Below are 60,948 nucleotides of genomic sequence, written 5' to 3'. Positions count from 1 at the left end.
GAATTCTGGAGAAATCCCAGATTGCATGGTGGTGTTGGAAGCTTTCCCAGTCCAGGAGTCGCTGCAGAAATTTCTCTGCGGGCTGACAGGGAAGAGCACCTCAAGGCTGGCTCATTTCGTAGGTACCACTAAGCGCTGAGGAGAGTCGTAAGCCAGGCAGATGATCTTAAAAAGCATGTGTGTGTATATATATATATAGAGAGAGAGAGAGAGAGAGAGAGAGAGAGAGAGAGAGTGAGCAGATAATCCAGCAAGAGCAGCAAGAACTTCTGGGGCTGCGGAACCACTTGGGGAAAGGCTCTGCGGTGTGAAGGCGCTTAGCGCATTCAGAGAAGGGAAAGATGCGCGGGCCGATGTAGTGAGTGAGGGGCGTGCCCTGAGATGAGCCTCCAGTCGTGCGTGGGGAAGTGCCTGCAGGATCATCTGCTGAGACAGTGCTCTTCCCGCTCTGGCCGCAGTGGCCGTGGCTATGATGGGCTGGAGGCTGGAGGTGGGTGGTCGGGCAGCCCTGGCTGAGAGACCCCGTGGGCCTGGGGAGACTGAGTGGGACCCCAGGTCTGCCTCCTTCTAGCTGTGTGAACGAGGGCCAGTCCCCTGACTCTCCCTGGGTCCAATATTAAGCTGGGCATCTGGCATTTTAGCTTCCTACCTAGTAAAGTCAAACACATTACTGGTGAAATGGCCTTTTAAAGATAAACATATGAAATGAAACACATGAAAATACTTTTTTTTAGCATCATAACTGCACATTAACTTTATCTTAATTTTTAAATAGATCTAATAAGCACCAAGTTGGAATACTTCAGCTTTTGGTTTCTGCCTCTGTTAAGCGTTTCACTGTCTGTAAGTATACACATGGGAACCTGCTTCTTAAAAGAACCCTTTTGAAATATGGGGAATCCTTTTGTCGTGGGAATAACTTGACCCTTTAGTTTGATGCAGTTGGATAGTAAATGATGAGCATTCTGCTTATCACGTGCAAGACCGCCCAGTGGGGGAGAGGGTATGTTTATACACACAGAATTCCTTTATTCACACTCTGCTGTGTCCTGTGTTCCTGTGACAGACACCCGGTCATTCCAAGAGCTCCCCTCCCAGAAGGCCACTGTGTGGCCCAAAAGAGATAAGCGTGTGAAAATGCTTTTCAACTGAAGAGTTACTCAGGGTGGGGGTTATAATTAGGTCAGGGGACATCCTGGGGTCCCCGAGCATCTGGGGAAACAGGAGATAAGGGGCGCTGAGGAGTGGCCCATTGAGAAAGTAGAGGCCGCTGGAGGTCAAACAAGACCTTTGAAATTTAATTTTTTCAGAGCCGAGCTGCCCACAATTCAAAATTCGGCACTAGTTTCTGTGGGAAAATACTGTCTGCCTCCGCATGAGGCCCCTTTCCCCACCCCCAGTCCAGCTTTCACCTGGGCCCAGCCTGGCCAACCCAGCACCTGAGCTTGAGTGGCCCAGCCAAGTATGGGGCTCAGAGACGGGTGACTACACTCCCCATTTATGCCCAGTATCAAGGTGTCATTGCTAATACTGCCCCTTTCACTCTGCAGCGTGCCGCAACGTGGGGAATAAATGATGTGTTCTCCTTATTGAGAACCTGCTTGGGGTCAGCTACCTCAACAGTGGGCAAGGCTTGCAAGCCTAGAGTTGGAGAGCAAGGGTCCAGGGATGCTGTGATGGTCCCCAAAGGGAAAAGGAGTAGAGAGCGAAGGGGAGAGTCTAAACTGTTCAGCCTAATACAGGAGGGACCCAGGAGGTGAGCATCTGTGCTCTGTTCACCCCCATGTCTCCGCCACCCTAGTTCTTTGAGCGCCCACATTGCTGTTCCACCTCGGAGGTGCCCAGATGCCTGAAGCACGGAACACGGGTGGCAGCCTGTGGTGAGGAGGAAATCAAACAACTCGCTCCATCTACAGAACGTTTACTGATGCCCTCCTTTGGGCCAGAAACAGACACAGACACTGGGAATCCAGAAAAGATTTCAAGACAGTAAACAGATCTGTAATACAGTGAGGAAAAGCCCTTGAGGGAAGTTCAAGGTGCTCGGAGCAAGAGCTGGCTCACTTTCCCTGGAAAGGGGGTGGGGTGGGTACTGGGAGAGCCATCACAAAGGAGCTATTTGAGCCTGGCTCAGCAGGCAAGACAAGGTGTCAGATATCTCCGTGTTTGGAGGGGGTGGGGTGGGCAGGGAGTTCTCAGCTTTCAAGAGCCAAGATTAGAAGTCTGCGGGAGCCAGCAGCAGGACCCAGGCAAGACAAAGAGGATGTAGTTGCTGGAGTGGGGGCTGGTGCTCCTTCCAGCCTTCTGGGTGAGGCCTGGCTTGTGCCAGGACCTGAGCTGAAGCTGGGGCTGAAGGTCAGCGGCATCCAGATGGCCTGCGGTAGGGATGGGGTGGGGCTGAGAACCAGGCAGCCTCTGATGAGCTTTATCAGATAAACTTCCTGGGAAGAAGGGTGGAAATATGGTCAGAGGGTGGCCACGAGGAGAAGCGGAAAAAACAGGCAGGCCCCGAGGCACTGGTTTATGTTTGACTAGAGGAAAAGGTTTGGAAACAGGCCTGCCCTTGCCCGCCCCCCACCCCACTCCAGCCTCCAGGATTTATCCAACTGCTGGCTGCTCAGCGGGGTGGAGATCTGGACACTGAGGACGCCAGTAGCTTTTAGGGTCTGGCTGAGGAAACCCAGTGGTTCTCAAGCTTCAGCATCGCCTGGGGAGGCCTGCTAAACACAGATTCTTGGGCCCCACTCCAGAATCTCTGAGTCCAGAGGTGTGTGGTGGGGCTTCCAAATTGACTTGTAACGCTTCCCCGGTGATCTGATTCTCACGTTCTGAGAACCACTAAGGAACCCGTGCCGGGTCTCGCTTTGCCCTGGGGCCCTGGAGAGGATGCAAGGGCTGAGCAAAGGGTGTGGGATTGGAAGCAGGATGCTCTGGTTGCAGGCTGGCCTGACTCCTCAGTTTCCAACTCTACAAAGGGGTAATTCTGAGTCTCAAATAAGACCTTAGATGCGAAAGCCCTTTGTAAACTGAGAGGTGAGAGTCAACGTCAGTTATTATTGTGCTCAAACCTAGAGTTGCAAAATGTGCTTGCATCGCCTAGAATAATCATGGCTGTGACAGAACCACATCACTTCAGGATCCCCTGGAATGCTTCTTATAAAGCAGACTGTAGATCTGAATTTTGGGTTGGAGCCCGTCGTCACATTTACATTTTCAACACCTCTGGGGTGACTCTGGTGTACCCCAAGGAGTTTGAGAACCACTAAATTATGTCGAGGAGTGAATGGGGAGATGGAAAAAAGTCATTCTTCAGTTTTCTGGTTTGGTGTTGGGCCACTAAGACCTCCCCCCTTCCCCTCGGCCCTCGGTCTCCGCTGCCAGCATCGTGGGGGAAACCTCACTTCTCCGGAAGGCCACGTCTCACCAGCCTCGCTTTTCCAGAAGACTACTTCTGGGTTGCTAGGTTCCCAGCTGCACGCCAGGCGCCACCTCCTGGCAACACAGTTTCGTCACTCTTTTTCTCCCGTTGTGTTAATCAGATCCTCCCACGTAAGTGTTCTGAATCTTTGCAATGGCAGGAGGAAATGCGATTCTCTTGAATTTGAGAAGCTTTAATGTCTTTGTAAATGTCTTAACTATCTGTGACTTTGCTCTTCCAGTGTTTTGGAACGAGCCACCCAAAAAAGCGGCTCAGGCATTTAGTTTGCAAAAGTGAGATGCAGATTGGGTGGAGCTCTTCTTCCTGGAGTGGAATCGTTTCTTTAAAAGTGTCACATCTCCTGCAGGGATGTGGCTCCTGACACGGCAGTCAGCCGTGGTCCCTGGAGGAGGTTTGAGGTGCGTACCTGTGTGAGGTTTGTGGATCCCTTCCATGGCTCAGTTTAGCAGGGTGCCGTTTTCTGAGTTCACTCAGCATTTCCTGCCAAAGAAATCACTCATGAGCAAATGTGAAACTCCCATTATGCTCAGAGCGGTCTTTAATGTGTCAATTGCACTGGAACAAATTCACATTATTTATAGCAAACTAACTGTACCGCCATAAGACTGTAATGCAGTCATTAAGAATGTGCTGATATGGAAATCTCTCTAAAATAAATTGTAAAGTGAAAAAAAGAAGACCAAGTGCAAAAAAAAAAAAAAAGTGCCACCTCTCAGTGGGCTGGCTGAGAAAGTGTTTGTGGGCTCAGGATACCTAATTAACAACCTGGGACTTCTTCTGAGCCTTCTGTTGATTGTCTGGTCACTTTCCTCACGGCATCCTGGAACTGGAGGATGTCTTAGAGCTGTACCTCCCAACTGTGATGTGCGCACCCAGCACAGGGTGATTGTTAAAAGCCAAAGAAAGGCATGTTAAAATTTTGAAGGGTTTATTTGAGCAAACATCAGTTTGCATTGGGCAGTACCAAAGCAAAAGTACTTCGCAGCCTCCACCAACAGGAGCTGGGAGAAAGTTTTCCTAGAGATGAAGCAGAAGCAAAGCAAAGCAATTATTTGATTGGCTTCAGCTTGAGCGGTTGCCTTATTTGGCATGGCCTGATTGGCTGTTTGTTCTTCAATTTCATTTTCTGGGGTTCCAGTGCATTGACTCTGGTTTCAGTTTGTTTAATAGTTTACCAGGGCGTTTGACCCGCCTAGTCCATACTTACATTAGGGTTCGCTCTTGGTGTTGCACATTCTGTGAGTTTGAGCAAATTTATAATGATGTGTATCCACCATTCCATTATCATACAGAGCAGCCTCGCAGCCCTAAAAGTCCTTTGTGCTTCACCCATTCATCTCTCTCTCCTCCCTAACCCCTGGCAACCTCTGATCTTTATAATGTCTCCGTAGTTTTGCCGTTTGCAGCATGTCATATTGTTGGACTTATCAAGTATGTCGCCTTTTCAGATTGGCTTCTTTCACTCAGTAATATGCATTTAAGCTTCCTTCATGTCCTTTCATAGCTTGATAGCTCATTTCTCTTCAGTGCTGAATAATATTCCATTGTCTGGATGGACCACAGTTTATTTATCCATTCACCTACTGAAGATTCCAGAACTTTATCGTCTCCTCAAAAGGAAACCTTGTACCCATTAAGTGCTCACTCCCCATTCTCTTCTCTCCCCAACCCCTGGCAAATACTAATCTACTTTTGGTCTCTACGGATTTGCCTACTCTGGACATTTAATATAAATGGAATCTTATTCATTCTTTTACCTTTCTTATCCTTCAGTCTTTAATGCATTTGTTCCTCCTTTTCAACTTCTCCTCGCCCCTAGATCCTCAACACTCTCCTGCTACAAAGTATGACGCTGTGTTAACTTTCCTTGGAGTGTTTGCTTGTTAAACCCACAGGAATGAAGCAGGTATAAGGCAAAAGAGAAACATTTTGAGTCACATTTCTGGACCTGGCTGTGACAGACTTCCTGCCCCCCTCACCTGGTTCCTCCTCAGCGTCAGCTGGAGTGTCATGAAACGCAGATTCCGTGTGCCCACCAGGGAAGCCTCATCCGGGGCATCTTTGGCATGGTTTCCAAATACGTCTTTTTGTTCGGGCACACTTGTGAGCACCCTGGGGCAGGTGTGCACTCAGGCCAAGCCCTGGGCACAGCATTCAGGGAAGCACTCACGCTGCCCCCGTCGCCTCACCCCAGTCAGGGCGCACTCTGGGGCCTCCTGAAATTGTGTGGGGAGAATGGCTCTCTCCAGGAAGTTGGACCCCACGGCCTGGGTCAGAAAACACAGCTTATACCTATGAGCCCTCCCTGACTTAAGTGGCATGGGTTTTCACTGTTATCTTTTTAAAACGGACACCTTTAATTAATGGTCACTGCCACAGGGCCATGTTTCCAGCCAACACACACCCTCAGGCCTAGAGATATCTAAGAGCTATTCAGAATTAGTGGCACTGGCTTTTCTCCAATGGAAGCTTTTTCAAGATGCTGTGTTAGTTTTCTAGGGCTACAGTAACAAAGTGCCACAAACCAGATGGCTTAGAACAATAGTTTATTCTCTCCCAGTTCTGGAGGCACAAGTCTGAAATCAAGACGTCGGCAGGGCCAGCTCCCTCTGAAACCTGTCCGGGAGAGCACTTGCTTCTTCTGGCTTCTGCTGGTTGCTGGCAATCCCTGGGCTTCCTCACTTGCAGCTACACCACTGCCACCTCCCCTCCAAGGTCACATGCCCTTCTTGTCTCTGTGTCAGTGTCTCGTATCTCTGTCTCCAAATTTCCCTCTCCTTATAAGGACGCCAATAGTTGAATCTAGGGCCCACCCTAATCCAATATGACTTTGTCTTAACCTGATTACATCTGCAAAGACCCTATTTTCAAATAAGGTCACATTCGTGGCTTCTGGATGGACATGAATTGTATTTGAAATATAAAAGAGCTATTAGTGACTTCTTTTCTTTTTACCAATATCAATATCTACAAAACTTAAGACGGGCATAACCTATCATTAACAGAACTGGACTGAATTCATGTCTTGTGGGAAAATATTGTATACAGAATCTCAGAATGACTAAACTTGAATGTGAAAAAAATAAACACAAGTCTCATTGCTCACAGATACCCTTAACATAGACATATGGCATATACACCATACTTCATCTGTGCTTTTCGTCCAGAGAAACACGTTATCATCTCCGTTTATGTAGTCAATTTTCAGGTACTTCTATAAGCAGGGCCATGATACAGGGACACTATATAGTTAACAAAACTCCTTAATGTCTTAAAATAAAAATAAAGTGTATAGTCTGGTCTATAAGGATTAATTTCTTTGACAACAGTGTTAATGATTGATTATTTGATTATAAAACTCCATAATAGAAACATATGTATAAAATTACTACATAGGAAAAAAGTGTATATTTGCTGGCAAGTAACAATGAATATAAGAGGAGAAAATGATGAGAAAATATAAAATAATATTGACTTTAAATTTAACTTCTATTTTAACAAAGCGGTTTTTTTACTTTTCTAATCCTGTAAATAATAAATGTGCACTATAAAAATATAGTAAAATATATGGTGCTTGAAGAGAAAAAAAAACATGCTGGGGGCCAGCCCCATGGACAAGTGGTTAAAGTTCTGTGCGCTCTGCTTTGGTGGCCTGGGGTCTGTGGGTTCGGATCCTGGGTGTGGACCTGCTCCACTCATCAGCCGTGCTGTGGAGGCATCCTGCATACAAAATAGAGGAAGATTGACACAGATGTTAGCTCAGGCCTAATCTTCCTCAAGCAAAAAAAGAGGAGGATTGGCAATGGATGTTAACTCTGGGCAAAATCTTCCTCGTGAAAAAGAAAAAATATATATATATGTATGTGTATATGTGCTGTCTGATCACCCATGGGGAAACAATTGCTACCTTTTGATATCTTCCTTTATAAAAAAATATGCCTCTAATTTATAACATTATTTTTAACGTTCTTTGTGAGAAAAACAAGTTTGTTAAGGAAACAACAGTCCATCTCAGGCTTAATTAATGTGTGGTCAGCAAAGGACAGCGAGCCCAGCAGATGCAGAACATGCAGTGATTAATTCAGTCACAGACATCTGTGTTTGGTGCTGACCGTGTTTATGGACTTCTGCAAGGTCATCGTCAACTTAGAATTACAATAATTATTTTGCATTTCATTGAGTGAATATTTGACACCCTTTCCATTGGTTGGACTGGGAGCAGGTGAGAAAGGAGATTTTGGGGGAGAGAAAAGTATTTTAGGGAACCAAGGGCAGAGAGATAATGATTGCATGATTTTTCATAGAAAGCACAATGCTGGCATTTTGTTTCAGATTTGTTTTATTCACCAACTGTAAAGGTCGGTCGTGTTTCCCATTGTGTTCTGATGACAATATGGACTCTGTCCGAGCACAATTTCATTCGAAGCATGTTTATAGAACGCGTATGTGGATAATGTTTCGAGGAAACAATTTGGTATACTTCTCAATTTCTAAACTTCCTCAGGGAAAGAGTAAGTTCATAAATTTTCAGAACATAAAAACTTACACAGTATATAAAATATTGAAATGAGGGAGACATATCATTTTACTCATTATCTAAATTGGACTACCTTTCTCCTGAAACAAACCAATGGAATAAACCATGTTGTTTTCTTTTTTTTTTAAGATTTTTTTTCCCTTTTTCTCCCCAAAGCCCCCCAGTACATAGTTGTATATTCTTCGTTGTGGGTCCTTCTAGTTGTGGCATGTGGGATGCTGCCTCAGCGTGGTTTGAGGAGCAGTCCCAGCTCCGCGCCCAGGAATCGAACCAACGAAACACTGGGCCGCCTGCAGGGGAGCGTGAGAACTTAACGACTCGCCACGGGGCCAGCCTCACCATGTTGTTTTCATATTATCTCCTAACAAGAACAAAAACATTCGAGCAGAAAGGAAAATGTGCAGCAGAGCATCACGGTAATACTTAGAAAGAGGAAGAAAGCCGTTGGGTTACTGACTGCTCATTCGCATCTGCTTCTAGCGTGGCTGTGGGCCCTTGGGCCAGGTGATTCAGACTTCCAGCCACACCCATTTGCATGTTTGTGGGAGTGGCGCCTCAGCTCCGTCTGTACTTATTTGAACAGAGGGAGGATAACAGAGGTAAGTCTAACAATTTTCCATTCTTAGTTTTGGTGTCAGTGTCAAAGATTTCTTAAAACTGTATTTTAGAGTAAAAACTTGGAAATATCATCAACAGCCATAAAAAAGTTTTAAGACTTTTAAACACAAAATATTTACACTTGATTCCTTCCAGCCAAGTTACTTAATGTATAGACTTTTGCCTTCAACTCAATATATGTATATATTTCTGAATGGAAAAGTTGCAAAATATAGGGGAAAGAAAAATGATGTAATTTCGTAATTACTTGGAATGTAAGATATTCATAATATTTGCTCCAAATTATAGAAATATTGCAGTATAAACTCACTTTCTCAAATCTATTTTAAGTAATCTCTTATTAGTCTTTCAAATTTGGTAAACTTTTATGAGATACATCCCATAGGAGATGTATGAAGCAGGATGCCAAGTGCCTTTGCTGAAAAGAATTTTATGTAATTAATAAATCACAGTTTCATTTTAGACCAACATCGGTCTACACTAGGTTGTTCTGGCCTTATTCCTACATGGGTTAAAATGATGTGGGGTTCTGTGAACAAAAGCATTTGCTAGAGACTAAATGTATAGTGAACGTACAGTTAAATATAAGGCTGTGAGTCACCTGTATGATATTTAAGACTGTGTTTATCCCAGTTCACAATTATTGACTAAGGAAGCTATGCATTAGACCAAAAGAGCTTTTCCTCATTCTTTTAGTCAAACGTTGTTTTACTTAAATAAGTATTTTAAAAACCGAATTCTTTCAAATTGTCTTGCTTTGGTTTCATTATGCAACTTAAATCTAGAAAGTCTAATTCTTTTTTTTTTTTATTGAGTTAATGATAGGTTACAATCTTGTGAAATTTCAGTTGTACATTAATGTTTGTCATTCGTGTTGTAGGTGCACCACTTCACCCTTTGTGCCCACCCCCGACCCCACCTTTCCCCTGGTAGCCAATAATCTGTTCTCTTTGTCCACATTTTTAAATTCCTCATACGAGTGGAGTCATACAGAGATTATCCTTCTCTAACTGGCTTATTTCACTTAACATAATTCCCTCAAGGTCCATCCATGTTATTGCAAATGGAATGATTTTGTTCTGTTTTACAGCTGAGTAGTGTTCCATTATATATATATATATACCACATCTTCTTTATCCATTCATCTGTTGATGGGCACTTAGGTTGCTTCCATGTCTTGGCTATTGTAAATAATGCTGCAATGAACATAGGGGTGCATAGGACTTTTGGGATTGCTGGCTTCAAGCTCTTTGGATAGATACCCCGTAGTGGAATGGCTGGATTGTATGGTAATTCTATTTTTAATTTTTTGTGCATACTCCATACTGTTTTCCATAGTGGCTGCACCAGTTTGCATTCCCACCAGCAGTGTATGAAGGTTCCTTTTTCTCCACAACCTCTCCAACATTTGTTACTATTAGTTTTAGATATTTTTGTCATTCTAATGGGTGTAAGGTGATATCTTAGTGTAGTTTTGATTTGCATTTCCCTGATGATCAGCGATGATGAATATCTTTTCATGTGCCTATTGGCCATCCATATATCTTCTTTGGAGAAATGTCTGTTCATGTCTCCAGCCCATTTTTTGATCAGGTTGTTTGATTTTTTGTTGTTGAGTTGAGAGAGTTCTTTATATATTATGGATATTAAGCCTTTGTCAGATATATGACTTGCAAATATTTTTTCCCAGTTAGTGGGTTGTTTTTTTGTTTCAATCCTGTTTTCATTTGCCTTGAAGAAGCTCTTTAGTCTGATGAAGTCCCATTTGTTTATTCTTTCTATTGTTTCCCTTGTCTGAGAAGACATGGTGTCTGAAAAGATCCTTTTAATACTGATGTCAAAGAGTGTACTGCCTATGTTTTCTTCTAGAAGCCTTATGGTTTCAGGTCTCACCTTTAGGTCTTTGATCCATTTTGAGTTTATTTTGGTGAATGGTGAAAAAGAATGGTCACTTTTCACTCTTTTACATATGGCTTTCCAGTTTTCCCAGCACCATTTGTTGAAGAGACTTTCTTTTCTCCATTGTTTGCCCTCAGCTCCTTTGTTGAAGATAAGCTGTCCATAGATGTGTGGTTTTATTTCTGGGCTTTCAATTCTGTTCCATTGATCTATGCACCTGTTTTTGTACCAGTGCCATGCTGTTTTGATTACTGTAGCTTTGTAGTATGTTTTGAAGTCAGGGATTGTGATGCCTCCCGTTTTGTTCTTTTTTCTCAGGATTGCTTTAGCAATTCGGGGTCTTTTGTTGCCCCATATGAATTTTAGGATTCTTTGTTCTATTTCTGTAAAGAATGTCATTGGGATTCTGATTGGAATGGCATTGAATCTGTAGATTGCTTTAGGTAGAATGGACATTTTAACTATGTTTATTCTTCCAATCCATGTGCATGGAATGTCCATCTCCTTATGTCGTCATCCAATTCTCTCAGAAAGGCCTTGTAATTTTCGTTGTATAGGTCCTTCACTTCCTTAGTTAAATTTACCCGGAGGTATTTTATTCTTTTTGTTGCGATTGTGAATGGTATTGTGTTCTTGAGTTCTTTTTCTGTTAGTTCGTTATTAGAATATAGAAATGCTACTGATTTATGCAAATTGATTTTATACCCTGCAACTTTGCTGTAGTTGTTGATTACTTCTAAGTGTTTTCCAATGGATTCTTTGGGGTTTGGAAAGTCCAATTCTTAAATAATGTCTTAATTCAACTTTAGAGATTAGAATTGTAAAAAAGATTAAATATTGCTCCTGATATATCTTAGTAATTTTATTTTTCTTTTACAAGGATTAGTCCACTTTAGAACCAATATAATTGAACAATGATTCTCTCCATATTCCTTTATTATTAATTTTTTTCAGACACGTAATTTACACATAGCTATCTTTTGGTGAATAAAAAGTCATTTAAAAATAACTGAGTAGTTATAATTTGACTCCAAATTGAGGCATTTCCAAGTCGTTCAAGATGATATGAAATATTAAAATTCTTACAGAAAGTGAAGCTGTGCTCCATGGTAGAGTGCAGTTGGCTACGTTGAGTTTGTCGTTAGAACCAAATGCCTGTGATCAACTGATTAAATAAACTACTGCATCGACGTCTGTCAGACACTCTGTTGAAGGCCGTGCCGTCACTGTACAGGCCAACACTAGCATAGCCATTTTCAGAGCACGGATTTCACATGGCATGATTTCCCCATGTACAAATTGCCCACCATGTACTTCAAGGCTTAATTGGAAAGTTGGTCCAAAAATAATCTCCTCTGGAAAACCAGCGTGGAATAAATTTGAATCACATTACTAAATATCAACTACTTTAGTCTCAATTCGAAAGATATGTTTCAAAGGGGAAGCATTTTCATTAATTAATCTCTTTAAATAATATGTGAACATGTTAAGAGCCAATTTAAGTATGGAAAGGGTTATGAAGTTTAAGTTTTACTGTTTTCCTTGGTAGTCAAAGGGTTTCCCCATAACGTTGTTTTTATATATGTATAGTATATAGATAATAATGTAAATACAGAATGCACAGTTTTATCAAACATGTAATATTTATTTTCTTTAGTTTAGATAAAAGATTCCCTAGTATAAGTGACCTCATGATGCAGAAAGTTGTATTTTGAGAGAATTCTCCTTATTCATCACTAACTGTGTTTTGTAATGACCAGCAGTAGTACTTATGCTAGCACGCCGTGTTAGTACTAACATATGGCATGTTTCATATATTTGAAGCCAGTTTGAAAGTGAGCCCGCTTAGGGTGGCACACTCATTAATTATTCAGTTTTATTTCTGAGACGCTATCCACCACCTTTTATCCACCTGTCAAATAGCAATTCATTGGTTCTCAGAGAATGTTTTATGAGCCTGCTTTACATTTGGAGCATACACCCTTTCATTATACCCTGTGACTCTTCCACTGTCTTGTGAGACCGATTCAGAGCTGTCCTAGAGCATTTCAACAGTGCCCATCCAGACAGCCCACAATCCTCACTACATCAATTCTTGACCACAGTGCTTCTCGTCTATCCACTATCTTCACTCTCTGTCTTCTCTTTCTGGAAAAAGGTAAAGCAACACAAGTAAATAATGACTTCAAGTTATGAATAAAACGATGATTAAAAACAATTATGTTTAATTTTGCTGCACATTCTTGGAATATTACCACATCTCATCTCTGGTTGATTTTATCAAATGTCTCCATCACATCAGTTCCAACAGTTGAATACCATTTACGCCCCTGACCTGCCACTCATCAAGCAGGTACCCTTACCTTTGACTGACCAAGAATATCACAGATGGCCGAGAATATCACAGGCATCCAAATTATTCCCTGTGCTTTTTGAAGCGAATTCATCACTAAACTTTTCTGTTTATGCATCTTTTTGTAGCTTTCCTCTTATAGTTTCCTTTCTTCCTCTTGTCAGAAGAAAAGTTGTACATTTTCCTTGTCAATAAAAGTCTTTGATCAATAACCTTCATCACTGTGTTTTATGTCTTCATATCCTTTCCCCTGCATTTACTTATTTTTCCTGTTTAAAAATAGGATCGTATTTCCTTTTCGCGATCTGTGACTTCTTTTAGCTCTACTCTTTTCTTTTTCTTTTACTTCATCACAAAACCTCTCAGACCAGAAGGCTCTATTTTCAGCTTTTGTATTCTTGTTTTCTGTGTCTTAATTAAAACATTCTAATTTGGCTTTCATTCCCACAAATTAACTAAACTATTTCCTAATACCAAGATTCCTCAATGACCAAATTGACTGTCCTAATTAGCATCCTTTGCCCTAGACTAATCTATAACGTGTCGGTCATGCCCTTCATTTTTCAGTGCCTTTGTTGACATCTATAACCTTGGGACATTTTGCTATGCCTTCTTTCCTAGTTTTTCACCACCGGCTCTCTTTCTGGTTCTGTTATTTTCTCTCATTGATTCAATCCACAAATGTATATTTATTTAATGAGAATAATGGCAGAAACGAAATCATGTCAGAACTTGTAAGCTACCTTTAAGATTTTGGTCTTTCTCCTGTGTCAAAGGAGAAGCAGTTGGAATGATCTTTAACAGAAAATGGCATGAACAGAATTGTGTTGTCACTGTGTGTTATGTTACAAATGATTTAGGGTGGGAGGGAGCTGGGAGGGCTGTGGTGATGAGAGTTAGAGAGTTGGTATAGTAGGTGTATAGTATATAGTGATGTCAATGAAGACAGAGAAATAGGCACAAAATGTAGAATAAAATAGGCTATATGGGTGGATTTGGCTATGGGAAAAGGAAATACATAGTAATATAGAAGTTGAAACGTTGTTTGTTTGGTTTTTGTTTGTTATTTTTGGCATTTTTAATTATATATTTGCCATGAACTGAGATGAGAAATAATGAAGACAACCATGTTTGTGGTTAATATTATGAGCCTGGGTTTGATTCTGTTGAGTCTGAGATGCTGTTAAAATATTCAAGTGAAAATATCAAATGGGCAGTTGAATAAAAGTTGACTATATAAATGGTTGAGACATTATTTTATAAGAGTAATTGAAGCCCAAGCAAAACGTGGGTTTAATCATGCAGAGAGAGTATAGTGTGAAAAGAGAGGAATGACTCTGGTTGAGACTTGAGGATCTCCTAACTTTCACGGCCAGAGGGAGGAAAAAGGATCTTCAAACAAGATGAAAAGGAAACAACCAGAGAAGGAGGGGAAAGAAACAACAGTGTGTTGGCTCTGGAATAAAAATAAATCACATAAAAAAAGATAGAAGTGGGCAACAACCTTGGATACCATTGAGAATCCAAGTAAGATGAGGTCTGAAAAATAAGCACTGAATTGTGTAGCATGCTTGTCATTAAGGATCTTATTGAAAAGGGCTTCCATAGAACTATTGAGGTTGGTTGCCCAATTGAAATGAACTAAGAAGAAAGTGAGAAGTCAGGAAATGGTGAGAAGTGTATGTAATTTTTTAAGAAATGTGGTTCTCAAGGAGAGTGACGTGTAGGAGCTGAAGGGGTTGTTTAAGTGATGATGTGAAGGATCCAGTTAATAAGATCAAAGAAGGGAAGAGATAATGGAAAGTATAAGTTGCCTAAGAAGACTGGATAAGGTGAGATCCAAAGCACTGGGGGGAGGATTGGCCTCAAAGTAAGAGAAATGGTTCCACTCGCGTACTAGTGGATGTATTAGTGGACATATATTTTTGTGTTTGGTAGTGAGAAGTTGAAGATGTCTCATTGAAGGGTTTTACTCTCAGCAACATAGTTGTCAATCATATGAGCTGAGAATAAGTTAGAAGATTTGACTATAGTGGCAATGGTTTCAAAATGGAAGAAGTGGTTGACCAAAGTTTCCTTGAAAGGTTGCTGAGCAGTATAAATGCTCTGTTTGGGGTTGGTGATCACAAATCTATAATACGTTGAATTTTCTTTGTTGGATCTCCTTCTGCAAAATGCTTGAAAGTTTGGAGGCAAGTATGGAGAATGTGGACAGACCTGTCCTCCCAGGCTGTGGATGCAATGAAAAAGAATCACAGATTCAAGGAACTTAACATTTTTGCAAAAAACTATTGAAATGAAAAAGCATGGGATCTAAACTGATTAAGAAAAGAAAATCAAGAAGTGAAGGCTGATGAACTGGAAGAAAAATTGAGGTTTCCTGGTAGATGAGTTTGAAGAATTGTTGCTGGGTGCTTGACTTAGTGATTATTCAGGTGGACCACATCCCTTGCTGGTGATGACAAGGTCAAAATTACAACTACGTGAGTACAAGGATGCTGTGCAATAGACAAGTAGGTCGGTGGAAGTCATATGGTACCTAAGCAATCTCCTTGGTTCCTGCAGCACCCTGTAGATTTTAGTCAAATCTATGTATGTCTCTGGCTAAAGAATCACAACCAGCCTTACTACATTTTCTTGGTTTTCCTCAAGTTTATCACTATTTATTTATTTTAGTCATTAGGTAAATGATGACCTTTTGGAAAGCAGATGCAGCTAGGAGTCAGGAGACTAAATTTTAATTTTGCTTTTGTCACCTTTCAGCTACACGATCTTGGGCAAGTTGCATTTTCCTCATCTATGGAGTTAATTCATTGAAGAGGATCGTGCCATAGAACATTTCCAGGTTGGAGGCTCATTATTCTTTTTAACCTCTAGGATTCCCTCTTGCCTCAGGGATGTCCTGCCAACACATCAAACTCAATATAACAAAAATGAACCAGATTTATTTTCTTTAAGGAGTCAAAGTTTCAGTATCATCTTTGTTTTCTTCATCTTCATGAACTACATCCAATTTGTAATTGATGGCCAAGCTCTGTTTATTTTCACTTTACAAATTCTCTCGCACCTTTACTGCTCTTCCTATGACCACTGAGATCCTGACATGTCAGACTATTATTACCTAATTCCTGGACTATTGCAATTGAAAACCAATCTATTTTCTTGAATCCAGTGTTGGTTTTCACAACTGCCATTCTCAGTATTCTTAAAGCACAAGGAAAGGCCCAATCTTCTCAAAAGGATTTTGATCCTTTCATTTTCTTACTCAAAAATATTGAACCAGCATTTCTTTCAGGATAATTTTGAAAAACCTTTACTTGATAGTTAAGGTCTTCCATCATCGAATGCAACCTACAAAAGTGATAATTTTTTCTTTGAATTTTAGTCATAGCTTTTACTAACGATATAAGAAAAAGGTAAAAATACGAACAAAATGTTTCCTTTTAGTGAGGCCATGCTGATCATTATATTTCAAATTGAACCCATTGCTCCCAATCCATGGGCGTCCCTAGTCCCATTCCATGCTTGATTTCTCTTCTATGCACTGAGCACCACCTAGCACACTCTATATTTTACGCATTCATTCTCTTTATAGTCTATATTTATGTATTTATGTTCTCCATCATTAGATTACACATCACTTGAGGGTAAAGAGTTTTGTCTGTTTTGTATACTGTATCCCCAATGTTTTATCAGTGCCTGGCACATAGTAGATGCACAATACATTTTTGTTAAATAAATGAATGAGTAAATGAAGCGTTTTTATCTAAGTTATGAATTATTTTGTTGAATCTATTGTACTACTTTATGTAACAAAATTAAGTGATAACATAAAATTTTATATTTAAAAAATTTCTTGATTATTTTGGAAATATTGTAATCCTTATACACATTGTCCCTCTGTGGACAATTTTCTTCTTTTGGCAAACGTCCGGCATATCTAGTGCAGGTTCACAATGATCTTTGATGTCCGAGTGATTTTTGCTAATGTTTATTTGCAGAGAACTTGTTGGATCAGCATTATGGGGAGTGTAATAGAATGAGAACTAGACCTGCTGAGGTTAGATTGTAATTTACAGATGGATTCTTCACACAGGCCAGGAAAGGGCTAATGTAGTAACTTGGGAAGGCTTAGCAACCAAGTAGAAAGCATATGATTTATGATGATGCTTTGTTTTACTAAAGAACAATTGGCTTAGTAAATATAATGTTATTTATTGTTACTACATTTTCAATTTTATCTATAATAAAGGACCAGGGTTTCATGATTGACTCCAAGTGTGAATCTGGAAAAGGGCACTGCTCTTTCAACCCCAATATGAGCACAGAGTCTATTATGATCAGTAAGTGGAAAATAAAAGAGGGAGGGGGAAATATAAAGTAAAAAGGAAATTAAGGAAAACAAATTCTGACATGGTGACCCATTTTGGATAGTTGCATGGATGATAGATAGTACATGAGTAAAATAATAGGAAGAAAGTAGGGAGCTGAGAAATAGATATTTTAATTCCTCATTTTCAAGAATATTCCTCATTAAGTGATAAGCATGTATTTTTTCCTCTAGTATGACAGGGTTGTCATTTCTAGGGCAAGTCAACCATTTACCAAAAAAGTGTATATTTACATATATTAATATATCGTAAAGTAATTTTCAATGTTTTCTGTAGTTGTTTTCCTGATATTAAGTATAACCACTTTTTGTCATGCATTAGTAATCTTTTACAAATGATTAAAAATGGTATTTCTTTCAAATGGGAGACAACAAAGTGCATGTGTTAGCCAATTACATCCTCTGTCATGGTCTAGAAGTTGCTATACTAAAAAAGAGATGGTGGTAAAGTCACTTTTTCATTTTCTCATTTTCCGTAAAATATATCAGTCAAGAAGCCGGCCCAATTGCTTGCTGCTACACACACTGACACATCGATGTCTTTGAGTCTCACTCATTGGATGCCTTTCTAGAACTCCCTTAAAAGACATTCTCTAGAATGCATGTGAGTTAACATGAGTTGACTGTGGGGATAATCTTGGCTTTCAGTCTGTCGGATATACAGTAGATGCTTTTCCCTCTTTGCTTTCTCTATGTATTGCCAGTGGTAAAATTGTGTCATTTGACAACAGAACAGGTGGAAAAATAATTATGATGTTCAAAACACTTTGCTTTGATTGACTTAAAGAGGCAACCCATCTTTCTTTCTCCTATCTCATATCTCATATCTGGAAACTAAATTAAGACAGGTGCATCCAGCATTGACTAAAATATGAGCCGGGAGGTTATCCAGAGGTTTACATATGATCATTCAAATTGTCAGTGGAAGTACAATTGGAAAGCAAAATATTTTTGGATTAAAGTTAAAAGGCACAAGTTTCTCTTTGTATAAACCCTACATAGAAATTCTGAAAAAAATTTCTCTTCTCTCACACAAAATTCTTTCCAAGTGACATTAATTAAATATTTTTTATACAAAATGAGTAGAACCTTTATTCCTAACTTGCTGTTAAAGTTACTGAGAATTTAAGACACAAAATGAAGCCAATTAGACATGAGGACTTTTGTAAAGTTTGGCATAACTAATAAAGGTATACAATAAGATGAGAATCAGCCTTCTCCACTGGACACCATTCTCTGAGAGTCCTTTTTTTTTCCTTCCTGGAAACAGATATGATCACTGATAGCTGTGCCACTCAATCTATTGAAGAGCAGGAATTTATAACCCACCGTTTTGGGGGTAATCCAGTGTAACAAAAATGTGAAATAATTAATTACAAAGTTAACTTAGTTTAAGAACCATTGTGTCTACAGAACACTCTTGTAGATGCTTCACAAATGTGTACAGAACTTTAACGAAGCTTAATTGCTCAAAATACTTTCATGTACGTTTTTGTCGTCTCCCTAATATCTGTCCCCGTGGGCTTGGGACCTCTCTAATAGGAAGCCGAACTGGGTGTCACAATGCTCACCTACCTACTTGTGAACTAGCAGGGGTCCAGTTCATGACCTTGTGAGAACATACTAAAACTGTTTCATTCTCCATTCTATCCTGGGCCAATTAGTATTGTTTATTACTAAACAGTGAGCCTAGAGTGCTTCCGAAGGTTCTGGTCCTGCCAAAATGACCACAATCTGAAGTAGCCAAGGGAGCAATTCCAGAACATCAGCCAAAGAAAACAGCTGAATGGTGGTTCGGTGAGTCAGACTTGATAAATTTTGTTCTTTTTAAATGATATTCAACTACTGTTTTATACTCAAGGGTCACATACCAATTCAATGCTTACTCTCCTTACTAGGATAGAAGTTAATACGGATCTTAACAAGAAAGCTGAATGTTGTGTATATACGGATTAAAATATTTCATTTTGCCATTAATAACGATAATTTAATTTAACTTAAAATATCTTTTCTTTCTTGTCTCTACACTCTATTTGTTATGGCTTAATATGTTCAGTCATATGTGGCTTATTAACATAATATTATATTATTAACATAATGTTAATGTTATGTATTGCAATTGAAAAGTACCACTTTGATTACCTTATAGAAACTTAGAGCTAAGATCAAAACATATACTTTTACTGATGAAATCATTTTATCAGTAATAGTATTTTGACAATTTTAATGTGGCTGCCATATCATGAAATACTAATAACAAAAATTATTTTCAATTCATTTAGTAAAACCGTAGAATTTTTAATATGTGATGAGAACTTTTGAGATCATAATCCAATTCCTACATTTTACAAATGAGAAGATTGAGATTCAGCATGCTAAATGATTTAGTCCTAATTCCTAATTTGTTACTTATTGCCAAAATTAGAAACCAAGCTTTCTGACTCTTATAGTATATTTTACTTATTTAAAGAAAATAATAATTAATTAAGCCATTTTGTTATCTTTTATACCTATATTATTTTTGCCATTTCTGATACATACTATCTAAACATAAGTATTTAATATAATTAAGCACAGGCAGAGGACTTTTTATTTCTATGTAGAATAAAGTTGTAATCATACAGGCAATAATGAGATTAGATTAAACTTTATCCAATTTTTTCATATGGTGGACAATGGAAACCGATTAACAATTATAAACACTCTCTAATACGTGTGATGGTCTAATAAGCACGTTCTCCTTGATTAAAAATAAACTTAAAAAACATTTAAAATTGTGTTGATATTTTCTTCCTTTTTCATAGATGAAGAGCTTTTCTCTGGAATGTATAAGGATTTCACGGGGTCAGATGTTGCTATTTTTCGCAGTTTGACCACGAAGAATGCAGGCAGAACTGATGGACACAATTCCAAATGGCTAAGTGGTCAGAACACATTTTATGTATTTTTTGAGAACCATGCTTTAAAATACGTTGTTTAATTCCTTAGTGAAAATTAGGTTAAAATGGTTAAAAAATTAAAATATCAGGCCATAATATCAGTAATGATGATTGTGTACTCTATGATTTTAAATATTTAGGATAAATAAATAATTGAAATAGTCCATAGTTCATATTCCAACTCTTCATTTACCATCGCACAATTATTGTAGGATATATGAATAAATAAAAATGACAGTGATATTCATCATAATGCCCGTACGCAAGAATCTTGTCCAGTTGTTTAATTGTAACGTATTACAATTAAATATGCTATTTATTGATTTAGTCTGCTTGTATATTTTAATAATAGCAAATTGAAAATTTTCCTAGATTTATGACAGTTAGATATAATGAATAGGGTATATTCAGGAACTCCTCCTCTTTGTTTTTTACATAGATTCTAAAATTACAAAGCTGGTATATATTCTGTCTTCATAATTTGACTATTGCTTAATAGAAATCATGGGTATGATAATTTTATGATTATCAGTATTCAACTGTTTCCAGTTCTTGAAGTCACCTCATGAATGGTGCTCATTTGACTTGAATGTATGATTCCAGTCAGTTGCTGTTGTTTAGAGTTATTTAGAGGAGGAAGAAACCACTAAGAGCCTTGTCATCTCACCCTGGGGAAAATTTCTAGCTGAACCTGCATTCGGCGATTCCTCTTCATGAGCAGGTGAGCCTGACCCCCCGCAGCTGAGCATCTTCTTTCACAGATAGGCCAGCGCGAGAAAGCGTGGATTGTCCGTTCGCTTCTTCAGATTGGTCCTCCAGCACGTCTGGAAATGGAGAATTCTAAAAGCTCTTCTGTTCTTGAAATAAGGAATCCTTCTATGTCTCCAAATGACTGCATTTTTCCTTGGAAAGTTTCCCCTTCATTTCATATTCTGCATTTTAAGAAAAACGTGTTTTTTGGATCTCGGACTCCTGACTCTTCATTCTGCTTCAACGAATTTGAGTCTACATGCACAGGTTGAAAACCACACTTTGAAAAGCAAACGTTTTTTTCTATAAAACGCCCATCAGATTCCATGGGAAATAACTGGTAGAAAAGCTTTTCCGTGTTTAAAAACTCATCAGGGAACATAGAACTTTTGCATTTGCTGCACTTCCAGAAGATATTGCAGACAGAGAAAAATGCTTTAAGCTCTCATATTATAGCTATACTCTGTGGCACTTGACATTCCAAATGCGACATGTTGAGTGAATACAATTACTGCTCTGAGACTTTCTGCCTGTGAAGATCGAATTGTTCTTCTATACTGAAGCTGGAGAAGGCACGTGCCTGTGGGTTACTTGGAGGGACCGTAGATGGATTTTCATCATGATTTTCATCATTTCATATGTATTTGTACATAGTTGTTGTATTTTTTCCAGAACCTACGTTTGTGGATGCTCACGTCATCCCAGATGGCACTGGTCCTAGTGATGCTAAGGTGTACTGCTTCTTCAAAGAGAAACTGAGCGACACCAGCGGAAGCACAGAACAGATTCATTCCATGATTGCTAGAGTCTGTCCCGTAAGTGTTAATGTTGTTCTAATCTGAAGAAAGACTACGAAATTGAAATTAAATAAATGATTTCTTTTCCAATAGTTTCTTTTCCTACTTTTATTATCTGCTGTTAAAATTAACAAAATATCGAAAAGAGACGTTTTAATTTAATGTTTATTCACGTCAGCCATACGAGATAAACACTCTATTTCAGCAAAAAAAAATTAGTTCAAGGAAATATTGTGGTTTTACACAGATAAGCAGTTTTGATTACTTTTTGCTTTTTCATTTAGCGCATTAGTATTAAGCACAAATAGCTAAATTGTATGCTGCAGAAAGAAACGGAACATTTCTTGTTAAGTACAAGAATAAAATATAGCAAAACCTCAGTAGAAGACTATTTGGGAACTGTCTACAACAGTGAAAATTCAGAAACGCTTTGGTAAAATGCAGTTCTAATTATAAACAGTAACCAAAATGTTCTCGTGTATAAACGGTAAGTATGCACAGCAACTCAAAAACACTCACGATGTCCTCGCATGTAGGAGTTTTACAGGCTTGTCCTGACTTCTTTCTGGTTAGCATCCTTTGTGCGAAAGTACTTCTTAAAGGATTTAGTGTTTTAAACAGTTTATTTTTAAATATTACAGTATTCCACTGATCGTGGGGATCATGTTCTTCTTAATCATTTGCAACAGGGCAGTAAGGCCAGCAGAAGAGGTGAAAGGCTTCTGGGTGTACAGAAAAAAACCGTCATCAATAGAGACTATTTGTGAGTGACCCGAATGCCATTTTCCCTGCCCCAGCTCGAGAAATATGTATACTAACGCATCCAATTAGAAATACTAAGGGTTAAATGATAACGCGAAGAAACGAAGGAGAGAAAACAGAACTATTGGCGACCATTGGGGCAAGTGTAAACCCACTCTCCCGACCACAGTCGAGTCTGCAGGCTTCACTGTGTGTGAGAATTTATGTCCACGTTGAAGACAGCTTTATCAAGAAAAGGCAGATTAAATCATGTAGTCTCCGTAACATTTTACGAATATTTCCATCGTACATTGTTCAATTTAGAAACTTTAGGGCATACATTTATGAAGTTCATTTTTTTAAACATTTTCAGGTGATGCCATACTATAGCATATCTATGGCTATTTTATAAAATACTATATCTCTGAAATATTCCTTTTGAACTATTGATATGCAGATGTGGTTAACAGTTCCATCCTTCAGATTATAACTAATTCCTACGCAATAAACATCCAAGTTGAGTTTTTAAGACATTTCAATATTTGTTTAAGCAATCTGAAATACGTTTACAGAATGGTTTCAGAATGCCACTGGTGGACTGCGTCGTCTTGTCAACAAGTGGGCCAGCTTCATAAAAGTGAGGCTGGTATGCTCAGAGACTGATAAAGATGACCCAGAAACTCACTTTGATGAATTAGGTACATAGATATGAGACTGAAAAATATTTTTGGAAGAGATTTTGTAAATTTTATAGATTTTAGTAACCTCCCAGAAGGGATATATTTTCCATGGGTGTTTTCAGCATAAATAATATGCCAGTTTGAATTAATGGTTGGATACTGTTCATAAATTTCCTTAAGTATTTTTCAAATCTGTTTTGCCCCTGAGTGCCCTGCTGAAACATCTGGTTCACTGAATTCACCATGATACATCAATGAGTGTGTGTGTGTGAGAGAGAGCAGTACTTGTATAATTTATATGTAAGTAATGGTATGTTTGTGCTCTTTGAAAATGAATGTGTATTTCATGTTTATCTAGATTCTCATTTGAACTCAGGTTGTGTGAGAATACAGCTGTATGTTTTTACCATTACAGTAAGTAGACAGAATAGATATAAGATGCAAATGTCAGAGTAGAAATTAGACTGAGGCTCCAGGCTCTGTTCTTCTTGGTGACCCCGGGACTAAGAGATCTCAGCATGTGTGACATGAGGAGGGTTATACTTTCCTGGTCAGATAAGGACTAACAATCTGATTCCTTTCTGCCAATCAACAGTTCTCTTTTTAATCAGAATAACTTGGTATATATCAGTGTCATGATTACTAACTGCCATTTAGAAACGACATTTCTTTTGCTTTAATCCATTAAAATGTAAAATGCTGGTTATTCTCCAATGGATTAGGTTATTTTGAGACAGGTGATGAGGTTAGCAACAAAAATCTGTTACAATATGGAAAAATTTACTAGTTCTAACAGTTATAAAAACTGAAATAGATAATTAGTTTCCTCAAAAGTCATTACCTTGATGATAAAAACAAGACTTTCTGTGCCAGCATTTCTAGAAAAAAATTCTAAGTACGATTTTATGTTATAACCTAGTCACTTATTATTTTCCCCCAAATTCTTTGCAAGTATGTTTGTGTTTCCGTGACTTAGGATGTTTCAGCCTTTCTTGTTTTTTAGGGAGAGTTAAACAGTGTCAGCCTTTGTTCACATATGGAAGGCCTAGTGGTTATAATTTCTTGCTTAAAAGGCTCTAATTCACTGTGAGTTTAAACCAAATACGTCTTTCTTTGTATTCCTCAGCAAGACTTATTTGCAAAGATGTCGCTAAATCCAGACCTTTCTTGTAATCATGACAATTATTAATTGGGGTTTCCTCTCAGAAATCTACTTCCAGGTTCTGTTATGTATTAGTGCACCTTACTGTCTAGCCCTTTGTGTTTGCCGTAATATACTTTAAACTTCTTGTTGTTAGAAAAATTATTGATTAAATAAAATATCACTAGCAATTTTGACTATAAGCCAAAAAAGTCTTATTTTATGTAAAGCAAAACAGTGACTATGAAAAAGTTTTCTTCCATGTTCCATCTTCTAACCTTAAGTCAAAAAGAAATTGAGAGTTGTCATACCTTTTAAATTAAAAAAAATAATATATTATCATTAAAGGGTATTTAGAAAATGCAGAAAAAAAGAAGAAACAGGAAAATTTCTATAGCTCTGCTAACCAGAGACCCTCACTGGTAATCTCCTTGTTGTCTTCGGGCGTATAGTTTTCAGGTTTACAAGGTTCTAGTCCGTATTTTATACCATGGGGTCTTTTCCACTTACAACGATTTCTTTAGCACGTTTTCTGTCAGGTCACAGCCATTGTAAATCCCTTTAGTGTTTGTACAGCATTTCATTTACTTTACCACGTGCCTGTCATTAATTGACTTAGTTGTTTCCAAATTACAATGATGCTGCAGGAATATTCTTCTGAATGATACTCTTCATGGTTGAAATTATTTTCTTAGGGGTAGATTTTTTTAAATACGGTTAATATTTGGGAACTTTGAAAGAATGATGTTTCCCTTTTACAGAGGATGTGTTTCTGCTGGAAACTGAAAACCCAAGGAGAACTCTAGTGTATGGCATTTTTACAACAACAAGGTAGGGATTAAACAATTACATTTTACGAGTTAAACAATAAACTTTATTGAGTAGTAGTAATTATTTAAAAAGTATTCTTTTGGGGCCGGCCCGGTGGTGCAGCGGTTAAGTTCTCACGTTCTGCTTCGGTGGCCCGGGTTCGCTGGTTCGGATCCCGGGTGCGGACATGGCACCGCTTGGCAAGCCATGCTGTGGTAGGCATCCCACATAGAAAGTAGAGGAAGATGGGCACGATGTTAGCTCAGGGCCAGTCTTCCTCAGCCAAAAGAGGAGGATTGGCAGCAGTTAGCTCAGGGCTAATCTTCCTCAAAAAAAAAAAGTATTCTTTTTAAGTTTTACTTTTACATAGCCTTTAAGATGTCACCCTCCTTTTCACTTTTGCCTGATAACCAAAATATATTTAAGCTGAACTAACGCTTTCAAAATAGTGTTGTACAGAGTATTTATAATGATTAAATGCTATTTTTCTCAAAGAAAGGAAAACATGAATTACAATGCAGGAACAAAGTATACAAGATATTTTATTTTAAGGAAATACTTTGAAGACTCATAATTCAAATAAAACTTTTGACATTGCTATTAAAATATTACTTCTGGAGCAATCTAACTTGACTGTATAGGAGCTAAGAAGGCACTGAACCAGTTTTCACATTCCATATGACAGTATTTCATATATTTGAAAATAAGTTTAATGTTTTCTAATTGATGTGGGATGCCCAATCCCAATTATCGTATATTTCAAGACAGTTCACCATATTCTCACTCTTTCCTGCACGTCTTTCTGCTTAGACATTTTACACTAAGGATATTACTCAGAATTCAGCACAGCTCTCCACCTGTGACATGGCCAGTACAGAATGTAACGGGTCCCTTTCATTACACAATCAACCACACAACAAAAATCTAAAGATTTTAACATTTTTTTTTCTAGTGGGGGAAAAACGGTATAGTTGTAAACTATAATGAGCCATTCAAAGTAAAAGAAAATGCCAGAGATATTGATTATAAATCATATTTACATTTTCCCTATAAGATACTTAAAAAGATGTCCTTCAGGATGAGTTTAACTCCTGTTTAACAAAGAAAGTCGTCTTGATTTAACTCACCAAGAATTGAACAAAGAAAAAAGAACCAAATTCTTAAGGAGAGAATGTTTGTTTCAAAAAAACTTTCCTAGTTTCTCTTTTTCTTAACACCAATAGCTTTAATATTGAAAAATTCAAAATTGTCATTTCTGAGTGTTACTGCTAGTGATTAAACTATATCTTGTTTTCAAGGGGTTTCTAAGTTTTCCACTAGGTATCTAATTTAAGAGAAATGCGTGAGGCAGAGAAATGTTTGTTTCAATCAATCTGCCTTAGTTAAAACGGAAACAGTTTTTAGTAAGGATCCAAGTAAATTTGATGAGATTTGGGGCTGGCCTGGTGGCAGAATGGTTAAGTTTGCACGCTCTGCTTCAGCAGCCCGGGGGGTTCGCAGATTTGGATCCTGGGCACAGACCTACACACCTCTCATCAGGCCATGCTGTGGAGGCATCCCACAGACAAAATAGAGGAAGATTGGCGCAGATGTTAGCTCAGGGACAATCTTCCCAGGTAATTTAATGAATCTTTTTTGGACCCTATTGTTTTTTCTGTTACTAATAGAGAAAGTACATAAACAACAACAATTTTGACTCCTCCAACTACTATTTAGGATAAATAGTAAAATAATCTTAAGGCAAAGAGATATGGTGTTCTCTTATTAATGAGGTTTATTTCTAGGAGTTAAATTATAATAGATTGTACTGATAGTGATTTAAAAATTCAAATTTATTTATTTATTTGTTTCTTGTGAGGAAGATTGGCTCTGAGCTAACATCTGTGACAATCTTCCTCTATTTTGTATGTGGGTTGCTACTACGGTGTGAGTTGATGAGCAGTGTACAGGTCCGCACCTGGGATCTGAACTCACGAACCCTGGGCCACCAAAGCAAATCCCACAAACTTAACCACTAAGCCACCAGGCTGGCCCCAAATTCATTTTTTTTTAAATAAATCATCAATTCATTTTTTGTTGCTAAGATAAAATAGAAACTTCCTTGACTTGTCCTATATTTTGGAAACTGAGAATTTTCTATAACTTACTATTGTTTACTACCTTCATGGATGAATTAAATGTTTTAATGCTTTATGTATCAATGGCTTATTTCAAAACAGCGGAAGTTTTTAGCTTTTCAAGTGTAACATAACATTCAACCCTTCCATGAATTATATCAAATTTTTATCACAAACTTTGCCATCTATTTTTTTAACCGTATTTAAATTTAAAAACAAAACAAGAATAAAATGGATCCTCTTGTATTTTCCTAGCTCAGTTTTTAAGGGATCAGCAGTATGTGTGTATCATTTATCTGATATGCAGACTGTATTTAATGGGATTTTTGCCCACAAAGATTGGACTTTTGTCCAATCATCATCTGATTTCTTATCAGTGGAGAATTTCATGTTTCTCTGTTATTTTGCTTTTTTAAAAAATATAACTTAACAAGAAATGAATATCATGTTGATGTTTATTAAATACAACCATAAGCCTACTGGCACACTCATTCTAATTTCTCAGCTCATGGGTTCCCATATTTGGGATTTTGCAAATATGTCATAGCACTCTACAATTTTTTCTAAGAGGTATTGCCAATAAAATCTCATTTAGATTTCAAGACAACTGGGTATGTTAGCCAGGACAGAGAGATTTTCCTAATTTTATTGGCATAAAAAACAAAACTTGGAAAGTCTTAACATTTCAGTGGCGGCCTAGGAATTTGAATGCCGGTTGCTTTTCACCACTCTTCCTTATATTAAGGAATCTCATCTATTTTAATGGAGGAATACCATGAAAGAATTAATTCAGAGATAAATCACGTGGAGATATTTCAATTTTCAGGGGTAAACTTAGTTAAAAATTGTGTGTTGTGTATTTCTCAAAGAAAGAAAATGGTGTATGTGAGCAAATAATTACAGTGAAAGTGATGTTATAATTCAAATGGAATGTTTACAAAATCTAAAGTTCTGAGGCAAACAGATATAGCCATGTCTTACGGTATTAGTAGCATTAAGGGGTACGTTGAAAACTAACTTTTCCAGCTGGAGTTACAGACAGTGGACTGGCAGGTTGGAATTGAAATTTTTCTGGGACTACAATGATCACAGTCCCAGATCTGTGGCCCATAATAATGTTGCATTGCATTCTAGAATATTGATTAGTTTCTGTCTCTGTAAAATGTTAGACAGTATGGTGATTGAGAGGAGATGTTGTACGATTAATCAATTGTCTATCAAATTATATCAAGAGGATATAATTTTCTTATATCTTTGCATTCACAGAATAAGGTTATAATTATAAAATGGGGTGGGTATAAGTAAAGAAGAATGATTTTATGAAAAAAACCAAAAGGTAGTTGTTAAAATAATATTTAAGCAAAGTGTTTCTTTTTCCTTTTTACTTGACTATGAAATTCCTTTTGTCAATATGCTTTCAGAAATTCATCCCAAATAATTTTTACTAATTGTTGATGCATTTTATTTTTGTGAGATTATTAGAGTTTATTCACAATGTATTATTTACTCCTTTATTTTCTCATCATCTTAAACTATCCTGCTGTCAAATTTTTTTTAAATAGGAAAAATAGTTTGCTAAGCCTTTAAAGAACCAATTTATCTATTCAAAATTAAAAGGGCTCAAGTTTGGTTCCCTGGCTAGGAAGCTCAAAGATTAATCATTGATATGTATTTTATTGAACAATTAACTTTTAATTAACTTTGGAAAAACTATCAGCATTGCTACTTATCCATAAAAGAATTAAATTTTAAAAAGCCATATTTGGGGCTGGTCTGGTGGTGCAGCAAAGTTCACACATTCTGCTTCAGTGGCCAGGGGTTCGCCGGTTTGGATCCCGGGTGTGGACCTAGGCACTGCTTGGCAAGCCATGCTGTGGCAGGCGTCCCACAAATAACGTAGAGGAAGATGGGCACGGATGGTAGCTCAGCGCCAGTCTTCCTCAGCAAAAAGAGGAGGATTGGCAGCAGATGTTAGTTCAGGGCTAATCTTCCTCAAAAAAAAAAGCCATATGTAATTATGACTGACAATAAAGTCCCATCATAGACTTCACAGTCTCCTTTTAAATGATCTCTCTTTGATGCTCTTAGCTCAACAGAAGATGGAAGAAACATTTATCTATTTTGTATAACACAGGGAAAAGAGGTCAACAGATATGTCCATCTTAGGGTTCCTCAAGTTGGTGTGCATTGGGTAAAAAGCAGGGATTACATAAGAGAAGGGAAAGCGAAGGGGGAGGCTGAGCAACTTTCAAATGCCATTATAGCTCCAGGCTCTCATCATTTCAGTCGGTGTGTTCCATGCGTTTCCAGATAACTCACTGATAACATGTTCAAGGATCAATCATAAATTCTGAGAATTATTTGCTGTTTGAAGTTGACCAAGTCATTCTTTCATCTTAATACGGAGAATTAAGAGGTGGTTGTGATTGTCTATGTTTTCATCAGTTATTCTTTTGGACAACATAGATCAGGGGTTAGTGCAGGAGCAGTTGGTTTGTAAACTCAACAAAATTCTATTATTCCCTCAAATAGTACCTTAAGAGAGACCTCTGAGATAAACAAATAAAACAGGTGAAAGAGAGAAACGCTGATTGAATCGAGGTCTGAGGCCTCAGAGCCTCAGCGAGCGTGTGCGGGAGCAGCTTATACCTCTCTCCGCAAGAGTGGGTTGTGTGCACCTCGTCTCAAGTGAGGACATCACAGTGGGGGGCACTTGAAATCAGCATGGTGGGAGATGTACACTATGGAAATTGACAAATAACACCAATCAGGGATTTTTCCTGAAGAAAAGCCACTCTGGTCCCAACTGTCATTAAATTCTTTACCCAGATGGCAGCTCAAAGGACCATGAGAATCACAGTGAGAAAATCACTCATGTCAAGTAGCAATCATTCTACAAAGAATGTGGGAATAGTTAAAGCCTTTTTAGTAAAACAAAATAAACCAAGGCTAAACCAGAAAATTCTGCTAACAGTCCTACTTTTCACTATTTCCAAGCTCCAAAGCACAGCATTTTTTTCCTGTTCTAAGGCAGTGTGGAATCAGCCAGGGCTTAGCGACTCACCGTTGGAGCAGGCTCCGTGAAAAAAGGGCGAGATCAGTACTTGAGACATATTTCTATAATGTGGTTTCTTACATCTGGTGCTGAGACCAGAGCAGTTCCTTTAATAAGAAAATTGTCAGTTGAGTGATCCTTGGGGAGTAAAGGAGGCAGCATGGGGGACTAACGTCTGGAACTCCTCCTGGGAAAGCACCCCTCCCTGAAGACTTGGTCCCTCCACCCTGCACTGAGCAGTACCCCATGCAGTCAGCTCTCTGACTCAGAGTGGCCAGCACGTGTCTCCTTCCTGGGCTTCCAGGGTTTAACATCCCGCCCATGTAGCTAGAAGCCCTACAGCCAAGTGACCCAAAGCATTCTCTTCTCTAGGGTTAACGATGTTGCCTCTGAAGTCCTCCCAGCGAAGGATTAACTGTGATAGCTGTGCTTTATTCCTCTACACAGTAGGGAAATTGTCGGGTCCAGTTTATACGACACAGTAGTCCGGTTGCCAGGTCAACCTCATAAATACGCGAAATGTATGACTGGATTCTTAAAGCAACGACATTAGCATCAATCTTACACCCTTGTTCTAATGTAGGTGCTTCTTTTAAAGCAGGGATGATGACCTTATCAGCAAACTGCCCCAAGCAGCAAGCCCAAGTCGGCAGGAAGAAGCCTGCCAATTGTGTCATCATGTTTTCCCATAAGTAATTCAAGTTTGTGGAAGAAATGAGACACCTTTGGCATGTTGCAAAGGGCAGCCAGAGGCTGCAGGTTCTCTCTGTGGCTGAGCTAACACGTGACATTATTCTACAAAGTTTCTGTAGGGGTTGTGTTTGCTTATACTCTCCTGTTAAAGCAGAACTAATAAAGTGTTCAGTTTTAACGTCTGTTTATAAGTGGGCCAGAACCGTCTGCTTTGAAGCTCGTGCTTTGAACAGGTCTGGGACCGGTGCAGCAAAAGAACACAGAAAACTAAGGACCCACAGAGTCAGCAAGAAAAAGAGAAGTTGAGTGCTGGCACTTGTGTTGATTGCATGCCTCTTTTGGTTCTTACATTAGAAGTATTTCTATTCCTCATGGACATTTACAAACATTCAGTTGGGAAAGTTTACAATCAAATTGAACACATAAGGCACATAAACATGACAAGTTTCACGTCCTTATTCAAGACACGTGAATAAAATAGGCAATATATCTTATTGAAGTCTAGAGGAGAGAGAGTTTGTTGTGGGGCAGCCTTGTTTGGAAAGGGGTATAAAAAATATGAGATTAACTGGCCCCAAAGGGCAGTTGGATGTGGATAATTTGGATAAGTGAAGAAGGATGTTTCAGGGAAAGTTTGCAGCATACGTTACAAGTGAAGATAGAAATTAATAAGTGTGTTCTAGAAGCTCCGCGTGGTCTAGTGGGACTGGAGCAGAGGGCTCTTGTAAGCAGTGGAGGATAAATGCGAAGAAGATGAGGTCCAGCTGGTGCAGAAGTACAAGGCTTCAACTATGGGATTCTTTGGGCTTTAAATAAGCGGCTTAAATTACCAAGGGTTCCAACATAAATTCAGTTTCTCTCAGGACGCAAGTTTCAAAGATCAGCGCTAGAGACCAGCTCAGATTCTGGAATGCCATGGACTTAAGTCCATTTGTTCAACCATCCACCACTCATCTTTGAAACTTGAGGTCAAGCTCCCCTGCACCATGCCAATCACTTTTTCTCTGACTAGTTTTACATTTATTTTCTGCTGTCTTTGGCCTCAACTCCTACCTCCTCCCTCTGCTTTATTTCTATGATCCAGCCATGCCCCGGGAATTACAGTTCCCTAAATACTCCAAACTTTGTTTTTTTAAAATCTCTAAACCTCTTCATTCACCCTGGCAACCTTAAGTTCTCTACTATTCTAAATTCATTTAAAAAAATATTAGCTCTTAAATATATACAGCAGTTGATCATGAACCAAGTTCCGTTATTTATTTTATATTTGTCTTAAATTATTATTATATGTCTTAACTGTTATTTTGCTTTGAATATGTCCGTCTCCCTTTCTAGAATACTCGTGTCTAGAAGACAACAGTGGCTTCTTATTCTCATGTCCCCTGCTGGGCACGTGAAGACACTTTTTGAATAAAGGCTGTCCAAAGAATGGATGTATGAATAACATCTGAATATACTAATACTGAAAACTGGTATAATGGATGTGAGATTAGGAAAACTTTTAGGAGCATTAGAGGACAGCAGATGCTCAAGAAGACCTGAGACTATCAAAGAAATTAGGTAAGGGCAGCAATTGCCGGCATTTCTTAACACGGCACTGCGATTACTCCTAGCATTTCACCTGACACTTTAGCCACTTTAGTCAAAACACTTAAAATATCTTTACTCGAAAAAGGAGTGCTTACCACTGCTAGACAGAGAGATAACTAGAACTGGAGAAAAACAAACTCTTAAAGGAGAAGTTTAACCAAAATTACTTAGTGACTGTTTGTAGAGCAAAATGATCCTTCTGAAGAATGAGACACCAGCCTAATTAATGGACAAAAGCTTTATTTCATGGCAGCCCGTGGATGTTATGTTATCTCGAGGCCTCAGGACACGCGCTTTCGTACATCACAATGTGAGGGAAAAGCTAATCGCATCTTGTTTATACTTGGCAGTGTTGCACTGAGCAAGCTCACAAGTCCAGATAGAGAGTCTGCGAAGGGTCATCAATATTTGTTCTTGTCACCATCATTGTCACTCGTTCTGTGTCTTATCTGCAAAGTTTACGCCATGAATTAATGGAAAAATTAATTGTTGTCAAAAGAATCCTTTTGACATAATAAAATCATACCAGGAGACACTTGTTTCTAAGCAAGAAGTTCATTGTGAATATAACAAAAGTCTCAAATGAGGGACATTTGAATACATGTAAAATACCTGATTTGAGCTGATTTGTTTGGGTTACCTGTTTAATAACTATAGTTTTGAGCAACTGAAACATAATTTTTATCTGAATTTAAATTACCATTAAAACCCGAAACTAGACACTTATAATTTAAAAAGCTTCTCTACACATGAAAATAATTGCTAACTGGATATTATATAAATTGCCTGGTAATACATGCTAACTTTGGATCTGTCTGGAACTTACAAATGAGAATGCTTGCAAATATTTAAGAAGACGTCTCAGCTTAGCAAACCATAATTGGCGGTGTTTTATCAAGGGCTGGAACCATTCAAATTGGCTACGCGTTTTTTCTTTCCGTGTTTTCGTTCAGTGAGCAATGTAGTTCCCCTTTTCCACTTTGTGTAAGGAATGAGGGTAGGAAAAACCCACAATTCTACACTTTTCAGAAGCATGGAACACATCCATTAGTTTAGAACACCCTCAAATGAAATTCTTTGTCTTCATTTGGTTTTTTTTTGTGGGCAATTTATAAACACGTATATTTAAATATAATGCTTTTTCCTAGAAGAAAAGCATATGAGCACCATATGAGATGGAAGTCTAGTTAATGAGATGACAGATGAGAGGCTTAGTTTTATTACTTGCCTCCTTCTCTCTCTATGGTGAAGTCATTTAATTGCCCCTTGTTCCCTGCTACAAAAAGAGAGCTCTATTTACTGAGCCTGTAACAAGTTCTAGTAATGCTAGGTGGTCAAAGTGAGTCTAAAAGTAGCATTCAGGAGTATACAGTCTAAATGAGTGAGGCCACATTAGTGATTGGCTGAGAACCTCTTTGCAAACGTCTGTCTGCTTGGCGGTACTAGCCCAGAGGCACTGACCTTGTAGCACAGCTGTTGCAAGGATTTAACCCAGAGGTTGCCATGTTTTGTTTGGTCCCTGACATCGTTGTTCTTCTTTTCCATTGAGCCAACGTTAAGTTTTTGCAAATTTCACCTAAATTCCTCATTTCTGTCTTCTATCGAAATCTGCTTATGCTAGGCTTATATTCCTGCACAGGTGCAATCAGCCAGGAATAAGTGTTCATTGCCACTTTCGAATAAGGTGTAACTTTGCATTTGTTACTGTCCCCATTGCATCCTACTGTTTACTGCAGATACTGTACCCATCACTATTGATCAGGAAGCTTGCTTGCTTTGTTGTTTTCCTTTGACCTTGTACCTCTCCAAAGAAGATAAATGAAAACTAGAACAGGAGTGCTTCTGTTTCAAGAAGAATATGACATAGTATTTTTGTTTCTGAAAGTAGAGGTATTGACGGGTGTTTAACAGGGTTAGACAAGTAACGTTTGTATGTGTTAAAAGATTAGACCCAGCAGCTTCGCTTGTATAACCTAAGACTCAGATCCTATTTGTGAGGTTCCAAGCTTCAGCAGCTCCCAGCCTACCCTTGAGGTTGGCCTCAGGTGCCCTATACATGGAATCTTCTCCTCAGAAGCCCTTGTCATGCTCCCTTCCTGGAACCGCTGAAGCTGTCCAGCAGTCCTTTCTCAGATCTCCTTATTGCTTTCTATCTGCCCCTTTGAACTTGAGGCTCTGAATCTCTCCTCTCCTGGCCGGAACCGAGGCCCCTGTTTCACCCAGCCCCTGCACCAAAATTGAGTGCCAGATGTAATAGACTAATTTACTCATTAAACTACTCTTTGTTGAACATCCACTGTTTGTTAGCTTTGTTATAAGTCTGAGAGACATGAACCAAATATACTTAGTTAAGGTCACTGCGTGGCTTACATTCTAGAGGGAGAAACAGACCATAAAGATACAAGCAACTAATATGTAATACATAGTGAGGAAAATAGGGCTGTGAAGAAAAAGAAAGCAGGCTAAGGAGATGGAGAGTGGAGACTGAGATGGGGAGCTATTTTTATACATGTCATCAGCTTCAAGGAAGTAACTTTTGAACTGAGAACTGAACGAAGTAACAGAGAAAACCATGGAGTCGTCTCGACAAGAGTGTTCCTGACGGGGGCGGCAAGTGCCGAGGTCCGGGAGGGGCCATGCTTGAGGCTCGGGAAGACGGAGAGCTGCTCCGGCGGGGGTAGACACAGGCTCGACATTCAGGGGCTTGCAGGCCATGCTGAGTGCAGGGATTTTGTTCTAAGAGTGATGGGGGGGGGTCACTGGAGTCTCTCCAGAGGGCATCATCAGGTCTAAGTCACCACACCCAATCCCAGCTCCGACTTGGGGGATCCTTTTTTGGGAGGGGATCAACTGGAATAAAACTTGCACATTGGCGTTCTGATTGATTTTGATAGTGATAATCTAATTTGTTTTAGCCAGTAGCAGCATTAGATTATAGCCACAGGATTTTTTTTTTCCCCACCAACACTGTACCTGGCTCAGAATAAGAAATAGAAAAGTGATGGACGAGAAGGGCAAAGAGCTGTATCGCATATAAAACGGCTTTATTTACAACATGACTTATGGCAACTTGAGCTTCTCAGTATCTTGAAAAGTACAGGCCTTTTGATTACTACTAAAGCAAAGTGACTATTTTATTAACTTGGTTCTTTTTAAAATATTTGTTTAGTGCCCAAGAGGAGCATTTACACCCAATATGTGAACCACCAAGGAGTTCCCGGACAATGTTGTCACTTTCTTTCACAGCCATCCGCTCATGTACAACTCCATCTGCCCAATCCACAGGAGACCTTGATCGTTTGCGTAGGCACTGACTGCAAATACACAAAGATGGCTGTGGATCGAGTGGAATGCTGCCCATGGTAGATACCATGTCTTGTTTGTCAGAACAGGTGTTTGAGCTCACGCTACACCTTAGTGTGTAGTAAACAAGCGTTAGAGGTAAGGGCCATGATGTTGGAACTAGACAGACTCCAACGTTTACTCCTGTCTGACCCTCAGTGAGGCGTTTCATGTCTCTATGCCTCCGTCTCCACATCTGTAAAATGGAATTAATAAAATAAGTTACCTTGTAGGGTGTTGTGAGGAACAAATGGGTTAACCTATGGAAAGCACCTAGAACAGTTCCTGGCACATATTGTAGTGAAATGTAATAACAAGGAGCTGAAGGAAGGGATGGGAAGGAATTTTAAACATAGATAAGTGTTTCTCTCAATTGAAGCCAATTCTGTGACTTTTTCCAGTTATAATAATAATGGTAATGTAGATATGTTCTAGATAGCATTTAAAAGTGAATTTATTAACTAAAATGCAAATAGGTTTTTTGAAAATATTAACAATACTATTTTAATGTATCCACAATTCTGGTTTGTCAGTTGAATAGACAGGTTGAGTGAAAATACTCTTGTTTATTGACCTACATGGATGGGGCATGGCTAGCTTTTAGCAGTGGTTCTCAGAGTGTGGCCCCTGGATCAGCAAAATCAATATTACCCGAGAACTTGTTAGAGATTCACATTCTTGGGCTCCGACCCAGGAACTCTAGCCATCTGTGCTTTAACAAGCTCTCCAGGGGATTCTGATACACACTGGAGTTTGAGAACCACCACTCAGTAGAAAGAAACTCTAGTTTGTCAGTCAGGCAGTAATTAATATTATCTTTCAAACATTCCAGACTACCTTGAAGGCATCGGCGAAATCTCTTTGCTTGTCTTGTAACATCAGCGCTACTCCACGAAATTAGGAAGTTTCTCTCCTGGTTTAAGAAGCAGGTATAAAATGTGTCTGTAAACCTCGTTATAAGATGAGCAGCAATGGAATATGTATTCTGAGCTAAGGAGTGAATTGCATGCAGACTCATATCAATTTAAGATGTGGCTGTCTTTTCTTGGCGAAATGAAACTTTCAAAGTGTACTTTTCTTAGAAAGTACTTATTTTATCCTTATTTATTCTTCTATTTAAGGCCCCAGATCTGAGTCTTTCACTCTCATATAATTTCGGCTTGTACGGGTCTGAGGTTGCGAATTCTCTGATGTGTACTATTTGGCATCCTCTCTGCACTGGAACATATCTGTGTTTTTGCTGGTCCTCTCTCTGCTTGCCCCATACCTGAGGAATAATCCTTCCTTCCCATCTAACCGTTCCCCATTCTGCTCTCAATTTTATCCCCTCCTGCCATCTCCAGGACCTTTCTTTATTAATCATATTCTTACTCACTTTGTTCTTCTGTTTCATTCTCCACTGAGCCCTTGGCTTGGAAACCTTATGCTAGGATAGAAACTAGACTTACACCTTGGCCCACTGCCGCTCTGCTGTGCTGCCGATTTTGCCGAGGTCTTCAACGTTCCCGTGATAAGAAACCATTGAAACACCTCCTTCTCCTCTTTGCGTCGCTTGGCATTGTAGAATCTCTCTTTACCCGTTGCTTCCCCGGGATGTCACATCAATCCCCTCTTTCCTTGGCAGCTTCCTCTCAGTTTCCTTAGGCTGGCTTCCTCCTGCTGGTGAGCGTGGGTCTTCCCTGAGGGTCTGTCCATGGTCCCCCTCTTTTTACATATTCTTTGGCCATCTCATTCATTCATTTTTCTTTTTAAGATTGACACCTGAGCTGACAATTGTTGCCAATCTTTTCTTTTTCTGCTTTTTCTCCCCAAATCTCCCCAGCACATAGATGTATATTTTAGTTGTGGGTCCCTCTAGTTGTGGCATGTGGGACGCCACCTCAGCATGGCCTGATGAGTGGTGGCTTGTCCGCACCCAGGATCCGAACTGGCAAAACACCAGGCCGCTGAAGCGGAGCGTGCGAATTTAATCACTCGGCCACGGGACCGGCCCCCCATTCATTTGGTTTTAATTATCTATTCTGTGCAAAGAAATCCCAGATGTGTATCGCTAGTCATTCCCATTTTCTAAGCTCAGTATTTGCATTTACAACTCACTGTTAGGTAACACAAACTACATGACCTATTAGCACTCCAGACATCATGCTTCAAGCCCAATTCACCTCCCTGTAAGACTCTCTGACCAATGCTTGATCCCATAGCCCATATTTATATTCTTACCACATGTCCCTCTCCAGGTTCAATTTCTCCTTGGTATACAGTTATGCTTGCTTAACGACAGGGATATGTTCTGAGAAAGGCATCATTAGGTGATTTCATGGTGGTGCAAACATCACAGAGTGTACGTGCACAAACATAGGTGGTACAGCCTACCACACACCCAGGCTGTGCAGTACTAATCTGATGGGACCTCCATCATATATGCAGTTCAGCATTGACGGAAACATCATTGTGCTGCGCACGACGGTGTAATTTCTCTCTAGCCATATCACCGGCCTGGGAAGCTCACTAAATATTTGTCAGAATGAATTGAAAATCATAACTATGTCCATTGCTACTCATGTAATGAAGTGAATTCATAACTGATTGCAAAGCTGATCTTCATTTGCATGTAGGCTGTGTTCTCCAAAGACGCAGCCTCGGTGTAAATGACCACGAAGAGCTGCTTTTAGCCTCAGCTCAGATCATCCGACGCGGAGTTTGCGTCTGAAAAAAATTTTTTTTTTTGTCCTGGAGTGAAGTGGACCTGTTCCTTTCCTTAAGTGACCTGTCTTAAAGGTGGACTCTGATGTCACAGTTGGGTTGTTTTTCCATGGGAATCTACAGAAAATATGTCAATTTCATGCATGCTATTTTCAGGTCTTTATAAACCGTGCGGCAGTGTTTATCAGATAGAAGGCAGTAAGAAACATACTTCTGCACAAATTTAGGGCTTTTCTTACCACGTAAGTATCTGGCAGCTTTACATAGTTTTTTTATGTTGGTATTTAGACATTTGTGTCATTTTGAAAAACAGTGTTTAGGCGTATGTTTTTAATTGCGCTGGGAAGCTTCCGCAGTGATTGCTTACAAAGGCACTTTGATGGAAAGTGTATGTGGTGACAATGCCTCTGCCAACAGCATCTTTCTGAAGAGGTGATAACTCACTCAATCGCTGACGCTCATCCTCATGATCATAGCAGACTGCGCTGCAATTTAAAAAACAGTGATTTCTATTTACGTGAACCTCTAACAGTATATTGGTATAAAATATTTGCTGCTCAAATAGTTCTCAGGCTCCTGGAGAAATTTCTTCAAAGGAGTTCTCGGTGCTTGTTTGCTGCTAAAGGTGAATAAATAGCCTTTCCTGAAATGGAACTTGAGAGAATCACAGGTCACTATTCCCAGGATCTTAGCTTTGTGTGTCTAAGGGTCTTAGGAAGGATGCAATATGTCTTGGGTGTTGTCAGTCCCCAGAGAGCCCTTCAGCTGTTGTAAATAAATAATGATGCTCCGATTATTGCCGCCATGAGGCAAGCTTCTCTCATGGCTTCCCTTTCCTCTGTACCAGCATGGAAAATTCAGGGGAATTTGATGAAGACATTCCTTGTCAAAGAAGACGCCCTAAGAAAAACTTCTGTGGCAGTTAATTGGAATGCAAATAGCATATTGTGTAACGGTATTCCCTTTGAATATTATGCATGATTTTGTAACTCACAGAATCTCTACGGTAGTTGTATGGGCTCAATGCCTGGTAGCTGGTAAAATTAGCCCATTACTGTGTACACACTAGCTGAGTTTGAAAGGCTGGTAGTCTGGCTTTCCCATCTCCTGGGACTGCCTCATTATATTTTGTGTGCTGCCAGATTCCAAGGTAAATAAATAAATAAGAAAGAAAGAAAAAGCAAAAGGAAGGGAAGGAAGAAAAGTGAGCTTTACCCTCTCATCTTTTATTCTTACAGTTTGCATTATCAATATGTAGTCTAAGGATCAGCAGACTATAACCTGGACCAAATCCAGCCCGCTGCATATAGGGTCTATAAGCTAAGAATGTTGTTTTACATTTTTAAATGATTGAAAAAAACAACAAGAAGATTTCATGAGCAGTGAAAATTATTAGCTTTTTAGATTTCAGTGTGCATAAATAAAGTTTTATTAGAACACAGCCACATCCATTCATTTACATTTCTCCTGTAGATGCTTTTACGCTACATTGACAGAGTTCAGTAGTTGACAGAGGGACGACTTAACCCACAAAGCCTAAAATATTTATTAGTTGGCCTTTTACAGAAAGACTTTACTGACTACTATTTGGTTTGATAATCATATAATTTTAGAGAAATTAAGGTTTCTTAAAGAAATTATTTTCTCATATGTAGGTATAATACAGGAATTCATAATATTACCCAAAATAAATATTTCCCCTTTAATCTCGAGTAAAAATTATCTCGTATTCTATTAAAACTTAAACTAGAAGCTAAGTTAGCTTAATTATTTTCTCATTCATTCCTGCTACTCCTCCCTCTGAAAAGGAACACAGATGGAAAAAATGTAAAATCAATGCTTTTTTTAAATTTGGTAGTATTTGTTGATGATTTGTAATTTTTTATTTTTTATTTTTTTTAGCTTTTAGTATTACGTCGAGGGTATTTTTATGTTCCTTACTCCTTTTTTTGTTAACCTTCAGGAAGGGCCATAAAACAGCAGGCCAGGGCTCCCATAGGATTGACATTTCCATTGTAACTTTGCCACCTACTGCTCTCGCCCAGGCCGTTTGTTCAAAGCCGACTGTATCACATAGTTCAGAGAGTTTTGTATGTTTTCCTTTTGCCTACGAAGTTACGAAAATATTTAAGTGTCTGGTTCAGGTTCAGACACATTCTGGCAAATTTATATTTTTAGCACTATCCATGCATCAGAATGACATGCGGTTTCTGATGAAAGAACCAGAGTATTCTTGTGAATGGACATTAGAAGCTTAGGATGATTTAAGGCCGTTATGATTTTTTAATGTAAGGTGGATACATGTGGTGCTCTGCCAAAATTCTTATGCAGCGTGTACTGTGCCATGCTTCTTAGCAGCTTCCGTCTAACTGGATGAGCACTAAGCTGGAATGTTGGCTCCAGGAAGCCTGTTGAACGTGTGGAGTTTTGAAGTGTGTGCCACATTTGTGACTAAAGCCTTAATGTGTTTGCCTGGCAGCGTCACAGGATAACTGTCTTCATAGTGACAGACGAGTTCCGGGGTCGCAGCTCCTGGAATGGCACACTTAATCAACTGCAGAGCCGAGCATTTCAATTTTTAAAGAACTCCCTAAAATATTCCACATAAAATCTGAAAGCCGGAGCGGAGCCCCGGAGCTCAGGACAGACTGCCGTCTGCTGGAAGTTGCGCGTGAGTATCGCTCTGAGGGTTGATGTCTAGACTCCCCTTCACTTAGGAGTAAGGAGCGAATCCCTTCGTGAGTCGCTGGTTTTTAACAAAACCATGGTTCACTGCTTTTCAAAACAGAAGCTGGGAACTTCTGAGAGTTTACCAAGGATTCTGCCGGGGTTTTCACAGCTGGAAATACTATGAGAAAGGGGTATGTGAAGAGAAAGGAAGGAAGATAACCCCTACAGTGGTGTTAACCCAGAGACACATGTTCTCATTAAAGTTTTACCTTAAAAAGACAATTCTTAAAAGAAATTCTTTTCCTTTAAGCTACTCTTCAGAGGTACATTCTTTTGAAGACAGCATAAAATCTTAGGTAATCTTTATACAAGCTTTAGTGTTGCTAGTTTGCCTGAGTTACCCATTTGTTTATTTAGTATTCTTACTATGCACATAAGTATACTTTTTCAGGTTTCTAAAATATGTCATTACTATTATAATGATGGTTATTCAATTTATTTACAGTGTTTACCTTCTGCCAGATATGTTATTGAATCTCGTCCAACCCTTGTAACTATCCTCTGAGGAATTGTGAGAATGTGGACTCCGTGGGGGCAAGAATATTTGTCTGATTTACTCATTGCTGCAGCCTCAGGACACAGAACAGTGCATCGCTGAAAGCTGTCACTCAACAGATGTTATTTGAATGAATGAGTAAATGAATCGTGCTTAACCTCCACCGTGTTGGGAGAAAAGCTCAGATCACTTAAGCCACACAGATATTTAGTACACGATACAAGAAGAGTATAAATTCTTTCTGTCTGTTTCGCATCCTGAGTATGTATCCTCTTCACATTACTACCTCATTCCCACCACCGCTTTATATTATTTTCCTTTAATGAAGTTAAGGTAATTTCATTTATATTGTCTCATTTTGCTATGGATTAAATGTTTCATCCACATATGTCAAGATGATATCGCTGATGTGTTGACATTCAACGTTAGCATCGGCATTGCTTTGTTTGAGTGACAGCACTTACTTTTGCCCATCCACGTGTTGTCACCAGGTCTTACCTGTGAACAAGATACATCCTACAAGGTGACAGACAAGACTTGGAACGGCCTGGATTTGTGTGTGAGTTAACTTACCTGTGCTAGAATGTAACCCATGAGTTTGGTATCTTTTTACGTCAGTTACCATATATTCAGCAATGAAGGAGGTACTATTTTGGGGAGAGGAGAAGATGCCAAAATGGGGCAGGACTTCACCTTCCTTTTGGATGTATTACTAAATCTTGTTGCTTTTCAAAATTCATTTTACAACGGGACTTATAGCTGTGTTCAAAACGTCTTACACACTCACCAAAACACATATAAATCTCTTTGGTGTGCTTCTATTTACTTAACTAAAATGGATTCTGTATATTCGGTGCTCTATTTGGAGCATTTCAGAACAAGTGCCTCCCGGCAGGAGAGACGGCAGCAACTTGCTCTGTGCCACGGGCTCTTTTACTGTTGAATCACTGATATTTTCCTGGATGACTTGAAAACAACTGCCGTCAAACCTCACCCCTTTATGTTGCCTTCATTTAACCCTTGACTCTTATATGAGTGTAAGAAAATGTTCTAGCTTAATGACATTGATTCATGAAATCTTTCGCGTGTGTGTTAAGAAATAATCACACGATGTTCGTGTTATTGATGTACTGCCAAGTTTCCCTGAGGCAGACTTGGCAACCTTTGTCTCCAGGAGAAGAATTCACAGCCTACTCCTCAGCCAGGCCAGGCCTTTTCTATGTGACTGCGCAAAGGAGGTATACAGCTGGCTGTCAGTTGGAAAGGGGGATTTCTGGGAGCCGCCCCATGGCAGAGTGGTTAAGTTCTCGCACTTTGCTTCCATGGGCCCAGGGATTTGCAGGTTCGGATCCTAGGCACGGACCTAGCACTGCTCCTCAAGCCGTGCTGAGGCGGCATCCTACATAGCAGAACCAGAAGGACCTACAACTAGAAGGTACAACTGTGTATTGAGGGGCTTTGGGGAGAAGGAAGAAAAAAGAAGAAGATTGGCAACAGATGTTAGCTCAGGGCCAAGCTTAAAAAAACAAAAGAAAGGGGGATTTGTGGAAAGCCAGTTTTTAAATTTTTTTTCTTCTTTTTCTCCCGAAGTCCCCCCAGTACATATTTGTATATTTTAGTTGTGGGTCCTTCTAGCTGTGGCATGTGGGATGCCACCCCAGTGTGGCCTAATGAGCAGTGCCGTGTCTGTGCCCAGGATCTGAACCCATGAAATCCTGGGCCACCAAAGCGGAGTGCACGAACTTAACCACTCACCCACGGGACCAACCCTTTAAATATTTTTTATTGAACTGAGAAGAGTTCAAATTGTAGAAAATGGAAAGAAATGTTTCATTTTAGAGTATGAAATGTAAAGTAAATTGAAACAAAAAGATTTGAAACTGGGTATTCGGAGGTGAGTCTGTGGCATGGAGTCATGCATGTTTCACTTAGCTGTATGCTGATTTTCCTCTTCCACTGACGATGTAGATAGAACGATTATGTCCTAACCCTCAGAACCGGTGGATATGTCACCTTACAGGGCAGAGGAGCTTTGCAGATATGATTAATGTTATAGATTTGGAGAGGAGGAGATTTTCCTGAATCGTCTGGGTGCGCCCAATCTAATCACGTGACTTCTTGAAAGCAGAAGACCTTTCCACAAAATTGGTGATAATTTGTTCTAGCAGCAATACAGAAATTAATACAACTGAGTTTTGTATTCTAGCTTAATTGAAAAACTGGAATAAAACTATTTGATTTTCCTCTTAAGAATTTCTAAAATAAAGAATAACCAATTTAGATGTTTTAAAACTCTAGCAAAGCCCTTACAGACTGATGCAAAAAGATAGCATGCTATGTTCTATAGCTCTTTCTCAACGAGTAGAGATGAACATAGTAAAACATTACAACGATGTTATTTATTCACTCAGTAGAAATTACTGAGCCTGTTGCATGTCAGGGCTTATGATGTATAAAGAAGAATAGCGACAAGCACTTTCCTTTAAGCAGCTTGTGGCCCAATGGAGGAGGCAATTCTATCCAAGTCAGTCAATATTATTGAGCATCTATTATGTGGCAGGCATCTTACAGGTGCTTGGGATACATCAGTGAACCAAAGACACTAAGAGCTCTGCCCTGGAGGAGCTTACATTCTACTGGAAGAGAAAATGACCATAATAAAGAAGAAAATCATATAACCTGTTTGAAGTTGATAAGTGCTATGAAAAAAAAGGCAAAGCCAGTGAAAGGAGATTTGTGGTCAGGACTTGCCTCATAGAGAAGGTTAAAGTTGATCAGTGCAGATTTGGAAGAGTAAGGGAATTACTCAAGGAGCTATCGGGGGAAAGAGCACTGTAAACTCGTCGTGGAGAGCAGTGCATTATGGTTTATAACATAAGGATCTGTAGTGTCCAGGAAGGGAGTGATGGCTGATACGCTTTGGAGATAGTTTTCTATTGCTGCATATCAAATTACCACAAAATTAGCGCCTTAAAACTACTCATGTTTGTTATCTATCTCACAGTTTTTGTAGATGAACTCATAGCTGGGCTCTCCGCTCAAGGTCTCATGGGGCTGCAATCAGAGTGTGAGCCAGACTGCATTCCTTTCTGGAGTTCAAGGTCTCTTCCAAACTGACATCATTTGGAAAAATTAAGTTCTGATGCAGGAACGAGGCCACTGAGGTTCCCTGCCACATGCATCTCTTCAATGGCCATTCAATATATGGTTTTTCACTCCTTCAAGGTGAGCAGAATCTCTCCCTTCAATCTGATAAAATGGTGTCTCATACAATGTGGCATAGTCATGGGACTGACACTCCATCATCTCTGCATTATTCTGTTGGTTAGAAGCAAGTCACACGTTACGTTCCACCTGCACTCACGGGAAATTATATAAGGGTGGGACTCATGAGGGGTCCCCTTAGGGTGAGTCAGCCACTGCCCATGTACATTGTAGATCCAGCACTTTGGCAATGATGTGGAGGATACGATACAGACAGAAAAGAAGGCCAGTTAGGAGACTTTTTGGTTGTTAGAGGCAAGAAATAATGAGAGCCTAGATTAAGACAGGGGTTAGAAGTCAGAGGTTGAGAGGGGTTATCAAGTTCGAGAGATATTTAGGAAGAGGAAAGGACTTGATGATAACAAGTTGATTTGGAAAAGGTTGGAGGGTGAAAAATGTCTAGAGTGTTTTGTAGATTTGTGGCTTGGCAAATAGGTGGAAAGAAGTACCATTCACTGATCAAGGGAACATAGAGTCAGCAAGCAGATTTGGAGAGGGATGAATTCCTTTTTGAATGGCACACCTGTCCTTTCCTATCACCTGTTGTGCATCAGAGACTGAATTTCTCACCTAAGAGACATCATCTCCTTAGAAACTCAAGGCAACCCAATGAGAGAGAATCATTATCCTCGTTTCACAGTTTTGTAAACTGAGGTTTGAGAGGTTAAATGGCTTGCTTAGTGTAGCTGCCCCTGACACAGGAAGGGTTAATAATCACTGGAAAAAGCTTGCCAACAAACTGTGACCCGGAAGTGAGAAGGCCGGTTAGCCAGTGACGGGTAAGACCCCCGGTGGGGGGGGGCAACCTAAGCCAGGTGGCGGCCGCCCGGGGGGCACAGATGGAGAAACGGTATTGATATCGGGAGCAGGAGGGACCGTTGCCTAAGAGACCTTGCCTGCTCCAAGATAAAAATACAGGAGCACAGCAATAACATGATAATATCAAAACAGAGGCCAAGGGAGGGCTCCTTGAGAAATCACTAAGAATTCTTGGCTTTCGCTAATTACTTCATCCAGAACACCTGTGTATGTTTAACAGCTGTAAGCTATGTATATATTGAAACACTAGTTATAATAAACTCAGAGTGGCCATCAGCCCTCTCCACATCTATCCTGATGTGTACATTGGATTGCGACACCGACACAGAGTTGTGAAGCTGTTTGGAATAGTACATAATTAAATTCCAACCCAGGTCTGTCTCACACTGAGTTAAAGATTGGCAGACCATCCAGGTGATAAGTAAACGTGGGTGTTATTGTAGATACACTTCAGCAGAGAGGGCTATGCTAGAGATGTAGGTATGACAGTCATTAGCAGTGTAGGTGTTAGCTGAGTCCATGACAATCCTTGAGGTCACTCTAGGAGACCATGTAGATATGGATTTGGCTCTGGGGTGCTCAGGTAAGGGGTAGGAAAATCAAGAGTATTTGCCAAGATGATGGAGGAGTGATCGTGAAAGTAACAGGAGCATAAAGGGAAGGAGTATCCTGGTGGCCTTGAGAAAAGAGAGCAGCAGACAGGGAAGAGCAGTGGTCAAGACTGTCAGACGTGGCACAGTTAGGTCTCAGTGCCCCTGTAAGACACTGCTTTCCTCGTGGTCCTGTCGTCTTACAGACCCGTCAAGTTTGAGAGGAGAGTAACCATTCCAGGGGGAAAGAGTGAGAAGAACAGGAGGAAGTAGAAAGGATTCACGTGGGCAAGCAAACGGTGGGTTGAGAGCTGACCAGATGAAGACGGGAACGCTGCTTTCTTCACTCGAGCGTCCAGAAATGCAGGAAGATGTTCCAGGCTGGTTTCTATGTGAGGCTTAAACTTTGAAAACCTGCGCAGAACAGCCTATCTTATGATAAAAATGGTGCAGGCAAATAGGTTAAGTAGTGACCATAAAATTCATTAATCTCAGAGGAGTAATTCTTCCCCGAAACAATGCAGGGTTAATTAGAAAGAGTTAGTCCCAGGTTTGCATCTTTGGAAATTTAATTGTTGCATCCTGTGTAGGATCAGGAAAACCTTACATAGAAGGTACATCTGCATTATGCAAAGTAAGTCTATTTGTTTGAAATTGAAATGTAAATAAAAGATTCACAATATAATGCAGTCAGGGACACTAACACGTGATGTGTAAATTTTAGTAATTACAAATTCCTAAAACATTAATTTCAGTGATTCCTGAGACTCTATTTGAGTATTCGTTAGCTATATCACCAGGAAATAACTATAATAATCTGTATGTTGATGGGTTATCGCTTGCTCTGATACTAGATTATATTTTTTAACCCTCACAGAGGAAATTAGCTTCTAGAATCAAAATAAACAAACTTATTATATTGCAAACTTATTAGATACATTTTTGATACATTAGATACAGCAGATATTTTTCATGAGGACAGACACATTAGTTGAATAAATAATTAAGTGAAATGTTTAAAATGGCACATTTTGGTCTTTTCTGATTTTTTGGTAAGCCACAACTAAATCAAAACTTATAATTCAGTCGCTCCCTGTATAATTGCCAGTTTAGTAAAATCGTTGACCTTGACTTCTCTTTCAACTTTGCCCCAGAAGTCTACTTTTCAATTAACCTATCTAAATATAGAACTCCAGCTCCAGAACTTTCCACAGCAGGATGGATACAAGCATGTGTGTGTTTACCTATAAAATTCTAGACATACATATGCAGTGTGATATGGCAAATTAAAATTTCCAGAGACTTTCCTCGTAACAACCAGCTCTAATTTTGCTTGAGATTTTCCCCAAACCTTGTTAAATACAGAATAACGTGTTAGAGTAGTTATAAAAAGTTGTTTCGGGATGAATTCTAAGGTAGAATTAGGGAGCATGCTTGGACATTCAAAGGACCTAGGTTTAAATCCTGCCCTCTATCACTTATCAGTTTTATAACCTCGAGCAAATTATATAACATCTCCAAGTCTGCTTTCCTTAAACATACCTACTTTATGGACTTTATTCTACAGATTAAAGAGATGAGACAAGTAAAACCCTGAACGTACAGCTTAGGAATTAGTAAGCATTCAACAGGTATGTATACACGTGTGCATATATAGTAGATAAATATTTATTGAAATTGAGCATACATATCTATGAATATAAATGTATATTTGGGTGTATAAGTATATATATGCATTCATAAATAGTTTTGAATTCCTATTATGAATCCTGATACTACTCTATTCACGAGACATAAGTGGTCAACGGCACACACAGTGGTCTTTCCTTTCACAGAGTCATATTCTTGTGGGAGGAAACAGGCAATGAACTAGAGGTGTATAAATATTATACAGTATTACCTAAATTTGAGTACACACTCTATTAGGAAAAGTGGGGAGGAAAAAACTTTAATGACAGATCCTAGATGAATCTGCTGGTAATATATGGGAGGCATTTCTTTTGTTTGGAAGTTACAGATATAAGTAAGACACTGGTATATAAGCATAGTAAATAATTTATGTACCAGGCAAAGAGTGGGCATAAGGAAGGACAATTTCAGACCCTGGCGAGTAAAATTATCCTCTCTGAAGAGTTTACGAGGAAGGTTTGCGCAGGCTCTCTCCTTTCATCTTGAACAGCCTTGTCAGTTATGGAAGGCAAACGCTGTCTCCACATTTTATAGAGAAACAAAAAGGACCCCAGGAGCAGCTTTGCTCAGGTTTACACCACTTGCAAGCGTAAAACCAGAATGGGTAAGATGGAAGTAGAGAACATTATTGCAGGTTTGGGGAGTGGCTGTATTGTCTTTTTCAGTGACGATATAGGAACTGCCGTGAACTGGGCTGTTAATGAGCAATAGTCATTTACTCCTGAGAGCTGACTGCAGAAAGAACCGTCACAGAGCACAGCTACGCATCTACCGAGTGTTCAGCATGTGGAGGAGCACTGCTAATTGGTTGTGTCCTTTCCAGCGTAACTGCCGTTAGGCGGACTCAACAGCAGCCTCCTGAGTTAGTCACTTTAGGAGGTCTGCTTGTGCATATTACATTCTACTTTATCATTTTAGTTATAACTGGAACATGATGTCAATTTATGGCTTCACTTACTTATATCTCTTAAATTACTACTTCTTGATGCTCAAGTTACATACGATTTTTTTAAAAATCTAGAGAAGAAATGAACAAAAAAAGAGAGAAAAGCAATCCCACTTTTTATTCCCGTATGTGAAAACAAATGTGTTTCAGGAGGCAGAAGCCTTTGAATAGGAAAAAGTAATGCCCACACGTATATTGGGTAAAATGGCTCGCAAAACCTTGGTCACACTCCTGAAATTCACAGTGCTATTTCTGCAGGGAAACACAGAAATCTGCAAACCAAGTGCAGTAAATAAAGACCATAAATAGCCTCAAGTAAGTGCAGGTCAGGTTTTGTGACCAATTTAGCTCAAGTCAGGACAGGCTTTTCCACGAAAGGAATTTTTTAAAAAAGACTTTTGAAATGTAGAGGTGCAGATAGGAGATAAAGGGCCTGCATTAAAAGTAAAATGTGATCCCCTGCCCACAGAGAGGGGTTGTGCTTACATACTGATTGTTCGTTCACTCTGTAAGATGTCACAAATTGCTCTGCTGCCTTTTTTTTCTGGCGGGGGGATGTTTTATTTACTATCAGTTAAGATTCTCAGAAATGCCATTGTTTGTTTCTTTTTTCTTAAAGATGCATTGGTTTGCAAAACTGGAAAACCCAATGGTGCGTGGTTTCAGATGTGGTTTGACTGGGTCCTCAGCTTCTTTCTCTGGAGTCTCTGGCTCCATCCTCCTTAGCAGGGAGCAGGGATGGGCTTTGCCCTTAGTCAACTTGTCTCGTGTTTGCAAACAGCTGCAACAGTTCCAGAATGTGCCTGCAAGCCCATCAGCCTGATAGAAAGAGCGTCGTGTCTGAGTCTCTTTATTCTTCCCATAAACCCGAGTTTCCATCTTGTATTGTTTCCCTTCAGACTAAAAGACATCCTTTGGCATTTCTTTAAATGCAGAAGATCTTCAGGCAACAAATTTTCCCAGTTTTTATTTATCTAAAAAATGATTGATTTTGTTTTCATTTTTAAAAGAATATTTTCACTGGATATAGAATTCTGCGTTAGCTCTTTTCTCTTTCTTTCATTTAAAAAAAAATGTCATTCCATTATCTTCTGACCGCCATTGTTTCTAGTGAAAATTCAGCAATTATTATATTTCTTGTTCTCATGACAATATCTTCTTTCTCTGGCTGCTTTCAAACTTTTTTCCTATAACCTTTGTTTTCAGCAGTTTAAATATAATGTGCCTAGAGTGACTCTTTCCATATCTGCTCAGCTTGGGCCTCACTAAATTCCTAGATCTACAACATAATATTTTTCATCAAATTTGGAAAATCTTCAGCCCTTATTTCTTATATATTTTTTTCTTCCCCAGTCGCTCCTTATTTTTATCCTTCTCCAATCTCTCCCCATTCTCCTTTGTAATAATTACACATATATTAGACTATTTGATAATGTCACATATGCCCAAAAGACTGCTCACTTTCTTCAATCATTTTTTCTCGGTGTTCTTGCAACTGGATAATTTCTATTGATCTGATTTCAAGTTCATTGACTCTTTATTCTTTCAACCCCAATCTGCTATTAAAATCCATGGAGTTAATCTTTATTTCAGTTGTTGTACTTTAGTTCTAAAATATCCATTTGACTTTTTTATACTTTATTTCTTTGCTGAGTTTTTCTGTCTGTTCACTATCAAGACCATATCTTCCTTTCATTTCTGAATTTTCTTTTAATTTTTTGAACATACATGCAATAGCTATGACAGCTGCTTTAAAGTTGTTATTTGCTGAGTCTAATATCTGGATAATCTTAACTTCTTTCCTTCTTGGCTATTGACCACACACTCATTCATATTCTCTCTCTCTTCATATATAATAATTATTGTTGTTGTTGAATACTGGACGTTATAGACAATACCTTGGACTTACATTCTGTTATCTTCTCCTGAAGAGTGTTAATTCTTGTTATAGCAGGCAGTCAACTATTAGCTGATCACCTTGAATTTGTTTAGACTTGTTGCAACTCTGTTAAAATTTTTGTGCTCAAGGTAAGTCAGTCTAACTTAGAGGGACTCAAACTTCAGACTCTCTTCCTTGTATTTATTATTTGGTCTTCGGTATAAGTTTTGTTAGGCCTGAAGTAGGTCTTACTCTAGAATGTGGCACTTACTCTCGTAGGCTCAGCCTTTCATTCATCAGCTGGATGCCAGAAGTTTTGACAAGGTGTTAATGAGATCTGTCTACTCTGATAAGGCCAGAACTCCAACTTAACCCAGCATTGCTCTTCTTCAGAACCGCTGAAACTATCATTTATCTGTTCCATTCTCCCCATAGCAGCTGCAATCTGTTAAGCCTACAGTGCTCTCATCCTGCAAATTTATAGCCCAGGAATCAGCCACAAACTCACAGGGGATTTCTGTATGGACTTCTGGAACTCATCTTCTGGGCAGCTCCCTCTCTCTGATATCATGTGCCACAGAATTTATTTGCTTCAGCTGCCCCAAATTCTCATCTCTGCCTCTTCATCTTAGTGGGACCACCATGCACTACTTGGACACCAGCTCTCTGCACCTCCGTTGGGAAATTGTTCCCAGGCAGAAAGTGAAGTAATCACGAAGATTACCTTGTGACTTTCCCTTCTGTCAGTCTTGTGCTGTCTGTTATCCATCACCTAGAAAGAATTGCCTCCTACGGTTTGTCCAGTTTTATAGTTGTTTCCTGCAGGACCGCTGTTCTCTTATCAGTTACTCCATCATGGCCAACTGCCATGTGGCCCTCCAGAAAGATTTTTCTGATTGCATTTCTACCAAAAGTGTTCGAAAACACCCACTTCCTTATATCGGCAATGAGACCTCTAGGTTTTGTCATTATTTTAATATTTGCAGGTTAAGTGGATTTTTTGTAATTTAATATATATGCACTTTTTAAAATACACACATCTTTATATATATATGCGTGTATACACTTTTACTCACAAACCACATACATACACTTTTATTTTCAAAATATGTGAGACTTTTATTATAATTTTGCTTAGGGACTCTCCCAGAGTATTTTAGTACATTCCAAATACATCATTAATTTTATATATTAGTAGAAAATGTTATTTTAGCTAAATTTAGACCTAAATAAGATTAAAAATTAACAGATATATAGAAAAACTAATTTAGTAGCTTCTTCCTTGACAAATACAGACAACTACCAAGCAATGAAATAGGCTAGAATGAATTGTATTATTCATCTTCTGTGATTCTCAAATGTTTGAGCATATATATATTTTTCTTCCGTAAAGCTTATTTAAAATTAGCACTTCTAAAAATTATGTCTCTGGTCTCATGGGACCCAATATCTAAATTTTTAGTAAATTCCCTAGGGGACTTTGAGAGAGGTGGTCTGAACACAACACTTTGAAAAAATACTTGTATAATGGAACTTTGTCTCTAAAAAAACATGGATGGGGCCCACCTGGTGGCACAGTGTTTAAGTGTACATGTTCCACTTTGGCAGCCCGGGATTTACCAGTTCGGAACCCCGGTGCAGACATGGCACAGCTTGGCAAGCCATGCTGTGGTAGACGTCCCACATATAAAATAGAGGAAGATGGGCATGGATGTTAGCTCAGGGCCAGTCTTCGTCTGCAAAAAGAGGAGGATTGGCAGCAGATGTTAGCTCAGGGCTGATCTTCCTCAAAAAAAAAAAAAAAAACCATGGATGGTAGGTGCTTAGGAGTCAAATAAGGTTAATGGTATCAACAAGTAAACTTTAAAGTCGCTGAATACTATATTTTTCTTACAATGCAGATAAGCATTTTAACAATTCTGAAAGGTTCTGCAGCAAAGAGCAAAGAGTCCTGTTTGACTTAAGCCACTATCTATCTATAAATATAGATTTATATTGACCCTACACACTTTTTAACATCATCACCTTTTGGGAGATGCTGAATAGATAGTATTTGTTGATACTGCCCTTCCAAGGGCCTCCCCTCAAACAGAGGCACTCGAGATGCAACTGATGACCAACTGGGACTCTAACTGAGCCAAGGGCTAAAGCTGAAGGGGTCAACCTCACAACATTTAGATTACCTGTTGAAGGGTTATTGTATGGGAAGCTTGGCTAAATGTGAGAAACTGCTAACTAACCTAGCTTAGAAATATTTTATTTTTTTGATAGCAGGGGTCCATTCATGAATAGAATTGCCATCTCTTAAAAGCGTATTCACTAAACTACTAACAAAGATTTTATAAACTCATGATTCAGTTTTATTCTCTAATAAAAAAATTCTGTTAAAAGAATGTAGCAGCAGTCTGATAACCCAACAGAAAAAGAAATCTATTATAAATATGTATTTTAACTAACGTGAAATAAGGCAGCCAATTGGTAAGATCTAATTATAGAAACTAACAATGTAAGACGGCTAGTCACCCCTCATGTATCTATAAAGCTTTTATTTACCAAACAACTTTTGCAATTCTTTCTTTGAATTTGAAATATGTTTCTTTGTTTTTTTGTGGGGGGTTTTTTTGCTGGGAAAGATTTTCCCTGTGATAACACCTGTTGCTAATCCTCCTCTATTTTTTATGTGAGCCACCACCACATCCTGGCCACTGATAGATGAATGATGTAGGTTCACACCTGGGAACGGAACCTGGGCCGCCAAAGCGAAGCATGCTGAACTTTACCAAAAGGCTGCTGTGGTTGGCCCTCTGTTTCCGTGTTTTAATAAGCAAATTAGCTCAGAAAATTATAATAAAGGAAGACTCATCATTTAACACATATAGTGATTTTATCTTTTATAATACTAATTTTAATTAATAGATACAAGTACGAATTTTCCTGCAGTAATTTGCCTGTGAAGTCGTGCACGGAGTTGCTTATGCTGACATCTAGGGAGGCTGTGATGAAGACAGAGAAAAGGGAGGAAACAGTTGAGTAGAGGACATTGGTGAGTAGGGATCTGTATGTTTGTCTTTACTAATTTGAATAAGGTGACTCCTTAGCTGGTACGAATTGCCATTATTTCACCAACATCCAGAATCGGGCTGGTGACATAATTTGCAAGGCCTGGTGAAAAATGAAAATTCAGGGTCCCTTGTTCAAAATTATTAAGAATTTCAAGGAGGTGACTGCAGAGCATTAACCCAGAACATTTTTAGAGTTAGCACCAGGAGGAAGGGACTGACCAGGTCAGACAGGAGGCAGAGTTCTTCCAACCCCCAAGGCAGCCAGAAGCCCAGGGCACGCAGGCAGTTTGGCAGAGCAATTTCCAGGGAAAACGTCTAGGACTGTGGTTTCCATAAGACTCAGCAGGTGGATAAACAGATGACTGTTGGAAAGCCCTGCTGGGGAGTGAGCTGTGCTCCCTCGCTTGAGTGAGAAGCCGACACTTGCTGTGCTGTGAATGCGAGCTCTTCTCCTCTCTGGAGATGGTGGAAAGGTTTCAGGGTAATGTTGTTATGCTCCTCCATATTGGGGAAAAAAAAATATATATATATATATATATATGTATATATATAAATAAACTCTATAAGCCAGGAAAGAAGCTCGTCTGGGGAATTTTCTTTAAAGATTCAATGAAACAAGAGAAACATAAAATCACTAAAGCGAGTTAGTGATAAGATAGTGTGTTGTCTTTGTGTATAGGTTCACTTTGTACAAATTGCTTGGAAGACTGTCTGGCTGGATTCACACCACATGCTAATTTAATGTCTTCTAAGTATTCCTATTATCTGTATCTTGCAGACGAGAAAATTAAGATTCAGAAAGAAATGGTGACTCCAGTAATGTCAAAAGCTTAGTAAGTGGTCAGGCTACAACTAAAAAGTGACTTACACTTACTGAGGGTATGCTGTGTGCCAGCCATCATGCTAAGCAGTTTTCACGTATTATTCGTTTAGTTGTTATTAGTCAGAACTCTTTCAACCGAAAGTGACCACACTCCTTACTCAAACTAGTTAAAACAGAATAACGGGTTTTTTTGTGTTCAACTGGGAAATCCAGGAGGCAGCCTCAGACATAGCTGCATTTTGTGTTAAAATGATGTTGTCAGGAACTTATCTCAGCATCTTTCCCTTCTGCTTTCCTCTGTGTTGTTTATTCTCTAATGGAGTCTCTCCTGCATGAATCACAGGGCAAAGGGATGCTCTTATCGGACCCACCTAAATCCTGTGCATCTCCCTGGAGCTGGAAGAGAGAGACACCAGTCCTTAACCCTGTGGACCGAGAGTGAGAGAGATGTTGTTTCTAAATGATGCCTCAGGTGTTGTTATCAGAAGAAGGGGAAGCGATTCTGGCCTTAATGACAGATGTCCATCACAAAAGGTATAATTATTGTTTCCATTTTACACATAAGCAAACTGAGGCTTAAGGAAAAAGGAAGATACTCTGCTTCACTGTAACTATACTGTAGGCCTGGTGCTTTTCCCAAGAAAATAAAAGCGGTATCTCAATTCTGCAGAACAATAAAATGGATTTATAGTTGTGAGTGCATTCCAGGAATGCCATTCTCACTACTCCTAAAAGGAAGACATTTGATAACTATGCTATAATCACCTTCAAACTAAAGGGTACAGAGATGGCTTTATGGAGACATAAATAATTGAGAGTTTTATGGACATTCTGGAATATATATCTTGCGATGACTAACATTTTAACGGGAACGCATTACTCAAAAAACCATAAACTCTAGTCTCTGAACTCTTGAGTGTTGTGCCTACTTGTCTTTGCATCCATTCTGGATGTACTGCCCGACGCACTGAAGGTCCTCAATAATTCCTTGTAGAATCAACGAGTGACAATGGATGGAAGGCAACCCCGTCTACTTATTTACTAAGTAGCGAATGATACAGCCCAAGAACACCTCAGGAGTATTTCTCATATAGGAAACTGAAGGATTTGTGAATATGTTTTGAAAAGAAAGCTATAGGTGTCTGCCATGACTGCATTTTGAGAGAAACTGTCCCATTAACATGTGCCTCCTTTGGGAGCAGCCATGGGTGGTTCCATAAATCTTGGCTCTTTCCCAGTGCCACAACTGACTGAAACAACACCTACACATTTGACAGCTGATCTGTCCACTAAGTATTGGTTTATAATATGACTTAGTGGTGATTAAATTGGACCAAATTAAGGCTCCAGAGTGGAGCCTCATAAATGGTGTGCACTCGAGTTGGGATGTTTGTTTCTGAGGCCCCAAGTACTGGAGATCCTGACCTAAGTTATGGATCAACTGCTAGAACTATTGAAAAAGTCCCATCTCGGGGAGGTCTTGCATTGTGGTAAACAAGTGCATAAGCATGTATAATTCTGAGCCCTACATTTTAAATGGGATGACACTAAATTACCAGATGTTCAGAGAAAGGCGGGCAAAATGGTTTGGTTTTGACTTTGCCTAAGGTGTGCTCATGTTTAGACCAGAGAAGGAGAGTATGGAGGGTACAAAGGTAAACTTGGAGAAATGTGAGAAAAGATTGAGTGGATTCTCAGTAGCTGTAGAAGAAAGGCTAATAAATTAGAGAAATAGGAGGTAGATGTGTCTGCATCCAATTAAAAAATAAATTTCCCAACCTTTTGCTGACCTGTGAGAGAGTGATCTTGGATAATGGAACTTGAGTGATTCGATATTGTAGATAAGATTTCACTGGATTATTAGAGATTCTTCAATTTAAAGAATGTATTATTGCCCAGTTGTAGAGAAGCTTTTTCTTTTTTTTTGAAAACTAGGCTAATTATCAGAGGTGGAGTTACTGTAAAATTTAGAGTCCCTCATTTGTAGTTGTTTGGGAAAGGCCCAAACAATTCTGTTTTTGTATTTTTGTGTTGTTTTACTTAAAGAAACCCCCCCCAGATTACATAAGTTTAAGGTCTCATAAAACCTAAAATAATAATTGTTAGTAGTGATGATTCACAATGCTACAAGGATTTAAGGCTATTCCATTCACATTTGATTGCACAAATTTGAATTCCTGTTCTCATTTATGCATATAAAAACTTTAATATGTGGAATTCTGATAAGAACAAATATGTTCATTTGTGATACACTGATGAAAACTGAACCATTGTAATGAAGGGCTCTGTAGAAATGCTAGCTCACAAGGCACCAATACAAGGAAAGGAATTAAAATGTATATTTATTTTCTTGAAAGTCAGATTTAAATAATACATTTTATCATAGAACCAGGCACATTGTAAGCATCCAATAAATATTTGTTTCTCCAGTGAAGATCTTGCGTTTCTATGATTTTATTTAAAATTGATTTTCAGGTAGAAACATTACCAATACTTAAATTTACTTGTATTTTTGCAAGAGGTTCAGATGAGTTAACATTCAGTTTTATCTTGTAGAAAAATATGTTTTTACCTTTAATTGTCTTAAAATAAAATGGAGGGGTGGGCCCAGTGGCGTAGTGGTTAAATTCGTGCGCTCTGCTTCAGCAGCCTGGGGTTCACAGGTTCACATCCTGGGCACGGACCTGGCACCACTCGTCAAGCCATGCTGTGGAGGCATCCCACATATGAAATAGAGGAAGATTGGCACAGTTGTTCGCTCAGGGCCAATATTCCTCATAATTAATTAATTAATTAATTAAAATGGAAAGCCACTCATCAACAGTAAAACCAAAAATAACTAAAATAAGAAGACAAGCAATTGATGCAAATGGTATTCTAGCTTTTATTGCAAATGAGTGAACAGCACATTTTGCACTCTCCTTTCATTAGCCCATTTTATAGCTGCTCTTTCTGTAATAATTTTATAAATAGCACGAATAGAGTATTTTGCTGTGGGTTCTTTCAGAAGAAATGATGATTTACGTAAAATATTGCTCTCATAGTAAGTTCAACCATTAGGTGAAAAAGGAGCCAGTGGTCTCATTTGAGAATACTTAATTAATTCTTGTCAGAGCTGGTGGTTTCACCTTCGGGAGCCTCTGTAATGGAGATCCCCTCTCATGCGGCTTTGTGTTGGACTGTGCTTGTACACGGTGTCTGCTCAGGGAAGAGGTCATTGCTGTCGTGGAAAATGGCTGCCATCCTCACAAGCTGCAGCAGGAGCCATAAAACTCTTGTGACTTCTTTAAGAAGGGAAAAGAGTCTGACCTTTCTGATGAAATGACCTAACTCAAAGTGTGTATCCTTCGCACACACACACAACGCTGCACAAATCCTGGCCTTGCTGGTACCACGTCAAGGCTTTTATTTTAGGTTTGTTGGTATACTCTATTCCCCCAGAAGTTTCCACTGCTCGTTGTGATGAATCGTCAGCAGAAATTGGGGAACGCCTCCAGCCACACTCATCCACTTTCAACTGTGGCACGGCTCTGCACTGCATCCTCGTATATTTTTTAATTTCCACTTTATACTTGCGTTACTTATCTTCCAAGAAAATAGCACAAATTGTTCCCATGGCTGATGCTAAGGAAACTGATCAGTGAAATAGAGAAATTTCAAATCTTTTAATTACACGTAGAGCCTGCACAGCTTTGGGATTGCTATTCAGTGTGGCTTAGCAAGTGAATTTTAAGTTATGGAGTGTAGTTTGGAACTTGTAAGATCAGATGCTCAAATGCCGTACTCTTACAAGATGCAGAGATTGCTCTGGCAAAATCTCTAAGTCTTGTTCTTCTGTATAGATATTTTTTTATTGTCATTTAGTAGGTTTTTATTTTTTAGTTGGTAACATTTTAAAGTTGAGTTTATTTTTTATTAAGAATTATTTTGAGTCTTTCAATTAGGTTCGTAAAATATAAACAGGAAATGAGATCTTTTATATCAGAGTAACTTTGCCTGTGGAATAGAGGGCAGTTTAAGATTCGTGGTATTCATCACTAAATGCTTCCTAGTTGTAAAGTCCTGTACAATTTGGTTCAAGTTAACTCTTCTGACTGACATTTTGTAACAGAATTAAAAAATGTTACAGCTTGTTGATGGCAATTCACCTTTCCAAATTACAAATTCACAGTTACATGCTCACACTTTAAAAGAGTAATGCCTTGATAGTCATGATGCAGTTCATGAATTATTTTAACAGACAACATATTTTGGTGAGAAATCTATTTTTACTTTATCAAATCACTCACAGACTTGCTTTAACTCCACATTGCTTAAACCTCAAGTAGTTTCTTTTAAACCCAAAATTTATGTGATTGGTAGAGTGGTAAATTATATGCTTAGAAAATGCTTACGTGACATATGAAATTATCTTAATTAAAAATATCACTCATAAATAACATTTTCTGTATGTATTATATTTATCTGAGCATCTGTTTTTGGCAATCTGTAGTTGGGAAATGTAAGTGAATTTTTTTTCTGCTTCAGTTTATTTGGCCCACCTATTTTCAAATTTTCCCCTATATTTTAAGAATATCCAAAGAAACATTCGCAAGTAATAAAGAAAATTGTGAAAACAGAATTCTTCTGTGAATAGATGTCCACATCTGAAATAAAACCACAGCAATGTTGCGGCTTTGAAAATTATTTTGAATTGTGAATGAAACATTTTATTGTGTCTAAACTCTCTTACAGTTACAGATCAAATGTCAATTTCTAGTACTAGTGATTTATAATACAATTATTATAAAAATTAATTCCTAGTGAGGCCGGCCCAGTGGCATAGTGGTTAAGTTTGTGCCCTCCACTTCAGTGGCCTGGGGTTCACGGGTTCGGATCCCGAGCGCAGACCTACACACCACTCATCAAGCCATACTGAGGTGGCATCCCACGTACAAAATAGAGGAAGACTGGCACAGATGTTAGCCCAGGGCCAATCTTCCTCATCAAAAAAATAATAAATTAATTAATTCCTAGTAATCTTTTTCTCAAATAATCACATCACTATGTTAACAAAAATATGGGAATGTCATTTTATAATGTCGATTTGTGGGAGTAAGTAATATTCTTAAGGACCAAACAAAGTTCTGTAGTAATATTTTGGAAATACACACCACTTGGTTCAAAAACAGAACTTTTGACTTCATAAGATATTTGGACAATTTTTCTCCTTTCATAGTAGTGACTACACCAAATACATGCAAAATATAAAATATTCACATTAGTTCCTTTTGACTTATACATAATGTCAATTTAAACATACGAGATTTGGAGTGAAATCAGTGTATTGCAAATGCTAATTGCGCCATATATGCAATATATTTTTGATAACTAAGTATTTGCATAAGGAATATTCTAAATTCTAAGCCAGTAGTCTTATGGCTAAATGTCTTTCTTTCCTTTAAAAAAAAACATCGGAACATCTTGTTGTCTCTTTCTTGGCTTCAGATCGGGGTTCCGTGCAGACAGTGGTGGTTCTTCCTAAGAACAGCTGCACCAGAGGTGAGCTCCTTCTGGAGGAGCTGGAGTCTTCAAGGTTGGAGCATCTCCTGTTAGTCTCAGAACATGCATGACGAATGGATTCTTTAATCTGACAGCCACTTGGGAGAAAAAAATACTTGATCAAAGATCAAATAAATGAATGTTATCAATTTTTGAGGGTAGGAAACAACAAAAGTGAAAAACATGGAAGAAGTATTTTTCTGAAGTATTTTTTACATTTCAAGTTATCTCAAGGGGCCGGCCCCGTGGCTGAGTGGTTAAGTTCACGTGCTCTGCTTTGGCGGCCCAGGGTTTCACCGGTTCGAATCCTGGGCACAGACATGGCACCACTCATCAAGCCATGCTGAGGTGGCGTCCCACATACCACAACTAGAAGGACCCACAACTAAAAATACACAACTATGTACTGGGGGGGCTTTGGGGAGAAAAAGAAAAAAAAATAAAATCTTTAAAAAAAAGTTATCTTAACATAAAAGGGTTAGTTTTTTCAGCTACCATCACAACTTGACAAATTT

The 60,948-nt window shown here is 38.9% G+C and overlaps 1 long non-coding RNA gene and 1 pseudogene across 1 annotated transcript in view; both read left to right on the top strand.

Annotated features, from left to right (window-relative positions):
- The first annotated feature begins 7,866 nt into the window (after positions 1-7,866).
- On the top strand, positions 7,867-27,627 carry LOC106841052 (semaphorin-3C-like; annotated as a pseudogene).
- A 13,437-nt stretch (positions 27,628-41,064) lies between these two features.
- Positions 41,065-60,948, top strand: part of LOC123285859 (uncharacterized) — a 20,107-nt gene continuing 223 nt past the window's right edge. The window contains exons 1-7 of the long non-coding RNA XR_006527885.2: positions 41,065-41,265; positions 41,770-42,379; positions 44,825-45,045; positions 48,061-48,124; positions 53,924-54,050; positions 55,236-55,426; positions 60,380-60,948. The exon at positions 60,380-60,948 is cut by the window's right edge and continues 223 nt beyond it. This is a non-coding gene — a long non-coding RNA (uncharacterized lncRNA). The remainder of the gene's footprint in view (positions 41,266-41,769; positions 42,380-44,824; positions 45,046-48,060; positions 48,125-53,923; positions 54,051-55,235; positions 55,427-60,379) is intronic.

Source organism: Equus asinus, chromosome 1, assembly GCF_041296235.1.
Source record: "Equus asinus isolate D_3611 breed Donkey chromosome 1, EquAss-T2T_v2, whole genome shotgun sequence".
Taxonomy (NCBI): Eukaryota; Metazoa; Chordata; class Mammalia; order Perissodactyla; family Equidae; genus Equus; species Equus asinus.
Note: the sequence above shows the minus strand (reverse complement) of the source record. Positions and strands in the feature narration are given on the sequence as shown.